The 65,249-nt window shown below is 38.8% G+C and overlaps 1 protein-coding gene across 1 annotated transcript; it reads left to right on the forward strand.

Annotated features, from left to right (window-relative positions):
* Positions 1–3,836: 3,836 nt before the first annotated feature.
* Positions 3,837–49,565, forward strand: TTC1 (tetratricopeptide repeat domain 1). The gene is made up of 8 exons (XM_043988876.1): positions 3,837–3,992; positions 5,012–5,363; positions 20,102–20,162; positions 20,584–20,696; positions 24,138–24,174; positions 28,159–28,307; positions 42,404–42,458; positions 48,911–49,565. Exons 2-8 carry the CDS (start codon positions 5,031–5,033, stop codon positions 49,045–49,047), a joined length of 885 nt encoding a protein of 294 aa, XP_043844811.1. The 5' UTR covers positions 3,837–3,992; positions 5,012–5,030; the 3' UTR covers positions 49,048–49,565.
* The last annotated feature ends 15,684 nt before the right edge of the window (positions 49,566–65,249 follow it).

Consider the following 65,249-nt stretch of genomic DNA (forward strand, 5'->3'; position numbering starts at 1 on the left):
CTTCCTTTAATATCATAAAAGTTGAATAAACTTAGTTAAGCAGAGTCATTATCTTATACATCTCTTAAGGAGATAAACCAAATAAACTAAGTCAGATTGCAGATTAAATTTAGAGAGTCTGAAATGGGTTGATTGAGAGGGGAGTGTGAAGAAATGGGGAATGGTCTTCTCTCAATAAGAATATAAGAGTCACCATTCAAATTACACTCTTCCAGACCTGTAGGAGGAAAAAGGTCTCAGTCCCCCCGCCTTCCCCTCCAGCAAATAAGATCACATGGTTCAAGGATCCCTGAGCTGGTCTCATTTAGGTCCTCTCCTGGGCTGTGTCCATATAAGGTAAGATTGAAGAAATGCCCCTGTGTCACCTCCCCCATTGGCTAAAAACCCAAAGAATAATTATGGAAATTAGGGTTAGGAATACTGCATTCTGGTTAGCTAGTTTTTGCAAACCCTTGAGTAATCGGACCAGTGATGAAAAGGGGGAGGGTTCATTCCTATTAGGGACTAGGAGTTAAAATGGAGCCTGCCAGCCCCCATTCTTTGCACCCACCAGCTGCACACAGGATGGCCCATTCTCTTCAGAATGACAATAAATGAGCCTTTGACATGTCACCACCCCTGAGTTCCAGAGAATTATTGAGCAGGAGTCGTTTTCCTCACAGAGCGTTACACACCTACAGAGCAGAATCTGTTCCTCAAATGAGGTAAGGCAATTTTTTGGCTTCTAATCTGAGGAATGTTTGAGACCTTAAATAAAATTTTCTATCCCACAGGACAGGTTTCAGACACCTCAATAACCTCCTAAGGAGAAATGGCCCTGACCTTCCTGCAAATGACAAATATTAATAAAAAGAAATTGAATATGAAAAATTATTATTATACCTACTATGTGTCAGGCTGAGAATATAAATACAAACAGTTCTTGCCCTCAGGGAGTTTATAATTTAAAGAAGGAAGACAATACAAAAGGAAACTGAAAAGTGGAGGGGGGAAGGGTAAAGTACCCCAAATTGGGGCATGATAGAGAAATCCAAATCAGTACAGCAGGGTAGGAAATTAAAAGATGGCTGGCCTGGGTGCCTCTTAAATTCAAGGTTCTAGAGAAGCTCTCTGCCCTTCAATCAGAGGGCCCCAGGGACAAAGGGTAATGATTAGGTGTGAGTTCCAGGGCTGATGTGGTCTTGCAAGATGAAAAGGTTCCTGGGGCATATTGGAGAAATCCAGAAGAGTGCTGCCAAATGGGGAATTAAGAGGAGAAAAGAAATGAAAACCTGAACTAGGGTAGTTCCAGTGGGATTGGAAAGGGGTTGGAAGGGTGGGGAGAGGTGCGCCATTTCTACTTTTCCCCTTGCCTGGAAGGTTTTTCCTGCCACTGTCCCCCTCCCCCTTTCTATGTATCTGGATTTTATTGGAGGCTCTCAGAGAATTCATGTTACAGCTCACCAACTTTTGTAGGAACAAAAACACTCCCCCTGCCTGGAATACTCTCTACCTTTCCCTCTACTTATCTAAGTGTTAACCATCATTCTTCAGGGCCCAATTAAAGTCCTCCCTCCTTTGTGAAACCTTTCCAGTCCTGCTAAACCAGTGGTATCTCCTTCCTCTCAACTTCCATACAACTTTTTAAAGTTTGGATACCTGCATGTTACCTGCATTATGAAAGCTACTCATACCTACATCTGCTTTACATCCTCACCTAGGTTATAAACTCAGTGAAGGCAAGATTAGTTTTTATTCCTTTTTTTTTTAATCCCCAGTTTACCTTTAGGAAGTCTCTTTTGACCAAAGCAGGGACTCAGTAAATATTTGCTAATTGCTTACAACAGTAAAGAGGCAATAAAGTAGTGGGTATATCCATGCAAATCTGTCATATGTACAAAAACAATTCAAACAACATGTCTTACTGATGTTCTCCAACTATAAATCTTTACATATTTTAAAACTTATTGATCCTATAATATGAAAAGTCTGGGCAGTGGGTAGTGTCAGGCCTGGGTTCAGGAAGACATATTCCTGAGTTTAAATCCAGCTTCAGACACTTATTAGTTGTGTGAGCCTGGGCAAGTCACTGAACCCTGTTTGCCTGCATTTCTTCATCTGTAAAATGATCTGGAGTAGGAAATGGCAAACGCTCCAATATCTTTGTCAAGAAAACCCCAAACGGTGTCACAAAGAGTGGGACACAACTGAAAAATAGTGCAAAAAAGTGTCTTAGGCCATTGACAGGGGAAACAGATTTGACAGCACCTCCTTCCCCTCTTTTCCATATAAAGGGAACCAGAATAAGAATGGTTTTCTCAGCTTGATTTGTGATAGAGCCTCGCAAGCCTAGAAGAGAATGATTTCTGCTCCCTTTTGAGTGCTGCCTTCCCTCATTAGAATGTAGGCTTCTTGGGGCAGCTAGGTGGTGCAGTGGATAGAGTACTAGCCCTGGATTCAGGAGGACCTGAGTTCAAATCCGGCCTCAGACACTTGACACTTACTAGCTGTATGACCCTGTGCAAGTCACTTAACCCCAATTGCCTCATGAAAAAAAGAATGTAGGCTTCTTGGGGGCAGAGACTGTCTTACTTTTTTGCTCTTATTTGTATTTCCATGGCTTATCATGGTGCCTAGTACACAGTAAGCACTTAATAAAGCACTGTCCCCTTGCTTTGTTAATTATTAAGTGGCATCCCTGAAGAATAGTGTCCTGAGGAGTTGGGGCCAAAGGCTAGAATAGGATCCTTTTCTTTCAGGAGTATTGGCTTCTTCTATCACACTGTGAGAAGCTGGCCACCTTTTCCTTCCCACATAAAGGAAGAAAGTATCAGACCGGTGGGACCCTTTTTTCTCTCTTCTCAATCCTCTTCTCCAAACCTCAGCATCCAGACTACAAAGTACAATAATCCAAGGAAGGGAAGGAACAAAAAAATGCCTTTCCTTTTACTCCAGGGTTAATGGCAACTGTCCTCATGTCTGAAGCTGTTACCTGTCAGGGTTTAGGCCATCATATCACTGGTCTTTTAGTCCTTAAATAGGCATGGATATTTAATATAATGATGTGAGGGCTGGGAAATATTTTCCATAACTCAGAATAAATTGTGTGGTCCATACTGATGAACCCAGAAAATAAGTTTTGCTAGCTTAGTCCATGCCAACTGTGGCTTAGGCACTGAATTTCCTTTCTCAATGCAAAGATGGGTGCCAACAGTGGGTGCAAAGGAGGGGAACTTAGTACGGAAGCCACATCATGTTTGATTTCAACGTAATTTTGGAGTCTTCTCGATGGCTTCTTCAATCCAGAATATTGACAAAATCCATTTAATAGAGTATCTTCATTCATTTATCACTAGCATTAACAACCAGTATCCATAGCCAGCTTCTAAAAGATTATTTATATGTTGTCTCCCCCACTTGAATGTAGGCTTCTTGGGGACGGTTTATTCCGCGCCCCCTCTCCCCCCCCCCCCTTCTTGGCATCCCCAATTGCTTAGCACTGCCGCTGGGATATGTCCCAGCGCTTAATGTTTGTTGATTGATTGGTGAGCGACTTAGCAGAAAGCACCAGAAGAAACCCTAACGGGTTTGGGGGAAACGCTAGCTCCTAACCAAAGGGTTGTTTTATGTTTACCACTACCCAGAAAGCACTAGATGAATTGGAGGGGGAAACTCCCGACTACTGCAGGGCCATGCAGCGTTCTTTAATCGGCGGTTTCCGGGTGTCTCGTACAGCTCATTCCCTGCCGTAACCCAATATGGCACCCACTTAACGAAGACACAGTCCGTACAGTGACGTAGCTCCGCGGGTGCGGTTGCTTTTCCCGCCCCAGGGCTCGCAGCACAACTCCCAGAATGCTTCGCGGCGGGGAGGCCATTGGTCGGCGCGAGCGGAAGTGCACCGGCCGTAGAGAGGTGAAGGGTGAGAGTTGTGGGGAAGGTGAAGAAGCAGCGTCAGGGACTGCTGGCTTTGCGGAGAGAGGAGCCCTCGGGCCGGGCTCGACAGGTCTCTGGTGAGAACGGGGAGGAGGGAGGCGGAGACGTGTCAAGCCCTGGGAACTGTGTCTTCTTCGTTTCTGGGAGCTCGGACTCCCGGGTCAGGGAGATTGAGCGCCGAGCCCGAGCCCTCTGGGGGAAGGGAGCCGCTGTGGGCAACCGGGCTTTCGGTGCCCGTAGTCTGAGGCGAGGCCTGAGGGCTCTGTCACGGGGCGGTCCACGGCTAGTGCTCGGGGCTAATGGGGGACCTGGCTGCAAAAACCGGGGTGGGGTGCAGGATTGGTTCTGGGAACCCTACGCTCCCCTTCCCCCAGATCAACACTACGCTCCCTCTCCCACAACTCTGTGTCTGCGTTAGTTTCTGTATCTCTGCATATGTGTGTCTGTCTGTCTGTCTTTCTGTCTTTCTGCCCTTGCCTCTCTCTCTCTCTCTCCCTCTGTTTCCCTCTCTCTTTTTCTCCTCTGAAAAAATGAGGGGATTAATGATTAGATAACCCTCACGGTTCCCTTTCTGATCCTCTGACCACACTGTGTTGATGTGTCATTATGCAGAAATGGGAGGAGGCTGGCCATCCAAGCCCATTCACTTCTCCTGACTGACTATCTTTTAACTGTTCCCTACCACTTAGTCTTATTCCCCTACTAGAAGATTCTATGAAGTCAGAGATCAAGTTATAACCAAATTTTTCCTTTCTTCCATTGTTTTGCATACTATAGGTGCTTAATAAATATTGGATAAGTGATCCCATCAGTAAGCATTAGAGGTTTAGCAAGGAAGAGGTAAAAGATGGATTACTGTTTATAAGCAGTCCTGGTAATATAATTGACCTGGAAAGTGGTGTTCATTTAAAATTATCTGTATTTTTTTTCTTCCCTTGGCTTAAATGTCTGACAGCTTTACTCTTCAGTATTGTTATACACAACTTTTTAAATGCTTATAAGGAAACAGTATTATATACATAGAATGGGGAAAACAGTATCCTTTTTGTAGTCCCCATTGGCCAACTTATAATTTTTTTCTCTTTGTCTCCCAAAGTTCCTATCTTTATCCCCCCATGGAAGTCAACATGGGGGAGAAAGCAGAAGATTCTAAGCCTCCGGAGGACTTGTTCAATGGTTTAAAGGTTACTGATCCCCAGGAATCAGAGTGTGCTAGCCCCTTGGTGTCTAGTTTAAAAGATGAGTATATTCACAGCAAAGTACTAAAGGATGTTCAGGACCAGGGAGAAGATGAGTGTTTTCGTGACTGTATTGACTCATTTGAAGACAAGGAGGATCCAAGTGTGGAAGAATCAAAAGACAAACTGGATGATGATGTGAATCCCTCAGAACTAGAGGAAGAATACCTACTGAGTTTGGAAAAAGATATGCCAGATGATGAAAAACAGGTAAATATCTTCACCTGCATTGTGGGGGGGGGGGAACCCCGCATCAAAGGTACATTTCTTTGGGTTAACCAGTTAAAGATGTTTGAAAATGACTAATAGACTATTACTGTATTACTTCACTATTATCTTCTTCCTTTCTCTATGCCCATAGATACTGTAGTGATACCGTAGAAGTGTATAACATTGTAGCAATTGAATGCCATTGTCTAGTAAAGTCTTAAATGTTTTTCTTACTGTTTACCATCCTGAACAGCAAAAACATAGAAAGGCAATTTTGAAAAAAAAGAAAAACATTCTTGTTTTTTAAAATGGATTCCAAAGGATTCAAAGTTAGGGTTTCTTCTTTTGGTTTCCTGAGATTTTTGGTGGGTAGGAATTTTTTTAGCTTCATCGTAAAAGTGAACATCGACATAGCACTTTAAAGTTTGTAAAGTACTTTACATACATAATCTCAGTTACTAAGAATACAAAGACAATAAACGAAAGAGTCATTTTTCATAAGGAGCTTTCAGCCTAATGAAAAAGACAGGACATAGAACTATATATCATCTCCATTTACATTACTAAATATGATACATAACAGCTTTATGGACACATGGATGCAAATATTCATTAAATGGACAACATAGCAGCTTTACTCTTTTATGTTGCTTTAGCAATGAACTACCCCTTCAGTGGGCAAGCTACTTCTAGAGACAAGGAAGTGTGAATATTCTCTGAATCCTTTGATCTCAAGATAGACTCTTCTTTATGGCCATCCATCTGATGTTCATACTTTTCTGCCAAGAGATTCATTGAGGTTGTCAACTTAGGTCATTAATAGTTGACAGCTAATCACATTAGGTTAGAAGTGGACTTGAACATAAGTCAGCATGCATTTATTAAGCCATCTACTGTGTTGTGTTGGAAAGTATTTGAAGAAAAAAAAGTACAAGAAAAAAATCCCATCGGTCCTATTAGGTCTCTTTGATAGTTAGATCAGAGAGCTGAGTGGGAACCAGAGAATGGAGAGTAGAATGTGTCTTACTATCTTCTGAGGGTCAGTTTTCTTTCTCAAATTTATTGATTTCAGATTATGACTATTGTTTTACAAAATGAACACGAGAATGGAGAGATACTTCAAGCTACCTTAGTGAAAATTACCTCTGAAAATGAAAAGTCATTAGGCACTTCGTGATTTGGTCATCTTAGAGAAATTATTTCAGAAATGCATCAGATTTTTTGGTTGTTGTTCAGTATTTGTTGCAATAGTGCTATCTCTTAATTATTTGATGGAAAATCTATTTAAAAATCAGTACAGGACTTTTCCTGCCCTTCTACCTAGGTCTTTGTTAGAGTGAAGGACTGACAGATCTGACAGCTTTTGAGAATGTTGTCTCTGTTTGTGTTAAGATGACAAAGCTTTTCTGGAAGGACTTCCAAGGTCAGTGCACCATGGTCTATCTACCCATTTAAGGCTTTCAGTCTTGTGGATCCTGCAGCTGAGTTTTATTAGTTCTTCCTGTTTCAGATGAATTAATTGATGCTAAGCAAACTCAAAAGATTTTTATCTTAAAGCTAGACTGCCAGTTTGTTCATTTATAGTGGGCATGTTAGCTAGCAGTGGAGTGTTCTTTTCTGTGTACAAATTCAGAAAACCAAATTACATACAGCTCAGAAGCTTGCTCGGTGAACATAGAATCAAAGCAAAAGAATATTCATTAAGAACTAATTTAGGGGCAGCTAGATGGCGCAGTGGTTAAAGCACTGGCCCTGGATTCAGGAGTACCTGAGTTCAAATCCGGCCTCAGACACTTGACACTAGCTGTGTGACCCTGGGCAAGTCACTTAACCCCCATTGCCTGCAAAAAAAAAAAAAAAAGAACTAATTTAAAGATTACCCTTCAGGATTGTAAATATGGGTCTGGGTAAACCCTGGCAGATACTTATACTCTCTTTTCTAGATTTCATATTTCTTACATCCTGTATTTCTGCTTCATTTAAACATCTACAGTATTACCATACTTGGGTGAAAATGAATTGTTATCATTGGGCTTTCCTCTAGTTGCCTTTGGAAAGGCCTCGAATTTCATCCAGTATGTCTATACAGTATTGCTGTTAATATCACAAAAGGCTAACTTTTTTCATTTCCCCTAAATTTTAATGTCTTATTGTTAGACCTGTCTGTATTCACTGACAACTTGCTATACTTATTAATATTTGGTTTAAATGAACACTGTGGGACAAATGCCAAAGGGGTATTGTAAGGCTGAATCAGAACTAGAGAATATATCACCTCTTCTGCTGGGTTTAATCGACTTAGTTTTCATTTAAAGAAAATTTGTGGCAGAACTTCATTTTAATACTTTCCAAGATTTTGTCACTGTGCCTGCTCCTTCTGCCAACACAGATAATAACCAGTCCACACTTTAACAAGTGGCTTTCAGGATGTTGTTGTGGTCAAAAAAAAAGTCACCACCTGATAACAAACTATATGAATTTAGAGATTCTCTGTGACAGTCACACTGTCCCTAAACCTGTACTCAGTAATCTTGCCTGGTATGGAAACCTCCAGAGCTTGTACTCTGCTGCAGGCAAAGCCCTAGGACTTTAAAAAGGAGCCTTAATTTTGTTAAAGCTATTTCTTTCTAAGAAATTGCAATTCACTGTTAGCAGACAATAAGAATTTATCAAGGTAGAAATAATCTGTGCCTTGTGGATCAACTTTCCAAAGAACGATAGATGTGGATTAGTGATAAATCAGTTTCGACCATAGAGTAATTTGGAAAAAGAGTTCCAATAATCTCCTCCATAAACAACACATCTCCCTAGAATTACAGGTGATTTACATCCCTTTTTTGTGTTATTAATCATTTACCTTACAAAAAAATACTGTGGAGTAAACACATGATAAACTTAAAAGAAATGTGTAAATAAGTCCATCGTATAATCATGCATTTAGATCTGGATGAGTCCCCTTTAGAATACAATCCCCTCATTGTACAGATGAAGAAACAGAGGCCCAGAGAGTTGATGTGACCATTCCAAGATCACATTGGTAGTAAGGGAGAGTCTGGATCTGAATCCAAGTCCTCTGGTTCCAAATCCAGTATTTTTTCTACTCTAATGTTTGATATTGTTATAATAACCATTATCTTGGTCAATCAGTATCATTCTTACCTCTTGCCTGAGTTTCTAGTATGAATTCTGCCTTTTTGGTATTCCAATTATTTTGGTATTCCAATTTTAACCTCAGACAAATTTGTTTTATAGCAACTGCATGCCTTAACTGTAGGTGGTAGCAGATAGCTGCTAACAAATTTAAGATTTCAAAGTAAACCTGTCTGCCTTAAGTCCTTGAACTTATTCTCCTTATTTCTTTCCTTTAACTACTGTAGTTGTTTCTACAACGAGCAAACAAACCCTTTTGTTTAGAATAAGTAATTGCTGCTTAAAGGCATTTCAAAGGATATGAACACCCCAAATGCTCTAACCATTTGTGTTACATTGGCTTAGACCATAGGATAAATGTTATCCAGACAAGCCCCCACATTGCATGGGACCTCACCGAAAGGAAGGAAAACTTCTGTGAGAGATGTTCATTTTAACTAATAATAACTAAGGGGGAAAGTATTCTTTCTAAAATTTTGTCTTACAGTTCTTAGAATTTGATCTATCAACTACTTCCTCAAAATGTAGAAGTAGCTATATTCTTCTTGTGTACTTAATAAAAAAAAAATCTTCACAGTTTCAGGCATGGATAATAATGGCAATTAACTTAGTCAACAAATACAGTTGAGGTTTGGTTGAATGTCTATGTAGGTAACCATCACAGTTTTAACAAAAGATGTGGAAGTTCATTTTTTATAAAGTATGCATTTCTTTTGGTTTATACTTGGTTTTTGTGTCTTTTGCCAAATGTTGCATTCTTAAGGGAAAGGACATTTTTATAGCTAGGTGTGCAATGGATAGAGTGCTGGACATGGAGTTAGGAATGTGAGTTCAATTCCTATCTCAGACACATAGCTATGTGGCCTTGGGCAAGTCACTTAACCAACTTCTCAGCCTCAGTTTCCTCATCTGCAAAATGGCGATAATAATAGTATTTGCCTCATAGTGTTGTTATGAAGGTGAAATGAGCTAATATATGTAGAACACTATGCAAACCTGCTAAGCCTCAACCTTTGATCACTCCCACCATTTGCTGCCTTCACACTGTTGAACAAAGGTGGAGAAAATCATGCTAATCATTCTGATTTGGTCCACTACAAAAATTTATATTACACAACTTCAACTGGTCCCTCACTGTTGCTAAGCATTCTTATTATATCTGCCCTATCAATTCACTATCCCACTCTCCACAGTGGCTCTTCCAAACCTTTTCATCTTTCCTCAAACTTCCCATCGCTCCCCTTTCCCCCACTCAACTGAGAACCATGCCTTCCTTATATTTTACAGAAAAAAATTGAGGCCATTCACTGGGAACTCCTCTCCTCTTCCTCATTTCACAGTTCTAATGCTCTCACTCTCTCCTTTACCCTTGTCTCACATGAAGTGGTCTTACTACATACCAAACTAACCCTTGCTTGATCATGCAGTCCTGTTCTATCCTGTTTGCTTCAACCGGATTTCATCCCTACTTTCACCTTTCATCCCTACTCTGTCGCTTATTTCCAGTCTTTCCCCATCTACTGGCTCATTCCTTATTTTCTACAAACAGGTACCTATCTCCCTCAACCTGAAAAAAGTCTTCACTTGATCCTTCCTTTCTAGCTAACTCTTGTCCTGTAGTTTTTCTACCCTTGGTAGCTAAATTCATTGGAAAGACCATCTCCAACAGATGCCTCCACTTCTCTCCTCTGGATTTCGTCTTAACCCCTTACAATCTTTACACCCCTTAGGCCCCCTGACCTTATTCCACCATTAACTCTTTGAGTTACTAATGATCTCTGTTGCCAAATTAATGGCCTTTTCTCAATCCTCATTCTCCTTGACTTCTGTGTAGCCTTTGACACTATTGTTCACTCTCTCTTCCCTGGTGCCATCTAGGTTTTCAAAACACCATTCTTTCCTGGTTCTCTTCCTACCTGTCCTTTCATCTTTCTCTTTTGCCCTCTAACCAGAAGTGCCCCACATGGTTCTTCCTTCCTTACACAACACACTCCATTTCCCTATTCATTGCGTTTTTACTGACTATTCCATGTTCTTTCCCCTTATCTTTGCCTCCTGACTTCCTTCTAAGTCCCAGCTAAAATCTCATCTTCATAAGAAGCCTTTCTCAGTCCCCTTGACTGATAATGTCTTTCTTTTGTTGGTTATCTACAGTATCTTATTTGTACATACTTGTTTGCATATTGTTCTCCCCACCCCCCTTTAAATTGTGGGCTTCTTGAAAGCAGGGACTAGTTTTTGTTTTTCATTTCTTTGTATCCCTTGCACATGTTAGGTGCTTAATAAATCCTTCTTGGTTCAGTTTACTTGACTTAAAACCACTATATAAATGCTAAAATTTAGTGCATTGTAAATCCAGTCTTAAATAGTCTTTATTATAGAAAGTAGAATGTTAAGATTTCCTTCTTTGGTAAAGGTTAACACCTAGACAGCAAAGTGGCAAAAAGAGGATAGAGCACTGGGCCTGGAGGCAAATTTATCTAAGTGCCAGTCTGTCCTCAGACAATTAACAGTTGTGTGACTGGACGTGAGAGCTGCCACAGTTTCCTCATCTGTAAATTAGAAATGATTATAATAGCACTGACCTTTCAGGATCGTTATGAGAATAAAGTGAGCTAATATTTGTAAAGCATTTTTCAAACCTTAAAAGTGCTATATAAAGTGCCAGCTATTATTAACATCTTTATTTTCAAATAGTATCTTACTAATACTTTATTGAATGTTATACATGATAGATAATTGAGTCATTTTTAAAATATACTAGACGAATTTACTATTTAGAGGTATTCAAGAGTATTGTGAATTATTTTATGAAGTGATGTAGTTTTTATTTTAATATCCAAATGTCCATATTTAGTACCAGGTTTGCTCAAAGTAGGGTGCACCTATAAGGAATTCATTATCTTAAAGAGACAGCTAGGTGGCATGATGGGTAATCAATCAATACATTTATTAAACATTTACTATGTACCAGGCACCATGCTAAGTTTCAGGGATACAAAAAGAAGCAAAAGACAATCCCTGCCCTCAAGGAGCTCACAATCTAATAGGGAAGACAACGTGTAAATATATACAAACCAGACTATATATAGGAAAAATAGTAGATAATTAACAGAAAGAGTCACTAGAATTAAGAGAGGTCAGGGAAGTCTTCTAGTAAAAGATGGCATTTTGGTTGAGACTTAAATGAAGCCAGAGAGGTAGAGCAGAGGAGGGAGAGTGTTTCAGGCATAGGAGTCAGCCAGAGAAAATACTCAGAGCATAAAGATAAAATGTCTTGTTTGTGGAAGAGCCAGGAGACCAGTGTCACTGGATCAAAGAATATGTGCCAGTGAGAAAGATTAAGAAGACTGGGAGGGGAATGCTAGGGATCAGGAACTACTGCAGTTGGGGGGGGGTGGGGTGGAATAAGGGATGGGGGAGGATTTGACTGTTAAGACCTGCATTTTAGGAAATCACTTTAGTGACTGAATGAAGGATGGATTGCAGTGGGGAAAAACTTGAGGTAGGCAGACCCACCAGCATTCTATTATAATAGTCCAGGATTTGGGGGTCGGGAGTCAGTGGCATTGAGAGATAGATGTTCAGGATGACTCCTAGATTACAAGCCTGAGGGACTGGGAGGATGGTGTAACATATGATGTAGTAACAGGGGAAGGGTTAGGGAGAAAAGATAATGATTTCACTTTTAGACTTGTCGAATTTAAGATGTCTGCTAGTCATCCAATTTAACGTGTCCGAAAAGCAGCTGGAGATAGGAGATTAGAGGACAGGAGAGAGGATGGAGCAGGATAGGTATATTTGAGAATTCTTGATGTAGAGATGGTAATGAAATGTCTGGGAACTGATGAGAGACTACCAAGGCAAACAGTATAGAGGGAGAAGGCAAGAGGGTCCAGGACAGAAGAACTCTACGGGACACTTGGTTAGAGGCAAAAGAGAAAGAGAAGTCAGACAGATAGGAGAACCAGGAGAGAGCATCGGGGAAGAGAATGAACAACGGTGTCAAAGGCTGCACAGAAGTTAAGAAGAATGGGGATTGAGAATAGGCCATTAATGTGGCAACAGAGGTCATTAGTAACTACAAAGAGAGTATTTTTAGTAGAATGATAAAGTCAGAAACCAGATAGAATGCTGGACCTGGAGTCGGCAAGACCTGAGTTCAAATCCTGGCTCCCAGAGTTACATAGCTGTGTGACCCTGGCGAAGTTATTTAACCTCTGTTTGCCTCATTTACCTCATTTGTAAAATGGAAATAATAGCCCCTACCTCCCAGGGTTGTTGTAAGGATAAGCTAATATTTGTAAAGTGCTTTGCAAACCTTAAAAACCACTATATAAATGCTAGCTTTTATTATTGTTATTCAAAGACTTCATAGAAGGCTAGTCTGGAGTCAAGAATACCCAAGTTCAAGTACAGCCTCTGATACATATTAGCAGTATGACCATAGGCAAGTCACTTAAATTCTCGGTGTCCGAGGCAACTCTCAGTGAAAAGGGTTTCCTGTACTGATGAAATAATAGGTGTGGAAGGATATGATGTTATATCAAGTAGACTTTTAAAACTAAATTTTAAAATTCATATATATTAACCACTTACAACTTTGAAAAGCTTTTATTCTGCAGAAAGGTGAGAACTTTTTTTTCTTTTCCTACCCTTTTGAACCTAATATATTTTCGGATTCTTCAGTAAGTTAAGGATCTGTGATTTTATCAGCATAGCTACTACCTCCACCAAGAAAGATTGCACCCATCATCTACAACTTAGTACATGATGTTTGACAATGTTCAGGGATCATCCTGCTGGTGCTCTTTTGATGTGCCTTTCCCAACTCAAATAAGAAAACAGACATCCTGGAACCAAGGGACTTGATTTGAAAAACCGTTCTTCCTAGTTTGATAGGATCTACTAGACCTTTCACTCTGCTGAAAGCTTTTAAAAACTCCATATCATGTAGAGTACCAGCCCTGGAGTCAGGAGGACTTGAGTTCAAATCCGGCCTCAGACACCTCAGACACAGCTGTGTGACCCTGGGCAAGTCACTTAACCCCAATTGCCTCACCAAAAAACAAAAAAACCCTCTGAATCACAGTAAAGCATTTGAATAGCACCAACCTTGGAATCTATCAGAGCATTCAGAATTGATTTCCTGGCTCTGCTTCTGCCTACTGTTGCCATCTTGAAAGAGATACTTAGTTTCTCTGGGCTTCAGTTTCCTCTTCTATAACATGAAGGTGCTGAACTAGAAGAGAGGTGTCAGACACGCAAGCCCATGGACCACATGTGCCCAACACTTCTTTGTGTAGCCCAAATCAGATTAAAATGTAATAAGATAAAAAATATACTAAAACATAGATAATACTGCATTTTAAAATCAAACCATTTTGCGGCTTGCAGTGATTCTTATGTACAGATTAGTGGCTTCTTGTTTCCATTTGAGTTTGAAACCACTGAACTAGAAGATCTAAGATCCCTTCCATTTCCAAATCCTATATTCCTGTTTTAGTGGCATCTCAAATCTGGATGAATTCAGCTTAAAGCAAAACCATACACTCAAGAGAAACCTTTGGAAGTTAAGAATGTTTTACCCTCTGTAGCATGGTGCAGTACAGCTGTGCAGTCTTTCCCTTATATTAGGAGTCCTATTTACGGAGTGAATAAAGCTATTTATTTTGCTAAAGACACATGCGTTATTTTAAAACAATGAGTCATTTCATATATGGTGATGATCCAGGATGACTCTTTTTTTTTTTTTTTTTTTTTTTTAAGGCAACGGGGGTGACTTGCCCACGGTCACACAGCTAGTAAATGTCAAGTGTCTGAGGCCGGATTTGAACTCAGGTACTCCTGAGTCCAGGGCCGGTGTTTTAACCACTGCGCCATCTAGCTGCCCCCAGGGTGACTCTTAAACACCTGAAGACCAGTCATTTTCTGCTGTTCATTTAGAAGCAAACCTTTTGTCAACATGCTCCAGGGTGGTAATAAGAAAAGAGGGGCGTAATTCTACAGCTCTGATTTGTTTGAACCTTAATGGCAAATAAAAGCAGGGAGCTTGATGAAAAAGTTAAAGATTAAAAAATTGAAGGACTGACGAAGTAAGGAAAAGCAGATAATGTAGTTTCTTTTTTTTTTTTTTTTTTTTTAGTGAGGCAATTGGGGTTAAGTGACTTGCCCAAGGTCACACAGCTAGTAAGTGTTAAGTGTCTGAGGCTGGATTTGAACTCAGGTACTCCTGAATCCAGGGCCGGTGCTCTATCCACTGAGCTACCTAGCTGCCCCGATAATGTAGTTTCTTAGTGAGATATTTGTTTCAAACAAATGTAATTGTTTTTAAAAGCTCTCTTTGTTTTGTATTTTTTTTTAATTGGCACAAAGAGTCTCCTGTGTCGCTGTAAGTTTTTTTTTTTGCTTTCCTTTTTATAAAACCATTATCTGAAAATTAAAAATTAATAAAGGTCCTAAATTTTAACATCTCTTGGCCAATGATGTTTTTTCCTACATTAGCAAGGGCAGAGAAGGTCTTTAAAAAACACCCTGCAAAATGACCCTGCCATTCTTCAACAAAACAGAAATCTGATATGTAAGCCAGACTCACTTGAAAATAGTTTCATGTGAGCAGCAATTTAAGCAAACTGAAACCCACATTTGGAGCATTATAACTGCATTTTTTATGTGGGACACATAAATAGAGCTCAGCACTTAAAGATTCAATTATACGGCTTCACTACTCTCTGTGGAACTGTCCTTAATAGTTAGCATCATAGGATTTGGAAGGTACCTTAGAAATCATCTAATTCAATGCCCTCCTTTTCCAGATGAGGAAAGTAAAGCCCAGAGAAGAGACTTAACCAAGATAGCCGAACTGAGATCAGAACCTCGGTCCTCTAACTCCTGTGCTTTTTCCTCTATTTGTTAATGAAAAATTTGACAATAATAATAATAACAACAACAACTAACATTTGTATAGCATGTACTGTGTGCCAGGCACTGTGCTGAACACAATTATCCCATTTGATCCTCACAACAACCTCTGGAGGTTTGGATGTCACAACAGCCTCCCTGTTTTATAGATGAAGAGACTGAAGCAGAAAGGGGTTAATTGACTTGTCACACAACCAGAAAGTATCTGAGACTAGGCCTGACTCCAGGCCCAGTGATCTCTCCATTGTACCACCTAGCTTTCCTGACAAGAAATTACTTTTTTGGGACTTTAAAGCATTACCACAAACCATTTGTTAGATTCTAGAGGGTATTCTGTGGTATTCATTCCTCCTTTTTCTCTTGCAAATGTATTATTCAAATCCAGACCTTCATCCCAAGTCAAAACTCATGTGAGCCTTTAGCAGCAAAAAAGTAGTCCTATGAACCTTACTTAATGTAGCCACTCATTTTAAGATGGCACACTGAGCCACAAACTAAAGATGTAGCTCAGTAATTTTTAGCAGTATAGCAGTCCTTTGATATCTCAATAGGTCCATCACTTAATTTATGTGGGCATTCTTTCAGTTATGTAAAGTGAAACTTGTCCATGCTTTTTCTTACTATATAGTATGAAAATTAAATACTGCAGTTTTTGTCCATGACCTTCCGTAAATCGTTCCTAAAGTATCCAGTACACCAGAGGTCTTCCCCTAGATCATGTTATATTTTGTAGATATCAGTACAGCATCCATGGTGGTTTTTTGATTTGCTATGTAGAGGGTCTATAATCTTTTCTGATTATATTTGTCCTTGATGATGCCTTTTATACCACTTATATACAAGTCATACTTGTTAATGTGCTGTCCTTTCTTGTCTCCTGCAATTCAGTTCTTCTAAGAGCATAATGTCTTTGGTCTGCAACCTTATAGTATCACTAGGAAAATATTGGTAATAAGAAATAGCTTCAGAGAACAACTTGGTATCACTGAAAGCACTGCCTGATTTCCTAAATATGATCAATGTAGCCTACTCCTCTGTTCAATTTTGAACCCAACTCATCCTCCTCCAAGTTAAACATTCAGATAGGCCCACCAAACTATGTGCCATAATCTAGGCGATGATATTTTTGAATGGTTTATTTTTCCTTCAATGTACGTTGGTACATGACTCTTGAATACCCATGCATCTCAGGGCAGCTAGGTGGCACAGTGGATAAAGCACTGGCCCTGGATTCAGGAAGACCTGCGTTCAGATCCTGCCTCAGACACTTGACACTTATTAGCTGTGTGACTCTGGGCAAGTCACTTAACCCTCATTGCCCCGCAAAAAATTTTTTTTTAATTAAAAAAATAAAAATGAATACCCATGGATCTCAATGAAGATGTTCTACAGTATTGATACATTCAACAAATGGTCATCAGAAAAATTGAGTATCCACGAATGCATAAACTGTAACCCCTCCCACCATCCATTTTGTTTTTATTTGTATTTATGAAGCTGCTGTTCTATTCCCTAGCATTAGACTTGATGGTGAAAGATATAAAAGAAATGTAAAAATGTCACTGACCTTCATGAGTGTATGATCTAGTTGGGGACATAAATGAAAGTAAACACAAAATTCAAATAAAAATTAGCCATATTATATATATACATTCAAGTGATAGTGCTACTAGAAATTCTAAGAGGAAAATGTTTGTTTTAGGTAACAAAAAAGAACCAGTAAAATTTTAGAATTAGAAATTAGCATATTTTATCATAGAGGATTATTTGAAGGAAATAGTAGGTGATTAGATTGGCTGAGTAGGATGGAGATAGAGTATGAAGAATCATAATTCAAGGCAAGGAGTTAACAATATGGTTGCCATTAGTTACATTCCATTCCTAGGATCAAAATCAATAGATTTTAATCTTAGGCCTATGTAGTACAACCCCTTCACTTTACAGATGAGGAAATTGAATCCCACAGAGAGAAATTATTTGCCCAGAATCACATGGGAAGTAAGTGGTAAAGTCAGGATTCAAATCCATGTCCTTTGACCCCAAATTATATGACCTTTATTGAGGGCCTTTTCTGTTTGGAATTTTTCCTAAGCAGCTTCCTCTAGTGAAGTATATCTGTGGTGCATTTTACTGTTTTCCCTCCCTAAATTTTTAATAGTGAGTTGGGCACCGGATTCCTTGAGTGCTGAGGTAAGAGTCCAGTATAATCTATTCCATCCCTTTACAGAAATAGAACAAGAGAGCAGATGTTTCCTTATGAGCCTTTCTGGAATTCTTTAAAAGGAGTTGTGGAGGAGTGTGAGGGGGTTCCTTGCCATAATTAGAAGCTTTTCATTTTTAGAGTAAAAAGAATCTATATCCTGAGAAGCAGTGCCTCTGACTGCTATACTTTTACACTACTACCTAAAGAGTCTCTGTAAGCACCCTAAACATCATGACTAGTGTACAGCTAGCTGTAAGATTTCAGCACAACCTTTTGAATCTGTATTTGGAAAAACGGTTCCAATAATATAGTATGTTTGTGGTGTGGTACTATACAGAGAACATAATGGCAACAAAACGAACCCCGCCCCATCTTTGTGTAAGGATAAAGCACATCTATTAGCACAGCCAGGAGATGGTGGGGCTCTATTTTTAGCTGTTTCCAAGGAGATGTTCTCCTAGATATTGATAATTGCATTAATCCTCAATTTACACAATCTGTGCAGAGGGAAGCAGCTCCTTTTCTCACATTTGCTGTTTAATAACTTACTGCATTTTAATTTTTTCAACTTTGCTTTGTGCTCCAAGTAGAAAAATGTATGCCAGCCAAACAAAACATGAAATTGGCCTCAGTAATCTGTTTGGAAGCCCATCACCTATTGAATTTTTTTATCCCTAGTACTCTGTTTTATTTCTCTGGTGTTGTGTTACACATAAGACCTTCTAGAGCAAAGAGATGCTTTTAGAATCTCTGAAACTGTACTGTCAAAAGCTGACAGGCATGGTGGATAGATGCTAATTTTGCTTGTGCCAGCAGTGTTGTTAAGGTGTTCATGGTTGGAAGCACATGCATGCTGAGCCTGTGCCATCTTTGCTGTGGACTTGGGTTTAATGATTTTTTTTTTTTTGCCTGTCTGTGTGAAAATCAAAGTTAGAGTAAGAAGAGAAACTAATGGGGAAAAAATGAGATTTTGTTTATCTTGACTTCTTCACAATCTTTCTCGTTGTCTCTTTAGAACATTTTAGTGAAAGAGATTAATTGTTGTGGTTCAGGTGTCTGACTCTTCGTGATACATGGACCATAACACCAGGTCCTTCTGTCCCATACTAAGGTGTTGGAAACCTTCTGACCTTAGAGCTTTACCTTCCGTTGTCACATCGTTTAGCATTTTAATATTGTCCATGGAGTTTTCTTGGCAAAGATACTGGAGTGGTTTGCCATTTCCTTCTCCAGTGGATCACCTCTTGTCAGAGCTCTCCACTATGACCTATCTGTCTTGGGCAATCCTATGCAGCACAGCCCATGGTTTCACTGAGCTAAGTGAACCCCTCTGCCAGACAAAGCAGTAATTCAGGAAGGGAAGAAATTAATTGATACCATCCAATTTGTATACAAAAATTATATTGATTAGCTATTTCCACTGAGTTAAAATAATCAATAAAAATTTAAGTACCTGCTACGTGCCAGGTACTATGATAAGTGCTGAGCAAAAAAAGGTAAGACAGCCCGTCCTCAAGAAGTTCACAGTCTAACTGGGAAGACAACATACAAACAAACCATATAGAAGGTAGAAGGAGAAAGAACAGAGGGAAGGGATAAAGCATTCTCCCCATCTTTTGCCTTTACAGATCTCATGACCAAGAATGTGGCCCTTCTGCTGTAATAATCTCTGTGCCTTTTTTCTACCGAAATACAAAACTGCACTTTAGAAATATCGTGTGTAAGAAGAGAAAACTTTATATAAAATTGGGGACTGAACAGTGTCGGCTGGAAAAAAGGAGACAGAGTGATGAGGGAGCAGAGTAGCTAAGTGAGGGGAAGTGAGAGAAGTGTCTGCTTCTCTTGCAACTTTCAGTTTGGGTCATAAAAACCGGAAACAGTATCAAAGGATGACCGCATGTAGTACCTCAGTTGTCTCTTTTCCAACTTAAGGTGATTGATGTGGGGTAATATAGGTCATTTTAGCCACTTTCTTTTAACAGCATAAACTTTATCATTTTCTGCAGTTAAGTTTGATACCCTTTTAAAAGTGGTGGCCATTTTGATTATCTTAAAGTATAGTATTTACTATGTATGATTGATCCCTCACAAAAAGAATGCCATATTGGATCCAAATTGCCCAGGATTCTGCTTTGGTAATGACATCAAGGCACCATTTTGTAAGAGTTTGGTAGCTTCTCCTCAAAGTTAGAGCCATATTGCTTTCCCTGATTCACCTAGCACAGTGCCTGACGTTTATTGTCTAGGCAGTTAATAAGCATTTGTTGACTGATTTGTTGATTTTTTTTTTCACCTTCCATGCAAAAGTCTAAGCACCATTAATCTTCCACATATGTATCTCTGAAAGTAGATAGAGCAAGAACACTAACCAGATATCAAGAGAATTACTTTTCATTCATAGGACACTGACCTGCTTTGTCACTCCATTAAGATATTGTAAGATAAATTCTCTCATGTTTTATAGAAAAGAAGAGAAGAGAGCACAAGACTAAAGGAAGAAGGGAATGAACAGTTTAAGAAAGGAGGTAAGTTAAAAAATAAAATGTTTTAGAATTGGTGATGCTGGTCTTCCTAAACCCTTATTTTTTGTCAAAACCATGAAGAAATAATGCAACAGGGGGCAGCTAGGTGGCACAGTGGATAAAGCACCAGCCCTGGATTCAGAAGGACCTGAGTTCAAATGTGACCTCAGACACTTAACAATTACTAGCTGTGTGACCCTGGGCAAGTCACTTAACCCCAATTGCCTCACTCAAACAAACAAAAAAACCTAAAGATAATGGTAGTGATTTCTGTGGCAAAAAAAATGTTACCATGGCTGTGACCACTGTTCTAGGATAAGACTTCATAGAAAATACTATGACATACTAAAGGAATCTTGTGGAATAGAAATAATGTAAAAAAATGAAATGCTAAAGACTTATCTCCTTACCTTACAAATTTTAGAATATGTAGAAGCAGAAAGTTCTTACAGCCGAGCTCTTCAGACTTGCCCTGCCTGCTATCAAAAAGACAGATCGGTTCTATTTTCAAACCGAGCTGCTGCAAGGATGAAACAGGTATGTGTTCTTCACTGGCCCTGTCTCTTAACAACAAATTGTTAAATTGAAATTAATGCAACTCTGATGTTCCACAGTGTCGCTTCCCTCTGAAAATTAGTTTGGCAGTATACTTACCATTCTGGGTATGAAAAGCCGAAAGCAAAACATTTTTTAAAGTTTAACTCAACTTACTGTTACCATTCCCCATTAATGTAAGGTGAGTGAATACTTTCTTAGGGCATTGACAAAACATCCACTATCAGATTAGGACAAGTGGGTGAAAGAGTCAAGTGATATTTAACTTTGAGTACTTACTACTTCTTATTCAGGAACAAGGAAGATTTGAGACACAGAAACATCTTGCTCATTAAAAACTTCAGCTTAAATTTACTTATTCCTGAGATTAAACAAGTCACTACACTTCTCTTTATATTTAAAATATGAATATTTGGGTAAACCTAAGCTCTTCTGTGTTAGTGTAAAAGGTGATCTATAAAATGCAGAGTTATTGTCAAGGACCATTTGCAAAGTGTTTCCAATAGAAAACATCACATGGAGAGAATAGTTGTATTTACACAGTGGTAAAAGAATTCTCTATTACCCCGGTAATATTTGATAGAAAGCTAGCAAGAACTGTGTTCAAATCCTAACACAAAATGACAACTGGCTGTATGACCCCAGATTTGTCACTCAACTTTTGTTGTTCTGGCAACTCTCAAACACTTTTAGTTACAGAGATGGTGCTGACTGGTAGAGAGAATTTCCTTCGTCAGTGAAATCACAGCCAGTCCCTTTTCCTATTATATATTATGCTTATTTGTCCAATCTTCTATTAATTGGGTTTCACTGAATTTTGGAAAGATTAATTCTAAAGACTACTAGTCCTCATAGGTACACCTCCCTCTGACAGCATGCCAGATTCCATTTACCAGCATTCCGAATCAAGATTAGTAAAAACATTCTTATTATATGGATCAGGTAACTTAAAGGAAAACCCTATAGTGTTTATTCAAGTTAGCACTCAAATTTTCTGGAGGAATTCATTTGCTATTTGTGAGATTTCTTTTAGGGAGCAGACAAGTTAGAAGATCAGAATCTTTGTGTTTGCATACTGCCACATGCCATCATTGTGAAATGTGATTTTAAAAATCATAAATACAGAGACAATACATACATTTCCTTTTGGGGATTTGAAAATTGTGTGATTCTACAGAGTGGGCCAGAAGTCATGAAGAGGTTTCAATATTTAATAACTCCTTTATTTTTTTATTTATAATACTATAGCATCATATACAGTATATATAGGAAATGAATTTATATTACATGTGAAAAATCAAATCTCATAAATGGATAAAAGTTATTCAAACAACATGACTTTTGGCTACCATGTACAATTACTCTCAGACTGCCAGAGTTGATTCCTTATGGTGGGAGAATTTATGGGCTTCCTAGGAATTCCAATTCCACATGAGGAATACTAGAGCCATTTAAACCTATATTCATCTGCCTACCAATGCTCAAAAGAGATCTCCAGCCTTGAACAGGGTTTCTTAAGTCTTTATGGTATCATGGACCCCTTTGACTGTCTAGGTAGGCCTCTGGACCCTTTCTCAGAATAATGTGTTTTTTAACTCATAATTAATTGAAGTAAATGCTAAATTTCACATTAGAGGTTAGTGAAAGAAATTTTTCCCACCCAAATTCAAGGGCCCCTGAGACGATCCGTGGACCTGAGGATCCAAAGTGAAGAACTTTGGAAAAAGGAAAGAGCACTGACAACTAGAGAGTTAAGAAAGGCTTCATGGTGCAGCAGAAAGATTGTTAGATTTGAAACATTGAACTTGGAATCATGAAGCCTGAGTTCACATCTCAGGTCTCCTTTTTACTACCTCTGTAACCTAGGGCCAGTCAGTTAAGTTTTCGTGCTTTGGTTTGTTTATATGTAAAATGAAGGATTTTGGTTAGGTGACTTCTGAAGTCCCTTCAAGTTCTAGATTCGGTTCTAGTTTCAAGTCTACAAAGACTTAAAACTAAAGGCAGGAATGAAGAGGGAAAACTTATTTAAGGCAAAAAATGCAGAATGCTTCACAAATTTGTATCTCTTGGGGTGAATTCCTAGTAATGAATCAACTGGTAGTAGCAGTAATAATTTGTAATCATCTATCTTGTTCATTGGTTATTAGATTCTCCAAAAGAAACACTGATTGGGGCAAGCTCAGTTTCCAAGAAAGTTTCATGTCAGATATGGTAGATTAGTTATATTTTTTTTAATTTTTTCTCATATAATTATTCCCTTCTCCACACATATAACATTCTATAGTTTTATCAGTTTCTTTGACCACAAAGTTCATCGCCAGATGACTAACCTTCTGTCCAGTGATTCAGAAGCTTAAAGACATAAATAAGTCCCATTGAATAACTTTCACCTGAGGAAGTGAATGTGCCTTAAGTGAGAATTAGAGCCTGAAGAGACCTCTGCATATTTTAATGAGATGTTTACTTGCAGTGGTCCTGCATTTCAGAAAGACCATGTTCCCATTCATCATCCCTTTTATCTTTGCTCTAAAGGGGACTCTTGGAGACAAAACCCACAAACAACAAGAATAAAGTAAAATGAAGTCTGTCCAAATATGTAGGGATGGACTTTCTCAGTAGACTGCCCTGTCTAACTGCAGACATAGTCTGAACAGTCAGCATTCTTCATTTAGTTTTTCCCATACAGTGACTAATCTCTTTTGAGTGGTTACAGATCTCCTTGAGTAAGTAATATATTATAATAGCCTCCTGGGGCTTGATGTGTGTCATCTACAGATGGACATTGAAAGGTCCAAAATTAAATAGAGGGAATTTAAGGAAATGTATAGTACTTCCAACTTCCCCAAGTTGTTCATCAACACATGCAAAAAAAGGGGAAAAAATCTGTTTAACATCAGTATTCCAGTAATCTAGATGGCTGGATCATAGAATACCAAGGTCTTAAAAAAAGTTTTTTTTCAGGTGACCCCAAAAGGCAGTGGAGAGATAGATGCATAGTGGACCAGTTAGGCTTCAATATCTAGGATTTCTAAGAAAGAATACTATAAAAGGTAACATAGGAAAAATGAAATTGGGGGAGGGGGGGAGCGAGCAGCAAGCCAGGCATGTATCAAAAGCAAGGAATAACAGAGGGACAGTCTAAATGACACATTGATATGAATGGAATGTCCCAAAAAACAGAATAAAGCCTCCAGCTCCAAATGGGTAGATTTATATACCTCACAAAGGACATGGACAGGAATTACATAGTATTAAGGTATAAAAAGGGCTGCTTTCTGAATGAGTGGAGAGAGTACTCATGTTGAAGAAATTAAATCCACGGAGTTGTAAAAACAATAAAGTAGATTCTATGTTATTGATTCTTTTGTTGCTTGAGTCACTAAAGTTGGATAAAGCATATTAATGGTAAATATTTCTTTTTAGGACAAGAAAGATGCTGCTATCAATGACTGCAGCAAAGGTATGATGATTTTTGTCCTCCTGAGTGTGCACACAGGATTGTTAGTGCTCAAAGAACCAAATGTGGGGACTTGTACAAGGACTCTTTCTGTTGGGTGAGAAAGGAGAAGGGATTTTGGTGTATGAAAATGATTAAGAAGAGGCTTTGCATTCCAGGTAAAAGTGATGGTGATTGGATAGTCATATTGATCTAATCGAGACATCTCTCCACCTGGTTTTCTTATTGGCATTTTAGATTCAACACATTCAAAATCAAGCTTATTATCTCTCTTCTGTAAAGCTTTTTTCCTTCTTCACTATTTCAGTGTGTTTTGCCACCATTCAGTTATTCTCTCCCTTTCAAAACCTTGGGGTTAATGTGATCTATTCACTCTCCTTCACCTCTCAGTTATCAATTCCTGTTGATATCACCTCTGAAATATCTCATGTATCTATCCCATACTCTCTATCATCATAGAATAAAAGGACTTGGATCTGTGAGTGACCTTAAATATCATCTTGACTAGGAGTTCTTAAGCTGGAATATATGAATTTTGTTTTTCGCTTCTTTTTTTTTAATACTGTATCGTAACATAATTGGTTTTCTTTTTGTAATACTATATATTTGAATTAATTTACTTAAAAACATTATTCTAGAAGGGGTCCGTCCATAGGCTTCATCATACTGCCATAGGAGTCCATGACATAAAAAAAGGTTAAGAGGAAGGATTCTTAGTGCAGCCTCCTAGTTTTATATATAAGGAAGCTGAGGCACAGGAGGTGAAGTGACTTGTCTAAAGTATCCTAGTCAGGAAATAGCAGTTATTTTCCCAAACTCAGTACTAGGCCTCCTATTCTCTCTTTACAATGTCTTAGTAACATCGTTGGCTCTCACGGGTTTAATTATTACCTCTATGTAGACAACTCCCAGATTTAAATATCTAGCCCCAGTTTCTCCACTGAGCATCAATTCTGCATTGCCAAATATCTATTGGAAATTTCAAACCAAATGCCCTGTAGATATCTCACACACAACATCCAGAACATATGATCTTTACTTTGAAATTTACTCCTCTTCCCTATTTCTGTAAAAGGCACCACCATTGTTCCATGTTTTTGTACCCAGCATTAGCCTTGACACCTCCATCTCCCTTAATCCCTTTATCTAATCAGTTGCTAAATTCTGCCATCTCTACTTCTACAGTATCTCTAGCATCTGACAACTGATCCCCACTTCCCAGCTCGCACTGCTACCCCCTTAATTCAGGTCCTTATCACCTCTTGCCTAGATCAAACTTCCTAATCAGTTTCCATTCTTCAAGGCTCTCCCTATACTCCAATCAGCTACCTAAGTGATTTTTCTTAAACCCAGTTCTAACTGTCATTCTTGCAGTCAAGAAACTCCAGTGACTACTGCCATTAGAATTAAATACAATCTTTTGTTTATTAGAAAAATCAACAAGCATTTGAACCAAGGTATAACATTAACAACTGTGAATATGCAAAAAGGGCAAAAACAAAGTCAATGATCAAGGAACTCATATTCAAACTGGAAGACAACCTATAAACAATTATGTATATACAAGAGATGTGAGTGGATGAAAGATAGGAAACTATCAAAGAAAACTAAGAAGGAGGATTTAGAAAGTTTCCTAAAAGGAAGCAGAACCACAAGAGAGGTGTGTCTCAAAAGCTCAGAAAGGAGAGTATCCAGGAAGAGCGGGTAGTCAACAAGATCAGACCTAGGAGATGGCCAAGAAGGAAAGGAAGTGAAATAAAATAAGATTTGGCAAGAAAATCATTTTATTTGAACAATGAAGTGGGAAGCCAGATTTCAGAGTGTTAAGGAATAAGGAAAGGAAGTGGACATAACAACAAGTATAGAAAACATTTTCTAGGATTTTGAGAAAGGGAAGAGATATGTAGGAGCCTGAGCAGCACCCAGGAAAGGTTTTTAAAGGATAGAGAAAGCTTGGGCATGTTTAAAAGTAGTAGAAAACAAACCTATAAATAGAGAGTAGTTGAAGATTAGAGGGGAGGGATGATTGAAACTGTAATCTACTGGATAAGACAGAAGGAGATACAGATAAGTAGATATAAAGTAATTTAAGAAGGAAGAGAGCATTAGGAAGGCTCCCATTAAGGAGCATATCCTTAAAGGAAGCTAAGTATTCTGAGAGGAAGGAATGAGAAGGGGGAGCATTCCAGGCTTGGGAGATAGTCTATCCAAAGGTACAGAGAAGGGATATAATATTAAAGTCAGGGAACAACTGGTAGGCTGGGTTATAGCTGAAAGAGAAATGAAATGAAATCAGTTTGGAAAAGTCAATTGGGAGAAGATTCGGAGTTTCAAGTATGAAATAAGAGTAAAATGTTTGTTTTCTCCTAAAAGCATAGGGAGCCACCGAAGATTTTCTAACAGGAGAGTGATATGATGTGTGATTGAGAATTCAGAACTATTCTAGTTATATACATTATTATACCTAGACCTGAAATATACAGTTTCTCCAAATCATTTTCCTTTGTGGGGAGGAAGTATCAGCTGAAGAACTTTGATTTGGGGGGGGGGGGTTGCTGTTTTCTGGTTTGTTTTTGTTTTCATTAGGGTTTTGGATATATTCCTCAGTGTGATAGCTCTCTCCTTGTACCCATTTTCCATTGTTCCTGGCTCACCTCTTACGTACTGTCATTTAGTCCATGTCATCAAATGTTTTAGTTCTTTTTTGAGCTTTTTTCGCCAATACTGTCACACCCGTTAACCTGCATACTGAAAACCGCAGACATTAAGTCACAAAAGATCTTAAAATTTTACTTGACAGCCCTGACAACTGTCTTTTTCAACAGATTCAGTGGCTGAAGTCATGCCTCACTTTCCTTCAAATCTACTGTGATGCCCAAGGGTTGAGGATGTTTCCTCATTATTCCTGTCCTATGTATCTTGGGTTTAGGCATTTTCCTTATTTAGGATATTGTTGTATCCGTTTCCCTGTTCCTTGCACTCAGTTACTTTCCTTCATATCTTCATTATGTTTACAACAGCACCTTAGACTCTTAAGTGCCTGCAAATTAACTTCTATTTACTAGTGCCTTACTTGATCTAGAACTTATTTTTTAATATACTTTTTTTTAAGTGAGGCAATTGGGGTTAAGTGACTTGCCCAGGGTCACACAGCTAGTAAGTGTTAAGTGTCTGAGGCTGGATTTGAACTCAGGTACTCCTGACTCCAGGGCTGGTGCTCTATCCACTGCGCCACCTAGCTGCCCCCTAATATACTTTTTCTTTATTAGTTAAGAGAAGAGAAAAAACTTCAGTATTGTGAGGATTTTTCATTTATCTCTTGTGTAGGAAGTGTAGTTTCTGAATAGTTTAAATTAGATAGCAGCCTGCTGTTTCTCTGCTGCTTCCTGTGTGACTAAATAGGCAGAGAAATGTCTCAAGAGCTCATGATTAGCAGGGCAAAGAAGGGGACAATTTAGCATTCAGTTCCAGCTGTAGCACCAAGTATTGTCATCTCTGCCAAGAAATTAAGAGTAAAGAAAGGAATAGCAATAGGAATGCATTCTTAGTTTTTTCTAGAGCCATTTCAACTCATTCATCTGCCTACCGATGCTCAAAAGAGATCTCCAGCCTTGGATCCATAAACACCTCCCATTAGACATAAGTAAGATAAAAAAACCCTAAAATAGCCCTTCATTTTAAAGGAGCATTGTCATATGGTGTATTCTTCATATTCATTATTTCACTTGAACTTGACAACAAAACTCCTTGAGGTAAGTAGGATTATTCCCATTTTGCAGATGAAGAAGGTAAACTCAGAAATAAACGACTTGTCCTAGTTCATATAGCTAGTAAATAGATCGATGTGGAAAAAGGACATAGTCCATGACAAGAAAAATTTCATTTTGTACCATTGGGTGGCAGCATCAAAGAAAGAATCTGAAATCTAGCCCAAAGAAGATGTTCCTACTTAATCCTAATAATAATAACTGCTTCCTTTTTTTCCAGCAATTGAATTAAATCCCAGTTATATCAGAGCAATATTGAGGAGAGCAGAATTATATGAGAAAACTGACAAGCTAGATGAAGCCCTGGAAGATTATAAATCTGTTCTAGAAAAAGATCCATCAATATACCAAGCAGGAGAGGCTTGCATGGTAAGTTTTTTTTAGATTTATAGAACTTTTTCTGTTTTTTTTTTTTGTTTTTTTCTACTACCTTTGTTATTACACATCTGAGTCACAATTCTTTGGACCCTGTAGGTTAAACTGTTTAGCCTAATTTTGATTGGAGCAGCTAGGTGGCACAGTGGATGGAGTACCAGGCCTGGAGTCAGGAAGACTCCTCTTCCTAAGTTCAAATCCAGCCTCAGACACATACTAGCTATGTGACCCTGGGCAAGACACTTAGCCCTGTTTTCCTCGGTTCCTTATCTGGAAAATGAGCTAGAGAAGGAAATGGCAAACTACTCCAGTATCTTTGCCAAGACCCCCAAATGGGGGTCACAAAAGAGTTGAACACAACTGAACAACAACATTTTGAATTGACACACCCAATGAAATCCAAGAGAGGTCAACTTATAACACAGTTTTAACTGTACCCTCAATAATGTTTGCTCTAAAAGCAATTTCTAAACCTACAATATTCTTAGGATAACTTAGTCTAATGTTCCAAAGTCCTACATGGTAAGGGTTACCTTATTTTGCTGCCTTGTATTAGGTGGCTTTTAAAAAATCTATTAATAATGGGGCAGCTAGGTGGCGCAGTGGATAGAGCACCAGCCCTGGAGTCAGGAGTACCTGAGTTCAAATCCAGCCTCAGACACTTAACACTTACTAGCTGTGTGACCCTGGGCAAGTCACTTAACCCCAATTGCCTCACCAAAAAAAAAAAAAAAATCTATTAATAACTATTGACTGCCTACCACATGCCTAGCACTTTAGTCATAAAAACTCAGTAATCTTTAACTCCCTTATCCCCAAATTCAGTCAGTTACCAAATTGATTTTTCCTTCAAAATGTCCTCCAGGTTCAACCAGCTTTTAATTTTCCACTAGCACTACACTAGTCCAAGGCCCTTGGTATTTGATGCCTGGATTATTGCAACATTTTGACTGGTCTCCTTGCCTCCACAGTCCACAGGGCTAGTGCTCTATCCACTGCGCCACCTAACTGCCCCTTCTCCACAGTCTTTTGATTTTTATTTGGGCTTCCAACTGAACAACTTGAATTTCAACTTGCTCTTGACTTATTGACAATTAAACTCCATAAACAGTTCCAAATCAGACAGTAGGTAAAACCTTATGCTCTACCACTCTTACCATTCTTCCCTACCTCCACCTCAAGTTGTGAATACTAGCCAGATTATCTTAAATTTGACCTGACATAAAGTTTTGTAATAATGAGTACATATTATGAATGCATGCATTGTAATGATTCACACTGCAGAGGTCTACAGTGTGTAGCCAACTGTTAAATTGTAGAAAAAAGGAAATTTTCTAATTAATAGTCTTTGAAAACACATGTGAGTAAGCTATTTCACAGCTACATAATCTTTCTACAGAGCTACTCAATTGATTTTTATTTTAATTTATATCTTGTTTGTATTGATATATTGCTTTTATATCAACTTTTCCTCTAAATCTATCTCCTCTCCCCACCCCTTTACTCAATGAACCATTCCTTGTAACAAAGATTTGAGAAGAAAAGATAGGCAGTTCAGCAAAATCAACCAGTAGATCAACCATATCTGATGATGTTGTTCATTCATAGTGCCCTGCCTCTACAAAATGCATAAGACAGTTCATTTCTTTTTCTCTGTACCCCATTGATTTTTCACTGTGTGTTTGGGACAAAGTAAAGAAAGCCAAAGACTGAGAAGATGAAGCTCAGAAATTCTATTTATTTCTATTATAAGTGTAATACTCTTGAGAAAGGTGAACCAATTTTCTAAAACACTAAATTATTGGTCCTTGTCCTTTCTAAGAAATGTGCTTTCTTTCCTTTGATAGCTTAAATTTGCTACTGACACACATTAGCCTCTTATCTTGAATGAAAATGAAATGAAAAGCCATCTTGATGTAAATAGAATCTCCTTATCTAATTGCCTTTTCAGTATTAAGGGAAATTAGATTTTCCACTACTTCAATATAATACTCCAAAATATAGAAGAGTTGTCATTCAGTCAGTAAGCATTTCTTATGTGACAAGGATTGTGGTAAGTCCTAAGAACACAAAGAAAGGCAAAAACCTAGTCCCTGCCCTCAAGGAGCTCATATTAAACCAGGGAGACAATATACAAACAAATCTCAAACTCTCTGTTTTAACTTTCCATTCTTATTACACCTAATTTCCTTCTATGTAACTCTAGGGTCCTGAAACACCTGCATTCTGCATTCCTGGCAAATAATACTTCACCTCTCCACTGTATGTACAAGATATAAACAGAGTAGGTGGAAGTGAACGTGGGTACCTGGGAAAATGGTCTCCTCAACAGTAATAGGGAATCTGGTAAAGGGGAAGCTTTAGGGAAGAAGATAATGAGTTCAGCATTAAACATGTCGAGTTTGAGATGCCTTCAGTTGGAAATTGGCAAGAATTTATTAAGCATCTACTGCGTGCCAGGCACTGTGATAATCACTGGGGATATAAAGAAAGGCATAAATAGCCCCCTCCTCTCAAGGAGTCCACAGTCTAACGGGGGAGACAATATGTAAACAACTGTGTACAAATAAGAAATATACAGAATAAATTGGAGCAAATCAACAAAGGGACAACACTCTCATTAAAAGGGATTGAGGGCAGTTAGGTGGCACACTGGATAAAGCACCGGCCTTGGATTCAGGAGGACCTGAGTTCAAATCTGGCCTCAGATAGTTGACACTTACTAGCTGTGTGATCCTGGGCAAGTCACTTAACCCTCATTGCCCTGCAAAAAAAGAAGGGTCAGGGGAGATTGGGAAAGGCTTTCTTCAGAAGGTAAGATTTGAGCTGGGATTTGAAGGAAGCCAAGAAGTGGAAATGAAAAGGGAGAGATTTCCAGGCATGGAGGACAGCCAGAGAAAAGGATCAGAGTAGGGAGGGTAAGTGTTCTTTGCAAAGAATGCAGGTGTTGCCAGATCCTGGAGTTATGCAGAAAGGAGTTAGGTGTAACAAGAATGGAAAGTTAAAATAGAAGGTTTGACTTTTTTCCTGAAAGTAATAGGAATTGACTGACTAGGGGGTGACATTGTCAGACCTACACTTTAGGAAGAGTAGGGGAAGGACTTGAGATAGGGTGACCTACCAGATGGCTGTTGCAGTAGTCAGGATGTGATGAGGACCTGCACTTAGTATAGTGGCATTTTCTTTTCTTTTCTTTTTTTTAAGGTTGGGAGGGAAGCTTTATTATTATTTATGAATAATTTTAAAAGAAAAAAGTCTAACATGGTCATCTGGTGGCTCAGACACTGTACACAATATATACACATTTGGGGAAAGCTAAAAATCTCGAGGAGGTCCTAAGGAAGAGTCTCATTCCTCAGAGTCCAAATCACTGTCTCCAGGAATTGAGTGGCAGTCCTCACTGTCATCCTCATCCTCAGAGAAACAAACTTATCTGAGGACACTTGGCCCCCCACATTGCTTTTCTTCCTCTTCCTCCTCTGATACATCATATTCGCCTATGCTGCTAAAACTTGTATCTCTCGTATTCAGTTTGGGGTCAGGTTCCTCATAGCTCCCATAACTGATGTTGCTATCCTCCATCCCATGAGAGGCATCACCAGCATCTCCTTCACAGGACATCATGCTCTCATCATTATCCATGCCCATTCTTGTGTACTCTTGCAGCACATGGGGCTTGTTCGGGCCTCATGCCTATGGTGGCATTTTCAAAGAAGAGTAGGGGTCATATACAAAAGAATTAGCTATGATAAAATCAGCTGGACTTGACAAATGATTGGATATAGGGAGTTTGAATAAGGAGAGAAGAATGATAACTAAGTTTCATGATTGAGTTCCCTCAACAGTAATAGGGAAGTTTGAGAGAAGGTAGAGTTGGGTGGAGCGGGGGAAGAAAGGAAGTTAATCAGTTCAGCTTTTACATGTAGATTTTAAGATGTCTCTGGGACACACAGTTCAAGATGTCCGAAAGGCATTGGTGATGCAAGACCAAAGGTCAAGAGAGAAACTAGGACTGTGTAGTTAGTTCTGGAAATCATCTGCATAGAGTTAATTGAACCCACAGAAACTGATAAGTTCACTGAGAGAGTGTAAAGGAAGAAAAGAAAATAACCTAGGACAAAATCCAGTGATGGGCATGACGTGGATGAAGGACCAGCAAAACAAACTGAAGAATAGTCATATAGGTAGGAGAAAGAACAAAAAGGTTGAAGATTGAGTAAAAGGCATTGGGTTTGACAACGAAGAGATCATCAGAAGAGAGCTATTTCAGTCAAATGATGGTATCAGAAGCCAAATTTCAGAGAGCTTAGAAGAGAATCAGAGGAGAGGAAAAAGGAGGCCTTTAGTGTAGATTGCTTTCTCAAGAATTTAGCTCAGAAGAATATGAGAGATATTGAGTAATAACCTGCCAGAAATGACTGAATCAAATGTGGATTTATTTATTTACTTATTTACTTGCTTATTTTGGGTGAGGCAATTGGGGTTAAGTGACTTGCCCAGGGTCACACAGCTAGTGTCAAGTGTCTGAGGTCGGATTTGAACTCAGGTCCTCCTGAATCCAGGGCCGGTGCTCTATCCACTGCGCCACCTAGCTGCCCCCAAATGTGGATATATTTAAGGATGGGAGTGTCATGAGTATGTTTGTAGACAACAGAGAAGCCACCAGTCGTAGTAGATTATTTAATAAGAGACTTAGAGCAAGAGAGGGAGGGAGGATAATAGGAGGGGCAATCTGCTGGAGAAGATGGGGTGGGATCAAGGATGTATCTGGAGGGATTTTCCTTGGTAAGGACATGGGCTGCCTATTCCTGAAAGACTGGTAAAGGAGAAGATAAACAGGGGAAATCACCTGAGTGACGTGCGATGATAGAACTCTTGGCAAATGGCCCTAGTTTTTTTTTAGTGAAATTATGAGGCAAGGTCCTTACCTGAGAGAATGAGAGGGAGTATGTCATGAGAGACTTGAAAAGTGGAAAGGTTTTGAATAGCCTCTGATCAATTAGAGGAGTATAAAAGGATTACTGCTACATTGAGAGCCCAGTTAAGATTATAGAACATAAGTTTTTAATGGACCCAGTCCATTTTTGTCACTTTCTCCAGCTCTGTTCAACAGCACATGAATAGGAACTCTGGTGATAATGGTGGGAGTAGTCCAAATGGGCTTTGGAAAAGCGTGATTAGCAGTAGCACACGGGTGCAAGGGGTTTAAATGTAGTGTAGAGTTGAACTGATTTCTCCAAGGGGTCAGAATAAAAAGGGGAAAAGAATGTATTTGTGTTGTTTTTTTTTTTAAAGTATACCCTAGGGGGCAGCTAGGTGGCACAGTGGATAAAGCACCGGCCCTGTATTCAGAAGGACCTGAGTTGAAATCCGGCCTCAGACACTTGACACTTACTAAGTGACCTTGGGCAAGTCAGTTAACCTTCATTGCCCTGCAAAAAGAAAAAAAAAGGATGCCCTAGGAAAGAACCCAGATGCGGAGGTTATGGTGAGAACAAAGAACAGAGTTAAGAGGCATAAAGCAGAGGGAAAGATGGAGTAATAGAAGATTATCACAAGATAAAGGAATTTCAGACTTCATAAACAAGGAAATAGAACATTTGTGGGTGATGGCAAGGTCAAGGGTATGACCATCTCTGTGTATACTTGAGATGGAATGGAGGAATGGGCATGGAAGTTGAGTAGGTTAAAAAATGAAAAGTTAGGGTACTTGAGGGTGTCGAATATTAAAATAGTTTTTGTATCTGCCTGTCTCCTACAAACAGATCAGAGAAGTAATCTTTAATCCCTCCTAAAAAATTAATAAACAGATCAGAGAAATTATAATATCTTACAGCATCTCCTACAAAACGAACCGGATCAGAGAGAGACAAAAAAACATAATATCAGTTTAATATTTTGTCCCAAGAAGAAAGATAACAACAGGATCATGTGGAGGACTTCCCTCCTAAGAGAGAAGCTCGGGGGACACCCCCATTTCTAGGGTATATATGGTTTTAAATCCACTGATTACAGGGGCGTTGTCAATTTGGATAGTATGATACAGAAATCAACCCAAAAGCAAAAGCAGTTAACAATTTCAATTATAACAAGTATGTGTGGAATACAGAAGCATCATGATAAGACTACAGGATTCCAAAAATAGGGTATGGCAAGGATGAGATGCCCCGATGTTACCATAAGATAGGGACTTACTGTACTAAGGAAAAAGAAGTCACTAGGTAGGGGTCTTTTATCTGCTAGCTATCTGGGTTCAGGTTTGGAGTTTAGTTGAAGGACATTTTGCTCCTATTAATTCAGGGTTTCATAAAAATACTTTTGGATAATAAGGTACCTCCATCAAATCCAGGTGATCTATATCTTCATTTAACAAGGGATATCATTATAGGTGTGTATGAGAGCAGGTGATGGAGAGGAGAGAAGACTGAGCCAGGCAATGAATTGAGGAAGGAAGGAGAATATCCTACAAAATTGGTAGAAAACAGCCACCAGGATTTAGATTGGGTGATAAATTTAAATTGATGTGTGAACCTCAAAGTAAGAGGGATTGCAGTGTAATGGTAGTAGAGGGAGAGTCTGGAAGTGGCCATAGGAAACAAAAAGTATTCCAGTTGCCCACCATGACCAGAGAAATGAGGGATTTGGGTGCAAGATCGGAAAGAGTGACTAAGGATGCAGTGTCATTAGGAGGGAGCCAAGTTTCAGTGAAAGAAGACAGAAGGAATGGGAAATGAAAAGGTTTAGGATGAAAACAAGTTTGGTAATTTTGGAGCAGGCATTCCAGAGAACACTGGGGGGTGGGGGTAAGGGGTATCTCAAGTTGGACACTTAACAGAAAAAGTTGAGAGGGATTATGGGAGAAGACAGTTTGGAATGGTGAATATGATTTGTACTTCAGCAGCTGGTGGTTCAGAATCACTGGGATGGCAGTATGAAGAGTTACGCTAACCACTGAATGAGTCCAGGTGGAGTATCAGTAACTGAAGGGAGGTTCATTGAGGATGGGTGATTAGACTTTCAAGGTACAACTTGTATTCTGTTACCCTAGGAGGCCCACTGCACTACAGACAGGTGTAGGCAAAGTTATGGCCTGAAGGAATCCAGTCAGAAGGAAAGAACTGGCAATTCAGGGTGGGTCAGGTTAGGGAAAGGCTTCTGGAATATGAAGACCAGAGGACTAGATTCACTGATCAGGCTGACACAGGGCTCTCTGGAAAGGACCTCACAGAGAGACAAAGGCCAGGAGGCAAGTGGCTTTGTTCTGGGGCTGAAACAAGGCTCCCTGGAAAGTGTCTGCAGTAAATACATATTCAGTAGCATAATCTCCTACAAGTGCTATTAAATGTGACTTTCAGATTTCTGATTCCAAGTCTACAATATGGCTTTCTGATAAAAGGTCATAGAATAATTAAGTTTCTAGACATTTGCAGGTGCTAGGTAGTGATGTGGCCACCATTAGCGTTTGATTCTCTATGTTGAATAAAAGATCTTAAAAGAATGTCTGTATTTTAATAAAGATTAACAAGCCCACAACGTGCCTGGAGTGTAGTCGTCGTCATCAATCTGGGTTGAATTACCAGCCAAGCTCCAAAGAGCAGCTAATGTACTTTTGCTCCCCCACCCGCCTGCTCCCAGTCTTGTTTTTTGCTTTTGATTTGTAAACATCTAGCCCTATGTGCATCATTAATTCCCATCTGTGATACCTTATTATGCTTCATGCTGCTCCTCTCAGATGGTGCCAGGGTAAAATAAAAACACCAGCCTGGTCATTGTCATTGTCCCGTATGCACAGTTTTGCAGAGTGGTAAATACCAATTGTGTCCTTAAATCTTTAGCTATCCAGCAACTTATTTAAAAGTGAATGAAAGGAATTAGCAGCAGAGCAAAGATAAATGTTACAAGACCCATGAAAAAGAAGGAGGTTAAATGAGGCAGGAAAATGCAAAGAGAGATCATCTTGAGCCCTTTAAGAAAGATCCATATTAATCGCCAGTCAATTTTTTATCATCCTTTTTGTGGGAAAGTATGTACTTATATAGCATTAGTCAAATCGAGTTAGGTGATTTTTCTCTAAAGTTGAATTTTTTCTTCCATTATAAACAGATGATGTCTGCTTCTGAATACATAAAATAGATGGATTGGATAATCATTCCACACTCTCAGTATGGTGATAGTCATGTATAGAAACTTCTCCAGAAAAATTAATTCTCAGCTATTCAGGGACCACACATGCCAAGTTTTAAGACCACAAACCTAGTACTTGAGGTGAAAAAAATACCTAAAGTTATAGTACCACTAGTGACTAAATAATCAAAACTTAGCTTAAAGCTTAATTCTAGACCCAATACAATTTCAAAAGACAGTCTCACATGACAGCATAAAAGGATGCAAATTTTTAAAGATGCCAAACAAGAAATTTGTTCTTATGTAATAAATCTTGTATGTGAACCCGTTATAACTCACCTAAAATTAACTAATCTTTTTTCCCCCGTTTTGAAAGTTTAGGGTTTGTTTTGTTTTAATCAAGATACATATACTGTTTAAACAAATTTTATGGAGCAGTATGGTGTAGTGGATAGAGGACTGCTCTTGGAATCAGGAAGACCAGAGTTCAAGTCCTGTTTCTGACATATACTGATTATGTGGCCCTGATTGTGTTAGTTCTTCATGCACTAGGCCAAAAGTGTCAAACACATGGCTCACAACACTCCATAGTGTGGTCTCAAACCAGATTAAATACTTAACCAAGTAAATAAAAAGTCAATAAAACATAAATATTACATTTTAAAACTAAGTTAACATGTGGCCCGCAAGGATCCATATGTATGGATTTGTGGTCCCCATTATATGAATGAAAACAATTTGTATAAAAAGCCAATTCTTCTTTTGAGTAGCTCTGATTGTTAAGAAGTTATTCTTGGGGCAGCTAGATGGTGCAGTGGATAGAGCACCGGCCCTGGATTCAGGAGTACCTGAGTTCAAATCCAGCCTCAGACACTTAACACTTACTAGCTGTGTGACCCTGGGCAAGTCATTTAACCCCAAATTGCCCTCAAAAAAAAACAAAAACAAGAAGTTATTCTTGACAGAAAGTCTAAAATTGCCCTTTTTCTCCATTGTCCACCCCTTTGCTCCTAGTTCTCCATGCTGGAACCAAACAGAACGGTTCTCTGAGTAGAAAACATGAACAACATCCTTTCCTCCCAAAGTCTTCTCTGGCTAAACATCCCTATTGCTTCAACCAGTCTTAATATGGCTTGTCCCTTCTTCACCATCCTGTTATGCCCCTCTGGATGAGAGTAACTTCATATCTTTCCTGAACTGTGTGCGGCTCCAACAATTGGGCACAACAGGACTCTCGGTCCCTTATTCTGAATCTGTGATTCTCTTGATACAGCCTAAGAGAGCATTTACGTTGTTGGCAAGCCTATCACACTGTTGATTCATACTGTGGAGGTCATAGTGACTTCCTGTCCACTAAAACCCCCAAATATTTTTCAGATAAAACTGCCTGGTCTGAACCATGCTGTCTTTCATTGTTACATTTGAAGTCTGTTTTTTGAAGCCCTAAGTTGAATCACATATTGCTTATCCCCTCTTGTAGTGTAAAGGGATATGAATATTCATTTCAGCCCCATTTTTGTCAAGATCTTTTTGGATCTTAATGACTGTCCTTCACTTGTGTTATTTAATTATTCCTTCCCAGGCTTGTATTCACATACAAATTGATACCACGTGTTATCTGTGTCTTTTTCCCTAATTACCTACCACAAATGTTAAATATCACAGAAGCTATGGTTGGGTTACTAGACCAATTCTACTGGAACCACTTACCAAGGTTGACATGCAAACATTAATGGCTACTCTCAAATCATTCAGCCAATTCTGAATTCATGTAAATATACTATTGTATAACCCACATCTCTAAATCTTTTACACTAAAATAGCATGAGGTATTTTTATTGGATGCTTTTCTTAAATGAGGGAATAAGTATTTTCAGGTGCCTACTGTATGCCAGGCCCTTTGCTAAGCACTTTAGAAATATTATCTCATTTGCTCTTCACAACAACCCTGGGAAGTAGGTGCTATTATTAGCCTCACTTTACAGTTGTGGAAACCAAGGGAGAGGTTAATCACTTTGCCCAGGGTCAAACAGATGGTAAGTGTCCAAGATCAAATTTTAATTCAGATCTTCCTGACTTCAGGCTCACTGCTTTCGCCCCGTGTACCATCCAGCTATCTCTAAAACAAACTATCTATATCCTTCCCCTCAACTACCAGTTTATTAGTCTTGTCCCAAAAAAAAGAATGAGAATAGTCTGGCCTGACCTGTTTTTATTAGAGCCATGCTGGTTCTAGGTCATCTAAACATCTCTTTAATAATCTGGTCTAGAATTTGCCCAGGAATAAATCAGCTCACTGTTCTAGAGTTTGCTATCTCTTATCTCTTCTCTTTTTGACATTTGCCCTTTTCCAGGCTTGTCTGCTCTTTCTCCCATTCTCCCTGATGTCAGTTGATAGTGGCTCACCAGTCACATCTGCCAGTTATTTCAGTACTTGAGGATAGAGGGTTAAAGGTACAGCTAAAAGGAATTTTTTTTTTTTTTAGTGAGGCAATTGGGGTTAAGTGACTTGCCCAAGATCACACAGCTAGTAAGTGTTAAGTGTCTGAGGCTGGCTTTGAACTCAGGTACTCCTGACTCCCCGGTGCTCTATCCACTGCGCCATCTAGCTGCCCCTAGGAATTTTCAAAAGATGTTTTCAGTCCATATTTAATTCCATAATGTTTGAAAGCCCTGGACATTAGTGAGCATTGAATAATATTTCACACAAACTGACTTTGTTAACAGGTAAGAAAAGATTGGTTACTGATGTGGGAATCACATCAGAATCAGATATCTTTAATCAGATCATTAATTATAACAAAGGCCAATTTCCACATTGGCTAAGAAGAAAGATGAAAGATGAGAATACAGTACATATAGTTGGAATGGCATCTGCCTGACCGCTCCAGATAAGGCATTAATACTGAAAAATGAGAAATAGGAAAAGACAAAGATATTGACCTTCATGATCACCATTTCCTGTTATAAAGTAATGCCACAGCTGACCACAAGAGCCACAGGTTTTAAAAAGTTTTTTTTTAATATATATTTAAATCATGAACAATATGATTACAAAAAAAGTCACTTAACTGAGAGGACATCAGTAACTACTTGCCTATATGCCTTCTCTCTCTCTCTCTCTCTCTCTCTCTCTCTCTCTCTCTCTCTCTCTCTCTCGCTTTGGTGGGGCAGTGAGGGTTAAGTGACTTGCTCAGGGTCACACAGCTAGTAAGTGTCAAGTGTCTGAGGCCAAATTTGAACTCAGTTCCTCCTGAATCCAAGGCCAGTGCTTTATCCACTGTGACACCTAGCTGCCCCCTACTTTCTCGTCTTTATAAAACCCTTAGGGAAATGATCTGCGTATGTATTGAGAGTATATTTGGTGATTATACACCTAAGTAAAAGTTGAAGAAAATTTAAGTTCCCAGTCTGTTATTTATTGATTTTTTTTTTTTTAAATTGACTTAGTAGGTATAAAGCACAGCCTTAAACCTAACCTCTAACATGGAAAAATTAGAATTGTGGGCTTTTCGCAAGAATCATGCCAGTGTTTGTGAGAAGAAATTAATGCATACGGTTTTTTGAGTCTAAACTTGATGACGATAACTATGTTTCAGTAGTATATCATGTATCCATTTGTCAAAGGCAAAAAAAGGTTCCTCCAAAAATCTTATGCCTTTAGTACAAAATTTAGAATCAAAATGTGCCCACTTCTATCCCTTTTCATTGAGGTTCCAGATGGTGGGAACAGTATTATGCCGATTCAAAACCTATTAAGATAACTTTGGGTGAGAAAGCAAACTATAGCCTACAGCTAACATATCTGGCAGTTGTAGGAGAGAAGCATTTATGTGTGAAGAACAGTATCTGTTGAAAGAAAAAGGTAGTCTCCAAGGGAAAAAAAATTAATATAGTTCTCTACTGTTATTAGTTGTGCTGTTACTTTTTCTCTTTCCCACTCCAAAGTGTTTTTATTTCCAAGTTAAATAAAAAGTATATTTCCAGCATTACCACCCAGAAGCAGCTCATTTGCTCCAGTTCTGTGAAAAGTAGTCACAAAATTGTTTTCTTTGATAGTTTGGTGTAGTATCTTTGCAAGTCCAATACTATGTGGGCTTTCTACTTCGGTGCCTATATTCAAGAAACAAGGCAACTAACATTTACTTATCTGTGTATACATTGTAGCTTCTCAAGAGAATGTGAACTCCTTGAGAGTAGGGATTGTTTCATTTTTTTAAATTTGTATCCCCAATATGTTTAACATGATTGCACATGTATAACCAATATCAGACTGCTATGCTGTCTTGGGGAGGTGGGGGGGAGGGAGGAAGGAAGGGAGAATCATTTGGAACTCAAAATCTTATAAAAGATAAATGTTGAAAACTATCTTTACATGCAATTGGAAAAAATAAAATACTGTTTATATTTTAAAAAATAAATTTGTATCCCCAATGCCTAGTATGATGCCTGGCATATAGGTACATAGTAAATCATTGAAGATTGATTTGATTGAATTATTAAAACCTTCCTTGAATTGCCATGTATGCCTTTTTTCCCCAGAGAAGAGTTTCTCAAGGCGGTCAGGGAGGAGGCATTTTACATAATATTCTTATGGCATTTTCCTGGTGTTTGGGTCTATATTGTATTCTAATCCATACAGATTCATTTGGCCTTCTTGGATAGTGTTTTTACTCTTTAAAACTAGCACTATTTAATTTGTGCTAATTTAATTTGATTTAATAAAAGAAAGGAGCATAGTACTTCAGTTTTTAAAGTTTTGTTATACTCCAAAGCTATGATTTCATTCATGTGGATTCCCTAACATGGATTCTAACCCCTCTGCACTTGTAGCTGAAGGTCTTTTTGAATTGCATGGCCAAAAAAAAATGCCTCATCCTGGGGTAATTCTACAGATGAGTCTTTTTTTTTTTTTTTTAGTGAGGCAGTTGGGGTTAAGTGACTTGCCTAGGGTCACACAGCTAGTAAGTGTTAAGTGTCTGAGGCCAGATTTGAACTCAGGTACTCCTGACTCCAGGGCCGGTGCTCTATCCACTGCGCCACCTAGCTGCCCCCAGATGAGTCTTTGAACTCTGGCTCCTCTTATAGAGCCTTTAAGAAATCAGTCTCCTCAATAGAAGAAGGCATTAAAATCAGGCTTTGAAAAGAGCCAGCATGGGTGATGTACTGTATAAAGAATTGGGCTCATAATGAGGAAGACCTGTGTTTGAGTCCTCCCTGTGACATATTCTGGCTGTGGCTATTACCCTGGATGAGTCAGTATCACAGCAGCTCTAATTGACTGATAGTCATAGCTTTCCCCTTGTGTATTAGTAGAGAGAATTTCCTCACCTTGAATATATGTATCATATAGCAGTAAATTGAAGGTCTGGTCCCAGAAAAAATAGTACTTCAGGAATATTTCCAAACAAGAACATTTTGGCCATTTGATTTCTCCCAGAACTTTGTTATATCTCAGCATGCATCCCTTAGTACAGACTTCTGGGAGATGAGCACCTGCTTTTTGCAACCTACTTTTCTGACCTTTTCTACTTCCTCCCAAACTACCAAGCAAGATAGGAATCTGCCATCATCTTTGCTAGATTCACTTTGGAAACACAAAAATTGTTACTCTTTCTCACTGTGGAAATATCAGTTTGGTGGACAGTGAAGAGAACAAAATTATTTCTGAGTGTGTTTTATATACAGTTAGAGCTCTGTGGATTCCATTTTAGGACATGTTTGTTATGGTAATTCTTCTTTGACCTCTCAGATTCTTTTTGTGGATTGCCCTGTATCTGAGAAATACCTAGCATAATTGTAGATTTTCAGCAGTGGTTTTGAAACATGGAAATCAAGCCATACACCTTTCCTGAAGAAAACATGGCATTTTTTGGCCCCAGATCATTGTTTTCAAAGTAACTCAACCAAAAACTTTATGTATAAGAAAGACCTCTTTATTGTTCCTCTCTCCTCTTCTCCCTCAGAGATTACCTAAGCAAATTGAAGAACGGAATGAAAAACTAAAGGCAGAGATGTTAGGTAAGTGCATTCTTCCTCTCTGAGAGCACTACTCTGAGAAAATTCCTACTTATAAGAAATTTAATATAGTATTTAATAGAAAGGTAACTTGAAGGCCTTTACTCTTTCTTATATGACTTCAGGGGAGAGATTTTCTGGTGGCTCACACAAACTATTGAATGAAGCCCTATCCTATTTTGAAAAATACTGTAGATTAGGGATGAGAACTGACATGGTTTGCTACTAGTCTAGGCTTTCTGCTGAGGGAACGAGAGTTCCATTTGGGCAACCAGAGTCTACTTTGTCTGTTTCTGTCTCTGGGCCCATTTTTTAAAGCAGACCAAACACAAAAGGACCCTTTAGTTAAAATCTGACTTTATTGTCATTCCTATGTGGAATCAAAATTCCCATCCATCCTGAAAGAAAAATAATGTTTTCCTCTTTTAGCAGCATTGGTTTATTTATCAGCTATCTCCAGTACCTCTCTTTCAACCTAAATCCCTTTGGTTGCTTTTATCTGGCATTTAACTCTAAGAAGACTTAAGGACTATGGCTAATAATAATATGATTTAATGTTTATTGTCAAATGTCAACTGTTTTTCAGTAGCCCCCACCCCACCCCCTTTTTTGTTTTTTGGGGTTTTTGCAGGGCAGTGAGGGTTAAGTGACTTGCCCAGGGTTACATGGCTAGTAAGTGTCAAGTATCTGAGGCCAGATTTGAATTCAAGTCCTCCTGGATCCAGGGCCATCAGTAGCCATATTTTTTTAATGAATATAAAAATCATTAAAATATTGCTTTTAAATGTGATCCTGCTATAGACTTCAAAGGGAAGAAAAGTCATTTTCCATACTGGTTCTGAGCCCAACAAGTGATCCTTGGAGTATTTTTCCTGTTTTACAGCTGACCAAGATTGATGTGCTTTGAAATCCTTCAGAAGAAAAAGGTCAATCTTAGCTCAAGATAGTAGTATTTCCTCAAGTACAGTTTCTCTGTCAGCTATTTGAAGTCTGCTACACATTTTATTAGTGTTGGTGCCCAAGGGAGTGACAGCTTTGGCTGGAGATTAGTACTAGCTGTAATTATGATGAGAATAATCTGCAAAAACTGCTATTCGTTATTGGAAAATACAAAGTTGTATAGTTAGTTTCCTTTCTGTTAGAAGCAGAGGTCATTTACCGCACCCTCCCCCCATGGGAAGAAAGTCCGCGTGGAAATTGTTAATGGGCTTTACAGTCTCTGCCATTTATTAATACAGTCCATTAGGGCTCAGGAAGATTCCCCAGGATAACAGTTAATTCCCTGCTAATCAGAGCAAATGATTATTGTGATAGTTCCTATGTTGGGAAGAGGGATGGGCAGGAGGAATTCTTTCTTTAGTTAGGTTCTATTTTGATTATTCGTTTCATGGATTTGAGCTAAGCAGAAAATGTCTGCAAGAATAAAAGGTGTTGTGCCACTCCTTGGCAACATTGGCATTTCTTTCTTGAATATTAATAGTTCACTATGTCTAGATTTTAGGTTCTAACTCTTGAGACAAAATTTATTTCTGGGTAATGAACACGAGGCAATTTGTACAGCCAGCTCAGGTGAGTAACAAGGGGATGGAATGGACATGTGGCAGCAGTAGCTTGGACTTGAAATGGAATTCATCATCGCCTGTGTCCTGGGAGAAATATCCAGCCAAGGGGAGAGGGAAGGTGTACTACAGTGAGCATTGTTTTTCCCTCTTTTTTCATACTGCACATTCAGAGCAGAACAGGACTTTTTGGGCCTTTACATATATATAGAGAGAGAGAGATACACACACACAGCTGCCTAACCTTACTTTTGTATTGTCCTCTTCTGGTAACATCTTTTTTTTTTTTGGCCAGGCAGTGAGGGTTAAGTGACTTTCCCAGGGTCACACAGCTAGTGTCAAGTGTCTGAGGCCGGGTTTGAACTCAGGTCCTCCTGACTCCAGGGCCAGTGCTCTATCCACTGCGCCACCTAGTTGCCCCTTCTGGTAACATCTTACCACCCCTAGTGTTTGATTTGTCTGCTGTTCTGCTCACTTCTGCTGCCTGGAATAGTGAGTACATAATGAATCTGCTGAATTACTTGGAATTTTGTTTTCTCAATATTTCCATCTCCCATGGTACCACCTATACTGGTTGTTGAAATTGCACTTAGCTCTGCCCTGCCATCTTTAGCCATCTGATTGACATATGCATGAAGGGAATTGAGAGTACTGTCTTGATTGGTTCTAATTCTGAAAGACTGATGGAAGTAATAGTACAAAAGCAATATTTGATACTAATAACAAATTATTTACATGTAGATAGATTGCCTATTCTTGCTTCTCTGTTCTGGAAATACTGGATTATCTAGGCCTTCAGTAAGAATGGCTTTCTGTATCACATTGCTCTCAGTATCACCTTCTAAAGTCTTAACGATTTTGTACATTACCCTAGTTACAGTTATACCTCTAGCAGTTAGAACTCACTAGTTACATAGGTCTGTATATAAGGTGTCTCTTTTTTTCTCTTCATTTATGTATGTGGTTTCTTGGAAAGCACTTCACACATTAAGTTCAGATGATTCTTGCTTATCAAGAAATGAGCTCTCCAGTTTGCAAATGATCTAGAGCCTTGATTTGTTCTTTTTTCCCACCTTTCTGCTTCTTAGCTCCTCTGCCCAGGAATCACTGCTGTTCCTTTGACTGCTCCTGCAAAGACTGATTCCACAGTCCTTTTTATCCAGTAGCTAGGCCATCTCTTCCCTTCAGACATTCCAGAATTGACTGTATAACTAAAACTTCTGTGCTTCATGAGAGAGGAAGTGCAATGTCAGGATCTAATTTTAAGCTGTTCATGTCTTCTAATTAGAGAGAAAGGAAAGCCCAAAGTAGCTGTTACATTGTATACAAAATAGCAGCGATATTAAGGTGATGTAAAGAAATGGTGTTTGTCTTATTTCTTCCATTCAGCTGATTTGCAAAATAGTTTCAATTTTAAGCTGCTGCACTTTCTGAACTGTATATAGTGCATGATGAATCTCCTGAGATTCTGGCATATAGAGCTCATAACATTACTGTAAGGCACAAAAATTAACATTTATCAGAGCTGAAATTCATAGATGTAAAAAAAAAAAAAAAAAAGGCAAACACAGACGTGTAATGAGTGAAAATGCCTGTCTAGCAATACAAGCTACATTCTGGGCCACCCTTTCTGCCTTGTAATTTCAGAAGGAAAAATAATATCTCTTGTCTTGTGAAATCCCTAAAGGTTAGGGGCCCATTGAAACATCCAGGGTGGTGAGTGATCATGCAGCAAACAGAAAAGAGAACACTTAATTGATTGTTTCCCAGATGGGGAGGCGTGGAATTTGGCAGTCAGACTTTAAAATATAACAGATTGATGAATCTAGAAAGTGAACCTATGTTGAGTCCAGGGAAATTGGAATAAGTCCATGGCACCCAGGATAACTCTTTGAACAAGAAACAAGAAAAAGTCATGAAAGTGTATGTGTGTGTACGTATCCATATGTCAGGATTTTTTTACAGAATTTTATCAAGTCCTGTTGATATTACCTCCCATCATATCTTTCCTATTGCCATCACTATTACTCCTTCTTACCTACACTATGATAATACTTCATTACTGAGCTCACCACCTCTACCTTCATCTGTCTCCTATCACTCCTGCATAGACTGTCAAAGTCATCTTCCTAAGGCAGAACTCATGTAACTGTACTGCTCCAAAACTTTCCATCAGTCTTCACGTCACACGTGATGAAATCTAGGCTTGGCATTCAAGACTTTCCAACTACATCTTTAGCCTTAATATTCTGCTGCTTCTCTGCACATACTCAAAATCTAAAAGTTGAAATGCACTGCAAAAGACATCTAGCCCAACCTATAAAGGATGCTCTACCACAATATATCCTGCAAGCCTTTATTCAGAGACTTGTGGTGATAGGGAAATATATCCTTGCTCTTAGTATAGAAGCAGAAATATGGGTGGAGAATGTTACATACACCGTCAGGTGTGGTTACTGTGTTGGTTGGTTTTGCTTAACCTTTTTTTGGGGGGGGGTGGATAGTAGCATTATTGGATAGTGACTTTTAAACTATATCAGCAACATTCTCCTGATTTGCCAATCTAATAATCCTGTCTGAAAGGAAATTATGTTAGTCTTCCATGATCTATTCTTAATCAAGCTATGCTGACTCTAGGTAATAACTTTCGCTTTCTAAATGTTCATAAGCCATTCTTTTAGTATTTTCCATAAATTGACTAGAAATAGAAGTCAAGCTTACAGAGCTATAGTTTTTGACTGCTCTCTTTCCTCTTTAAAACAAACAAACAAAAAGGGCAGCTAGGTGGCACAGTGGATAAAGCACTGGATTCAGGAGGACCTGAGTTCAAATCCAGCCTCATACACTTAACACTTACTAGCTGTGTGACCCTGGGCAAGTCACTTAACCCTCATTGCCCCGCAGAAAAACTAAAAACCTAAAAAACAGGACGTTTTTGTATTTTGGCCTTGCAGTTGTACCCCTCCCATTCCCTTGGGATGTAATTCATTCTGAAATAATGATTTGAACTCTTTGAGGGCAGCTAGGTTGTCTCTTTATTATGTCCTTATCTTAAGTTTCATCTCCAAATTACAGAATCAAAAAGCTAAAGGAAACAGACCAAATGAACATTTGTATACCTGTTTTATCTCCTTTCTTTAGATTATAAATTTTTTCTTTTTTTTTTTTTTTTTTTTTTAGTGAGGCAGTTGAGGTTAAGCGACTTGCCCAGGGTCACACAGCTAGTAAGTGTTAAGTGCCTGAGGCTGGATTTGAACTCAGGTACTCATGACTCCAGGGCCGGTGCTCTATCCACTGCACCACCTAGCTGCCCCCTAGATTATAATCTTGATGATGGAAAGGAATTTTTTTCCATCTTTCATTTACAGTGCCTTGCATACAGTAGGCAAATGTTATTAAGTGAATTATATTCAACTCTTGGCGTTCCCTAACTTAGAGAATGCTGTAATGATCACTACAGTGAGAGAAGCCTGGCCTATATTGTAGCCGTCAAGACTCCCCAGAAACATCACACTCTTGACTAGGGATAATTGCATAAGCTCTGGAATATTTAAAAAAAAAAAAAAAAGACAAGATAATAGTGGTGGCATGTAAAGAGATGGCATGAGAGTCTGAGAGAATATGCATAGGTGCCCTGTGGGAAGAAGTCAGCCAGCAATAGGAAGTAAAAGATCAGGCAGAGTCAAAATAAAATGCTCCAGGCCATATTTGAACATCTCTATGGTTTCCTTGTAAAAGTCAGTGGAGCTATGGATAAAATCCTTTTTCTGATAATGTGAGGTTGTGCTGATTTGGACCTGCTCTAACCCAGTTATCCAGAAGATCAGTGGGACTCCTTTGTCAGATAGGCTTAGGCTGGACTGCCTCCATAGGAATTGAACCTGTGTTTCCTTAGGATGTGTTAACCCCCTGAGTGCCTAAATATTGGTTGGACTGATTTAGGTACAACATTATTTTCCCAGACTGTATTTATAAATTCTGATGCTCCCTTCTCCCTTCAGCTAATAATATAATATGACTGACCCAGCTATCAAATAGGATTGGTTATTTTCAAAGGAGGATGTTTACCTGAGGCAGTTGGCCATCTATTCCAAAACCAAATGGTTTCAAAGATTTTAAATGCTTCTCATGGCTTTATGAACAGCATCTCAACCTTTGTATGGCAAAACAACAAATAATTTATTGAGTGCTTGCTTTGTATAAGTAGTGATAATACTATCCCTTCATAGAAAATAAAGTTTAGGATCTCCTGTGTCTCTTCTTATTTTGTTCTTTGTCCTACCCCTATTAGTTCAGTTTAATGATAGCTATTGAGGAATTGCAGAAAAGAGGTTCTAGCATGGTTCAATTGAGGTTGAACTCAAGTCTGATAGAGGGAAAGAATTTTTTGAGCAATAGGTAGGGCAATCAGAATTAGGGTATTCTACTCTTAATGTTGGAAACATGAGACTCAGTAATTTTGTCCAGTCAGAAATAATGTTCTCAATGTACAGGACAGACAGGAGGGTTTTGTTTCTGTTTTTGTTTTTTTCCTCCTCACCCAGTCTAAGAGCTCATTGATAGCTCTGGCCTGTTTAAACAAGAAATTGTGAACTTCAAAGGGAAGCTGGCAGGATTCTCCTGTTTCTGACTGAGAGAACATGTCTAGGATACGGTACAGAATTGAAGTGACTACATGGGTGAGACAGCAGCTGCCTCTTATTTTGGCCTTAATGGAAGATTAGAGTTGGAAACTCTTGGAATTCATCAGGTACTTTAATAGGTATTTCTTTGCCAGAAGGGGAAAACTAACCTGTCTTTGCATTTGTCATCAGGTTACAATGTAAGGTAACTTGGTTTCTCCGTGTCTATTGGTCCCTTCCCTTATTTATCAGAGTTTTTTCTTTTGCACTGCAGGTAAATTAAAAGATCTTGGGAACTTGGTTCTCCGACCTTTTGGACTATCCACAGAAAACTTCCAGATCAAGCAAGATTCTTCAACTGGTTCCTACTCTATTAATTTTGTTCAAAATCCAAATAATAACAACAGATAACATAAGATAACCATAGTAACTCCCTTAAAAGTTGGCTTGGAAATTGTGTGCAGCTTGTATTTAGAAAGGGAAAAGGCACTGTCAGTGTTTTAACTTGTAAAAGCATCTACCTAAAGGAAAAGCTATTCAACAGAGCACAGTACTTCTTTTCCCCTTTTGTTTTACTGTCGGAGTGAAATACAATTACTGATGCGATGGGCCTAATTTTATCTCCAGTTTATGGTGTACAGCTACTACCCTTGGTGCCCTCTGCATGTCAAATTTGTCCTGTTCCCTAAGGAAGCCTGCAAAAAAGCAAGGCTTACCCCTGAGCAGCACAAAGCCATTCATTCTCGTTCAATCCCAGGAAACAGCTACTTGAACCAACCAGGCTTGTCTAAAAGAGTGGAAGTGATTGGTTTCCCATCATCCCTTCCTCCCCTCCACCATTTTCTCTCCAAATACACTGCCAAAGCTCTTGTGATCTTCAATATTTTATTATTTCCCCTTGTGGTAATAAAGGTAAAGACTTAACTGGATTTGGTTGTGAATTTTTTGTCCATATAGGCAATGGAAACCAAGTTTTTCTAAGATTTTTAGGGTGACCTTGTTTTTAAAAATAAGGCCAGTGACTTCCCTCCTTTCTTTGCAGATATAGGAGACTTTTGGTATAAAGTATTACACATGTACTGTCAGATAGATATAATAGCTTAGTTTGCTGAACTATTTTTTAATCTTCATTCTAAGAGTTGGGTCACTGGGTAGGGAAGAATTGAGAGGAATATATTTGAAGTAAAGGCAGTGTGAAAACAAGATAAAAATAATAAAGCCAATAATAATAAGTTCAATACAATATAAAACAAACATTTAAGTACTACAAATCTGCTCAGTATATTAAATGCCTACCCTGAAGATTTTCTTGAAAAGATTAATGCTGCACTGAAATGTTGAGATTCACAAAGGTTTTTCTTTCTCTCTTTCATGGTATAGCACAGTGTATATCCCTGAAGGTTGTTATGAAATTCAGCCTGCTTAGCCAAATAATTGTTTCTTCCCTACTTAATATTCTATCTCTTCTCTGACCTCTTAAAAATAATTTAACCTTAAATAGTTTCATTTTAATGTATGCAGATCCCAGAACAACTCTCAGTATTTTCAAATGTGTGTTAATTCTATGGATGAAGCAGCTTTTAAAATTATTTTCTCGGTTTTTATGTTTGGAGACTTTTGTTCGGTAGAAACACTTGTCACCAGTATCTGTGATGGTTTGGGGTTTTTTCATCTACTTTGAGGCCTCATACAGATAATGCTCCAGTAGAATGTTCATAGAAACAGTACAATATCACATTTCCCACGTGAAATATGAATTAGGTAGCCCAGAGGATAAAGGCCTAGGCCTGGAATCAGGAGGACCTGGGTTCAAATATGACCACAGACATTTACTAGCTCTGTGACCTTGGGAAAATCAATTAACCTCTTTGTGCCTCAGTTTCCTCAACTGCAAAATGGGGATAGTAATAGCACCTACCTCCCAGGGTTGATCTGTGGTGTGGATCAAATGAGAACATTTGTAAAAAGTTTAGCACACTGCCTGGTACATAGTAGGTGCTATCTCCTTTAAGTGGGGCACTGTTTCCAGGCTGCAGTATCCCAAGCTTAAGAAATCCCAGGTGGTATGATTTAAGGAGAATCAAGTTCTTCCCTCGCCCCAGCCTGTTTCCTGGTCCTAGATGACCCCAAACCAACTTGCCAATCAACCAGCTTTGTGTGTTGTTGTTAGCTCCGACGATCCTGTGCCCCTCCCCCACCTGGGCCACTTCTACTCAAGCCTACCACCTGGTTCTCAGTAGGGGTGTAAAATCCAAGTTCGGGCAGCTATGTGGCGCAGTGGATAGAGCACTGGCCCTGAATTCAGGAGGACCTGAGTTCAAATCCAGCCTCAGACACTTAACACTTACTAGCTGTGTGACCCTGGGCAAGTCACTTAACCCTAATTGCCTCACCAAAAAAAAAAAAAAAATCCAAGTTCTGCCTTAGCACCAGCATAGACCCCTGTAGTCTCTCCCCTGCCCAGGGCTCAGCCCACTCACCAGACTGTGAGCTTAGTTCCAGATGACACTGGTGCTGCAGCTGATTCAGAGGCTCTGGGGGTCTCCTTCTCTGGTGAAGACTTCCTGAGACTGGATCTGTGTCAGGGTGACTGTGGGGTTGGGCTCCACTCTTGTCTCAGCACAGCAGCTCCCTCCTTCTGACCTTGCAAGTCGTTCTTGGTTAAAAGATGATTTCAGCACATTCTTCTTTGAGTTTTGCTGCTCCGGGCATTTTCCTATGACCTTATTTGGATGTTTTTTGGAGCGATCGTGTCATGAGTTCGGGAGCTCACTGCCTTTCCCAGTAGGTGCTGTCTAAAATGCTAGTTATCATTATTTTCATTACTATTATTATTATTACATGATTGTGGTTCCAGGCGTCTGTTCTTGAAGTTCTTTTTGCTATAATGATGATGTGCAGGGAATGTTTTAGTCTTTACTGAATGGTACTTTGCCAAATCTATTTCCTATATTAAAATAATGCCATTGCGAGACCATAAATTTTTTTATAAATATTGAGTAGGAAGGGATCTTAAAAGATCCAAAGCTTTTCTTGAAATGTAACATCTTACTGGAGATGAAAGAGGAAAGATGAAGGAGAAATTGGTTGGAAATGGCTAATGTCGCTAACGTTTGAGATAAATATGGTCGATTAGGAAGAAGAATTGGAAAAATAGCTGTTTCAGAGCTTTGGCCCGTGAATTTGGTGCTTGCTCTGTGTCCACCACTGTCCTAGATGCTAAACCTTCTGCTCAGCTGAACAAAGATAGTCTAAAACTAAGATTTTTTTGAAGCCCTGCATAGAAAATACTGCCTCATTCCCCAAAAATAGTCTTTGAAAGAGTGTTTGAGGAGGGATAAGTTAAGAGCATCACTCATCAAGTTGACTGTGAGTAGGTATTCAGTTTCTTCAACTCTGTCTTTTACACACATAATAATACTAAAATGAGTAACACCAATATTGGGCACTTGTCATAAGAAATGAAAATAGCATATTCAGAGAGGAAAAGATGAGGTTCATGATCATGGAAATACTATTTGGAATACTTTTTCTGTGTTTAAAGCCATGAAATTTTAGCCCTGGACTTCCTGCCAAGATGGATTCCTGAATGAGAGGCAAGCTGCCCAATTCCCCAACACCTACTCCAACAAAACATCAAACTAAATACTTACCAAGAAATAAATGAGAAACTACAGTGACTTCTCCCACCCCAGAACTGCAGTCAACAAGAAGTCCATGGACAATAGAAAAGAAGATTCCACCAGCAAAGCCAATGTTTGTCGTCAGGTTACACAGAATAGCCTTGCAACTCAACCAAAGACATATAGCCTACAAGACTGTCTGAAGGTAGCATGAGTGGTAGGTTCCCCTAAGAAAGCCCAAAGATAGGTAACAGGCAGCAAATAGCTTGGTGCTAACATCAGTAGGCACTGTGCTGCAGAACTCAGCAAAGGAAAACCTAGACCCCAAGGTTCTGAGGTCCCTAACACTTTCCAGTGGTGCCTAAGCAAGATCCAGGGGTATCTAACCCCAGGAGGTAGAAGTTAGCACAGAAACCCAAAACAAGGCCTAGTGGGGCCCAATCCAAAAGCAGAACATGGGCAGAACCTTGACCTAACACAAAATCTCAATCTAGGAACTAAATCTGGAGAGAGAAATCAAAACATCAACCAGTAGCAACCATTATTTAAAATCTCCTTAACAATTGCAAGCAGAGAATCAAAGGGGGGAAAAATGGATTTTCTACAAGGATTACATGAATACATAGAAGAAATGAATCAAGATTTTTTAAAATGACATACGGGGGAGCAGCTAGGTTGGCGCAGTGGATGGAGCACCAGCCCTGGAGTCAGGAGTACCTGAGTTCAAATCTGGCCTCAGACACTTAACACTTACTAGCTGTGTGACCCTGGGCAAGTCACTTAACCCCAATTGCCTCACTAAAAAAAAAAAAATGATATACGGAAAGAATTGAAAGGAGAAAAAGTAATTTAGAAGGGAAAATAACAGAACTTAAATCCATGAAAACCAGAATAGATGAAACAAATCAATGATTCCATGAGACAGCAAGAAATATTAGAATAAAATCAAATACAAAATAGAAAGTGATATTTGATAGCAAAAACTGACTTAGAAAGTGAGAAAAAATTTAAGAAATCACTGGACTGGGGGCAGCTAGATGGCGCAGTGGTTAAAGCACCGACCCTGGATTCAGGAGTACCTGAGTTCAAATCTGGCCTCAGACACTTGACACTAGCCTGTGTAATCCTGGGCAAGTCACTTAACCCCCATTGCCTGAAAAAAAAAAAAAGAAAGAAAGAAAAGAAATCATTGGACTTCCTGAAAGCCATGGGAAGAAAAAAAAGCCTTGGACACATCTCAAGAAATCATAAATGAAAGCTGCCTGCTTCTGTTAGAGCCATAGGACCAAATAAAAACAATCCACCAATTACCCAAATGGAAGCTCAAAAGGAAAAGTCCCACAACTGCCGTAACCAAAATCCAGAACGTCCATGTCAAAGAAAAATACTGTAAACATCTAGAAAAAAAGCAGTTCAAATACTAAGGAACTATAGTCAGTATCAGACAAGATTTGGCAGCTTGTTGTACAAACCAGAGTCCTGGGAATACAACAGTCAAAAAGGCAAAAGATAAAGGCTTACTCAGTAAAACTAAGTATAATCCTAAGGTGGGGGGGATAGGGATCCACTAGAATGAGTCCTTGATGGAATAGAGGACTTTTTCAAACATTTCTCATGAAAATACCAGAGCAGCAGCAGCTAGCATATATAGTGTTTTAGGGTTTGCAAAGTATTTTACAAATAACTCATTTTAGTCTCACAACTCTGAGGGTAAGTGCTATTATTAATCCCCATTTTACAGATGGGCAAACTGAGACAGATAAGGGACTGACCCAGGGTCATACAGCTAATAACTATGTGAGGCTGGATTTGAATCCAGAGCTTCCTGCCTCCAGCTCTGTCACTCTATCCACTGTACCACCTAGCTGCTGAGTACTTTAAAATACAAATACAAGACTCGAAAGTAATAGAAAAATTAATTTATGTGAGCAAGTGGAAGAAGCTGTATAATAATGTAGTGCTAACATTCTCCTAGGTGGTGGAAAAATAAATGCCTTTAAGAATCTTAAATAGTCTTCAAATGGTATTGCGGGAGTTAAGAAAAAAATAAAAGTCTTAGGAGTGGATTGATTTTGTTCTTAGGATTTTAAGGGGAAAAATTATGGGAGGATCAAAAGAGGTATATGTTAATGTCTAAGAAAAGATGGAAAAGATGGAGATGAGGCAGCTAGGTGGCGCAATGGGTAAAGCACTGGCCCTGGATTCAGGAGGACCTGAGTTTAAATCTGGCCTCTGGGCAAGTCACTTAACTCTCACTGACCCACAAAAATAAATTTAAAAAAGGAAAAAAAAAACAATAGGCCAAATCAAAAATGAGATACAAAAATTTATTGAAGAAAAAAACTTAAAAATAAAATTGGTCAAATGGAAAATGAGATATAAAATATCACTGAAGAAAATAATTCCTTAAAAACTAGAATTCAGTGTGTGGAAGCTAATGGCTCCATGAGACATCAAAAACAAATAAAAGTCAAAAGAATGAAAAAATAGAAGAAAATATGAAATATCTTATTGGGAAAATGACTGGAAAATAGCTCAGAGAGATAACTTAAGAATTATTGGACTAAGTAAAAGCCATGATCAAAGAAAGAGCCTAGACATCATATTGGGCAGCTAGGTGCTCAGTGGATAAAGTGCCAGTCCTGGAGTTCAAACACTTAATAGCTATGGGATCATGGGCAAATCACTTCATCCTCTTTGCCTCAGTTCCTCATCTGCAAAATGTCCTAGAGAAGGAAATAGCAAACTACTCCAGTATCTTTGTCAAGAAAACCTCAAATAGGGTCATGAAGAGTTAGACATGACTGAACAACAAAGAAATCCTATTTCAAGAAATTAACGAGAAAAATTGCCTGGATATCTTAGATGCAGAGGGTAAAATAGAAATTTTTGTTTGTTTGTTTGTTTGTTTTTAAGTGAGGCAATTGGGGTTAAGTGACTTGCCCAGGGTCACACAGCTAGTAAGTGTTAAGTGTCTGAGGCCGGATTTGAACTCAGGTACTCCTGACTCCAGGGCTGGTGCTCTATCTATCTATCTATCTATCTATCTAGGTGGTGTGCCACCTAGCTGCCCCTAAAATAGAAATTTAAAGGATCCACCTATGACCTCCTGAAAGAGATCTCAAAATGAGAATTCTCAGTAATATTATGGCCAAATTCCAGAGCCTCCAGGTCAAAAAGAAAATACTTCAAGCAGCCAGAAAGAAATTTAAATATTGTGGAGCCAAAGTCAGGATCACAGAAGATTTAATGTCTTTCTTCTTAAAGGAGTTAAATACAATATTCCAAAAGGCAAAGGAGCTAGAATAACAACCAAGAATCACCTACTCAACAAAACTGAGTATAATCTTTCAGGGCAAAAATGGACTTTCAAGCATTTCTGATGAAAAGACTGGAGCTGAAGAGAAAATTTCAAAATCAAACACAATACTCAAGAAAGACATTAAAAGGTAAGCATGAGAAAGTAAAAAAACTCAATAGGTTAAACTATTTACATTTCTATATGAGAAGACCATACATGTAACTCCTAAGAACTATATCATTATTAGGGCAGTTAAAATGAGTTTTCATAGTCAGAAGTTATGGATATTAGGTCAATTATGTTGGAAGGATCTCTAAAAAAATGGAGGAGAAAAAGGGATACACTGGGAGAAGGGGAAAAGGAGAAAGCAGAACAGGGAAAACTTTCTCACATAAAAGAGGTATACTGAGGGGGCAGCTAGGTGGCGCAGTGGATAAAGCACCAGCCCTAGATTCAGGAGGACCTGAGTTCAGGTTCGGCCTCAGACACCTGACACTTACTAGCTATATGACCCTGGGCAAGTCACTTAACCCCCATTGCCCTGCCCCCCCCCAAAAAGTACACTGAAGAGCTTTTACAGTGGAGGAGAAAATACAGGGGGGCAACGCTTGAACCTCACTTCCATTGGAATTGGTTCAAACAGGGAAATATATACACACTTAGTTGTATAGAGAAATATAACAATAAGAAAATAGGGAAAGGGGATAAGAGAAAAATGGGGGGGGTTAATAAAAGGGAGGAAAGATTAAGGGGGTAATGGTTAGAAGCAAAATAGAGTTTTGAAAAAGGATTGGCTAAAAATAGAAGCAGAAGAAAATGGAATGGAGGGAAATACACAGTAATCATGACTGTGAATGTGAAGGGGGTAAGTACACCCATAAAACAGAAGAAGATAGCATAATGGATTAGAAAACAGAAGCCAATAATATGTTGTTTACAAGAAACACTTGAAACAGAAAGATACACAGTTAAAATAAAGGGCTAAAGCAGGTCTAAATATGCTTCAGCTAAACTAAAAAAAGGTAGAGGTAGCAATTATGATCTCAGACAAAGCAAAAGCAAAAATGGACCTAATTAAAAGGAATAATCAAGGGAACTGTTTTTCTAAAAGGTAGTATAAGCAATGAAGTAATATCAAAGAATTTTATAGCAAGTTTCTCTCATAAAGGCCTCATTTCTCAGATATATACTGAGTATAGAATTGAATCAAATTTATAAAAATAAGAGCCATTCCCCAATTGATAAATGATCAAAAGGCAGTTTTCAGAGGAAGAAAATGCTCTAAATCACTATTTATTAGAGAAAGGTAAATTAAAACAACTCTGAGGTACCACTTCACACCTATCAGAAATAATAAATGCTGGAGAGGGTGAGGAAAAACTAATAGGTACTCTAATGAACTGTTGGTGAATTGGGGAATGGCTGAACAAGATGTGGCATATGATGGTAATAGAGTTCACTGTAGGAAATGATGAGAGGTGAAGTTTAAAAAAACATGGCAAGATCTATATGAATTGGAATAAAGTGAAATGAGAAGAGCTGGGAAGTCATTGTGTATACAATATCAGTGTTATAATGATGATTACCTGTGAAACACTTGGATACTCTGATCATTACAATGATCCAAGCCAATTCCAAAGGACTCATGATGAAAAAATGCTATCCACCTCCAAAGAGAGAGCTGATGAACTCTGAGCGCAAATTGAAGTATAATTTTCTCACTTTCTTTTTTTTTAATTTTGAAAAATATGACTAATAGGGAAATGTTTTGCATGATTTTCACATATATAATTGATATATTGCTTGTCTTTTCAGTGGATTGGGAGTGAGAGGGAGGAAGAATATTTGGAACTCAAAATTTAAAAAGAAAAGAATGCTAAAAAACAAAATGAGGAGGCAGCTAGGTGGCACAGTGGATAAAATACCGGCCCTGGATTTAGGAGTGCCTGAGTTCAAATCCGGCCTCAGACACTTGACACATACTAGCTATGTGACCCTGGGCAAGTCACTTAACCCCCATTGCCCCGCAAAATAATAATAATAATAATAATAATAATAATAAATGAAAAAATTTTATCTTGTATTATTGTATCTGGGTAAACATGACAGTCTCCCTAATAGAATGTAAGCTCCTTGAAAGGAAGAAATTCCCAATTTTTCTACCTTCTCTTTTCAATAGCCCAATACCTTGTACGTAGTAAGGAATTAACAAATGTTTGCTGAATTGGATTTTAAAAGATGGGAACACATAAATATATGAAACTGAACTGCAGGTTCCCAACCAACAGTTCAACAGTTTGTGGAACTAATCCAACCTTTGCTAGTACCCTGAGTTCCTGCCTGCCCCCAGCTGCCTGCTGTGACTAGCTAAAAAGATTGTCAAGGAAACATGCAACAGAGAGAGGGAACTGTGAGGTGCCCAGGTTTATATGGCTCTCTGCCATTAAAGTCATTATGACAAATGTGGAGAAATCAAGCCAGAGCAAAGTCAACATTCAAAAACAATTAAAAAACTATTAAAAATTTTGTAGGGGCAGCTAGGTGGCGTAGTAGATAGACTACTGGCCCTGGAGTCAGGAGGACCTGAGTTCAAATCCGGACTCGGACACTTAACACTTACTAGCTGTGTGACCCTGGGCAAGTCACTTAACCCCCAATTGCCTCACTAAAAAATAAAATAAAATAAAAATTTTGTGCTGAGCAGCTAGGTGGCACAGTGGATAAAGCACCGGCCCTGGATTCAAGAGTACCTGAGTTCAAATCCGGCCTCAGACACTTGACACGTACTAGCTGTGTGACCCTGGGCAAGTCACTTAATCCCCATTGCCCCACAAAAAAACAACAAAATTTGTGCCTATCATAAAGTAATAATAAGGGGGCAGCTAGGTGGCACAATGGATAAAGCACCGGCCCTAGATTCAAGAGGACCTGAGTTCAAATCCAGGCTCAGACATGTGACACTAGCTGTGTGACCCTGGGCAAGTCACTTAACCCTCGTTGTCTCGCAAAAAGAAAAAAAAGAAAAAAAAGTAATAATATTCCAAACAAAAAAAGTTAAGGAAATAGCTAACATTTTTACAATGCTTATTATGTAGCAAGCTGTTATTGTTGTTTGTCTATTATTGAAGAAGACCATGACATAGGGACGTGATGTCATGACCTGCAGTGAATTGGATTTAAGTGAGGGAGGGCTGTGCAAAGTCACCAACTTCACTCTCTCCTCCAGAGCCACCTGGGTCCAGTGGCAAGATATATATCAGGATGACTAGAGATAGCCCCCATATATTTAAAGCAATTAGGGCCAAATGGCTTGCCCAGAGTCATATAGCTAGTAAGTGTCTAAGGTGAGATTTGAACTCAGGTCCTCCCAGCTTCAGGGCCAGTGCTCTATCCACTGTGCCATCTAGCTGATTAAGTGCTTTACAAATATCTCATTTGATTCTTAAAACATCCCTGAGAGGTAGATACTGTTAGTATCCCCATTTTATAAATGAGCAAACAGTTTAAAGTGACTTGCCCAGGATCACAGAGCTAGGAAGTGTCTGAGGTTACATTTAAACTCAGGGTGGCAGCTAGGTGGCACAGTGGATAGAGCACCGGCCCTGGATTCAGGAGGACCTGAGTTCAAATCCAGTCTCAGACACTTGACACTTGACACTTACTAGCTGGGCAAGTAACTTAACCCCCATTGTCCTGCCAAAAAAAAAAAATTACATTTAAACTCAGGTCTTCTTGACTCCAAGCCAGGTGCTTTGTGAGAAAATAATTATTAAATAATGAATTTCTTGGGGGGACCCAGAGATCATTTTCAGTCATTTCTCCCCCTCCCCCAACTGCAGAAAGTCCAGTTCTTGAGGAACTTTGCCTGGGACAAACACAAGCAAACAAAAGAAATGGAGAGATTCTTTTGTCTAGCTCACCAAACTGATGGCATCAAACCACATCCCGATAATGGACTTTGCCTTAAGAAACTTGAGTGAGGGTCTTTCCCTGAAGTTATCTGAAGAGTTACTTTTAATGTAGACCACCCTCAAGTCATGTCAACCAATGGAATTGAATGATACTAACCAATGAGCTTTGATTAATGTATAATGATCTGCCTCTATCAAAAGAGGATAAAACCCTTGGCCATGCCAGCATCTCTTGGCCCTTGTGGCTGGCTCTTGGTGCTCTATCTCTCTCTGTCTTGCTCTGTGTGTCTCTCTCTCTGTGTCTCTCTGTCTCTGTCTTTCTATGTCTGTTTCTCTCTGTCTCTGTGTCTGTCTCTGTCTCTCTCAGATGGCATTTGGCTCTCCCTCTTAGGACAGTGTAGGTTTTGTAGATCTTCTGAACTCTCTTTGAGATCACATGCTGTCTCTCAGACAGAATGGGTCTTCTGGGGCTTTTCTCCTGCTCCTGCTAACTGTCACACAGTCAGTTCTTTATTGTTATATATAATATTAATTAATAATAAATGCTTACTGCCAAAACTGGTGCAATAGCAATTAATTAGAAATTAGAAAACATTGTTTTAGTCCTAAATTTTTTTAATTTTTATTTATTTATTTATTTTTGGTATGGGGCAATGAGGGTCAAGTGACCTGCCCAGGTTCACATAGCTAATAAGTGTCAAGTGTCTGAGGTTGGATCTGAACTCAGGTCCTCCTGAATCCAGGGACGGTGCTTTATCTACTGCGCCACCTAGCTGCCCCTCTAGTCCTAAATTTTTTAAAAACCCAGCTCTATACACTGGGCAACCTAACTGTCTCTGAACGTCACTCTCATCAAGCTATCTATATTAATTTTTAAATGTATATTTTAGATGGCCAGAAAGGCCACATTTTGGTTCATACAATTACTTTGGTAAGGGGCTCTTAGAACGAATTCTGGAATTCAACTTCACCTATGTCATAGGGACAGAATATAGACAGGTTGTCATTTTACATCTATAAAGCTAACTATAAATCAACAAACACTCAGCACCCACTATGTGCCAAAAACAATCCACTAACAATTACTCCCTTTCTGGATAGGATATAACAATAATCCAATTTGAGGGAAGAAATGAACACCTACATCTGCTGTGTAACTTGAATTCCTATCAGTCTAAAATCTAGTAAGCCCTATTAACAGCCAATAAAAACAGATCAAAGAGCTTACCAAAAACTAGAGCAGTAACAGTGTGGAGATATGGTGTAAATATTTACATTTATTTCACTGTAGGGCTTGGGCGTTTCAAACTGTACCACTTTCTGGTCAATGAGTTTCAAACAACCTTAGCTTAAAGAGCTAGCCACTCTTTCCCACTACACCTCCCAAAGCATATTTGCCAAAAATAGCATCCATATCAATCAAAAGCAAAAAGAAGTGAGAAACAAGGAGGCCACTTGGTGCCTTCTACTCCCAATTAGTTTCATGATAAGAAGCTCACATTCATCCTTCAAACCTTTCAGTCATACATTATAGAACACCTAGATTGCCTTCCTATTATTGGTTCCTAAAATACATTAAATAAACTGTGACCTTAAATTCTCTATAAGCAAAGGAAAGATTATGATTCACAGGGAAGAAATATTTATTATTTGGTGAACTCTAAAGCTGTTTGTGTGTGTGTGTGTGTGTGTGTGTGTGCGCGCGCGCGTGCGCATGTGCGTGTACAGGGAAACTTAAAGTATTTGGCTTGAAAGCTATCTATTCCCATATGAAAAAATGCTCTAAATCTCCAATGATTAGAGAGATGCAAATTAAAACAACTCTGAGGTACCACCTGACACCTATCAGATTGGCTAAAATGACAAAAAAGGAAGATAATAAATGTTGGAGAGGCTGTGGGAAAATTGGAACACTAATGCATTGTTGGTGGAGCTGTGAGCTGATCCAACCATTCTGGAGAGCAATTTGGAATTATGCCCAAAGGGCAATAAAGCTGTGCATACCCTTTGACCCAGCAATTCCACTTTTAGATCTTTTGCCCAAAGAAATCATGGAAGGGGAAAGGGACCCACATGTACAAAAATATTTATAGCTGCTCTTTACGTGGTAGCAAGGAATTGGAAGTTGAGGGGGTGCCCATCAATTGGGGAATGGCTGGACAAGTTGTGGTATAAGAATACAATGGAATACTATTGTGCTGTAAGAAACGATGAGCAGGAAGAGTTCAGAGAAACCTGGAGGGTCTTACGTGAGCTGATGATGAGTGAGATGAGCAGAACCAGAAGAACATTGTACACAGTATCATCAACATTGAGTGTTGACCTACTGTGATGGACTATATTCTTCTCACCAATGCAATGGTACAGAAGAGTTCCAGGGAACTCATGATAGAAGAGGATCTCCAAATCCAAGAAAAAAAAAAAAAAGAAAGAAAGAACTGTGGAGTATAGATGCTGATTGAACCATATTATTTCTTTTGTTGTGGGTGCTGTTGGTTTTTTTTTTCTTTCTATTTTGAGGTTTTGCATCACTGCTCTGATTCTTTCTCTTGTAACAGGATTAATGCAGAAATAGGATTAATGTTATTATGTATATATATATATATGTGTGTGTGTATATATATATATATATCTATATGTATATGTATAGAGATATATAGATATAACCTATATCAGATTACCTGCTGTCTAGGGGAGGGGGGAGGGAGGGGTGGGTGGGAGAAAAATCTGAAATTGTAAAGCATGTATAAACAAAAGTTGAGAACTATCTTTACATGTAATGGAAAAAATAAAATACCTCATACATAAAAAAAATAAATAAATAAATATTATCTCTGAGAAGAAAAAAAAAAAAAGAAATGATGAGCAGGAAGAGTTCAGAGAAACCTGGAGGGTCTTACGTGAGCTGATGATGAGTGAGATGAGCAGAACCAGAAGAACATTGTACACAGTATCATCAACATTGAGTGTTGACCTACTGTGATGGACTATATTCTTCTCACCAATGCAATGGTACAGAAGAGTTCCAGGGAACTCATGATAGAAGAGGATCTCCAAATCCAAGAAAAAAAAAAAGAAAGAAAGAACTGTGGAGTATAGATGCTGATTGAACCATATTATTTCTTTTGTTTTGGGTGCTGTTGTTTTTTTTTTCTATTTTGAGGTTTTGCATCACTGCTCTGATTTTTTCTCTTGTAACAGGATTAATGCAGAAATAGGATTAATGTTATTATGTGTATATATATATATGTGTGTGTATATATCTATATCTATATGTATATGTATAGAGATATATAGACATAACCTATATCAGATTACCTGCTGTCTAGGGGAGGGGGGAGGGAGGGAGAAAAATCTGAAATTGTAAAGCTTGTATAAACAAAAGTTGAGAACTATCTTTACATGTAACAGAAAAAATAAAATACCTTATACATTAAAATAAATAAATAAATAAATACCCATATTAAGTAAAAAAAAAAAAGAAAATGAGTCAAGATTCTTCATTTGTCTTTTTTTTTTCTGCAATTAACTCTTGTCTTAAAAAGCACAAGAGATTACACTGCAACTAATTTACTAAGAAACTTTAGAAAAGAATATTGGTTTTGCTACTTACTGTGTGGCCTTCAACAAGTCATTTAATGTCTGTCTCAGTTTCCATACCTACAAAAGCAGGGAGTCAGATTAAATCACCCTATGCAAGTCATTCAACCTCTATGTAGGGGCAGCTAGGTGGCGCAGTGAATAGAGCACTGGCCCTGGATTCAGGAGGACCTGAGTTCAAATCCGGCCTCAGACACTTGACACTTACTTACTAGCTGTGTGACCCTGGGCAAGTCACTTAACCCCAATTGCCTCACCAAAAAAAAAAGAAACCCAACCCCTATGTATTTCAAGGTCTTCTTGGGACTAAACTACAAACTATTGGATCTTCAATCACAGGTACCCTATGATGGAAAAAAAAAAACAAAAACAAACCACAGATCCTGTTTCATGTTAAGTTCCCCAAGAAATCCTAGGCCCTTTGTGTTTGCATATGGAATCACAATGTGAAAGCTAGAATAAATTTTAAAACATTAGCTAGCACCATTTCCTCATACCCTACAAAAGAAATAGGGTCAGAGAAGTGAAAGACTGAGTTGACTACAAAGCCCAAGACTAAGTGTAGGATAGATACTCTAACAATCAAACTTCATCTCTTTTACTGTGGCTAATTATGTAACTTAGATAAAAGACAGACTAGTGAAAGAGAATGTTTATTCTACGTGAAGACAATAATGTAACATTTACATAATACTTGAAGGTTTGCAGTGTGCCTTTATTTACATATACTATCTCATTTAATCCTTATGACAATCCTTTGAGATAGGTACTAAAGGTATGAGTGAGTCTCAGAGAGATGAAATGCCTTGCTAAGGGGCCACACAGAATAGGTATCAGAGTTGGCCAAGTCTTCCAGTTCTTGTTCCACAATACTTCACTGCCTGAATCCAAATTTTTGCTGCAAAATCTGTAATACAGAAGAATAGGTTCATAGAGAGTAGATCTTTTAGGCAACAAACATACATTCTTCTTAGATGAGTCGAGGGGGCTGGGAAAGGGATGGGAGGGTGGTTGAAGATGAACTTTGAACTTTTCTTTGATGATCCTGACTCAAAGAGCCAACACTTATCACAGAGCCTGGCAAATAGTGGGCATTTAATAAATGCTTACTGACAAAGGAAGTTACCCACCAAAGTATCACCAGTTATATTCCATAACAAAACAGAATATTAACAAGAGAAGAAATACATTTTATCCAACTTGGATGGAAATAAACTTAGGTATTATCCTATCCATCAAAAAGGAAGGCTGGGGGGCAGCTAGGTGGCACCAGCCTTGGATTCTGGAGGACCTGAGTTCGAATCTGACCTCAGACACTTGACACTTACTAGCTGTGTGATCCTGGGCAAGTCACTTAACCCCTTAACCTTCATTGCCCCACGAAAAAAAAAAAAAGGGGAAGGCTGAATTAAGGGCCTATGACTTGTTTTAAACACTCTGTCCTAATAGTAAAATGATCCCTTTTCTGGGTCTTAGTTTCCTCATCTATAAAATAAAAGGGTCAAACTAGATCCTCAGTTCATAATCAAGATCCATTAACTTTTGAGGGAATTTTAATGTCTATTTCAATGTAATTGGTTTTCTTTGTAATCTTTTGTTCTATGAATTTAAAAACATGATTCTGAGGTGTCCACAGACTACTCCAGACTGCCAAAAGGAGTCTGTGACACAAAGTTTTGAACCTCTGAGCCAGATGATCTCTGAGGTCCCTTCCTGTTCAAAAGTTCTAAATGTTGTTGCTGCAGAACTCTAATGACATTGAGTAAGCAGACCTATCTATATATTATGGTAATGCTAATTTGCCCTCGGACTGGGGGAGTGTGGGAGGGAGGCAGGAAGGGGGATGACACATGGTTCCCTGATGTGTGGGGCTGGAGCCAGCCATCTGGGAGGGCCTGGCCAGAACACCAAGAGGAAGAACATGGGCTGACACATGGGGGTTGGACATGGACAGAAAGAAGAGGACAGGCAAACACAGAGCCCCGGGATAAACATGTAGTACCTGAGCACAGTACCCTCAGTACAGACATAAGGCAGAGGACAGACACTCAGGAGGGTGGAGAGAATGCAGCAAAAGTCTCCTCTCTCAGAATGGAGGTCTTAAGCCAACCCCTCCATTGGCAACAGAGGCCCATTCTGCCTTTACTTGAACAGGCTTTTTTTTTTTTTTTTGGGGTT

The sequence above is a fragment of the Dromiciops gliroides genome, chromosome 2 (genome assembly GCF_019393635.1).
Source record: "Dromiciops gliroides isolate mDroGli1 chromosome 2, mDroGli1.pri, whole genome shotgun sequence".
Classification (NCBI taxonomy): Eukaryota; Metazoa; Chordata; class Mammalia; order Microbiotheria; family Microbiotheriidae; genus Dromiciops; species Dromiciops gliroides.

Coding starts and splice junctions, on each gene's coding strand:
- TTC1 (XM_043988876.1), top strand. CDS start 5,031: ATGGAAGTCAACATGGGGGAGAAAGCAGAAGATTCTAAGCCTCCGGAG. Junction 5,364..20,101: donor TGCCAGATGATGAAAAACAG/GTAAATATCTTC, acceptor CATGTTTTATAG/AAAAGAAGAGAAGAGAGCAC. Junction 42,459..48,910: donor ACTAAAGGCAGAGATGTTAG/GTAAGTGCATTC, acceptor TTTGCACTGCAG/GTAAATTAAAAGATCTTGGG.